This window comes from Podarcis cretensis (assembly GCF_951804945.1).
Source record: "Podarcis cretensis genome assembly, chromosome: 1".
NCBI lineage: Eukaryota > Metazoa > Chordata > Lepidosauria > Squamata > Lacertidae > Podarcis > Podarcis cretensis.
In genome coordinates this window covers 128,954,665-129,017,119 of record NC_137170.1, presented here as the reverse complement: position 1 = coordinate 129,017,119, position 62,455 = coordinate 128,954,665, and the positions used below count along the sequence as shown (strand labels likewise).

Genomic DNA, 62,455 nt, shown 5'->3' with positions numbered 1-62,455 from the left:
AATAAAAGGAATCAGATTTCACACACATTATTAAAGAAGAACCTTGATCTAGTCTGTTTACAAGAGACTCATGTAACGAATAAGCACAGGAGAATTTTAAGCAATAAGAAATTAGGTTTGGATTTTGTGTCTTCAGACAAGGTCAAGAAAAGAGGTGTGGTATTATATATAAAGGAAAAATTTGAGCCACAATTGCTGCACAAAGATGATCAAGGGAGGCTGATAGTGGTGCAGATGATGTTTCAAGGAGAAAAGATAATTGTGGTAGGAATATATGCTCCCAATGATAAAAAATCAGTCTTTTTCTCTGAACTAGGCAACAAGTTACTTGAGTGGATAGATCAAAAAATGATATTGTTGGGAGACTTCAATGGTGTTGTCTCACCAAACCTGGATAAGTCAACCAAAAAGCAGGAATCGAAAGAAGGTAAATTACCCAGATCCTTTTTTGAGCTGATAAATAACATGGGCCTAATTGACGCCTGGAGATTTAAAAACCCCACTATTAAACAGTATACTCATTTTTCAAATCCAAAGCAGAGCTGGGGGAGGATAGATAGTGTTTGGATATCAAAAGAATTGGTACAGAATCTAATTAAGTCAGAAATTCTTGCACAAATCATATCCGACCACAATCCGGTAACTATTGAGTTAAAAGTTAAAGACGTTAGAACAGGCAGATGGAGAATGAATGAAGCTTTATTTAACGATCAGAGGATAATAGCCAAGGCCAAGGAAACAATCGGAGAATATTTCAATTGGAACTTAAATCAGGGAACAGCGATAGAGACGGTATGGGATGCAGGAAAGGCAGTCATGAGGGGCTTTCTGATTCAGAAAAATAGTCATCTAAGAAAAGAAAAAGGGAAAAAGAAAGAGCAGATTTTAACACAGATTATGGAGAATGAAAGAAAACTGATAATCAACCCCGGCGATGAAGCCGCAAAAAATAACATAAAGATATTACAAGCTAAATTCTCTATGGTAACTAATGAGGAGATTGAATGGAAAATAAAAATGATGAAACAGAAAAATTTCGAATCAGCTAATAGGATCGGGAAATATTTAGCGTGGCAAATAAGAGAAAGGAGGAAACAAAACACAATATCCAAGATAAAAGACGGAGACAAGATAATAGAGGATCCAAAAGAAATAAAAAAGGTATTTCAGAAATATTACAAAGATTTATATAAAAGAGGGAAAGAAACAGATAGCGAAATAGAGGGTTTTTTACAAGAACATCACCTGCAACAAATAGCAGAGGAAGAAAAAGAGTTATTAGATCAGCCGATAACACAAGAAGAAATTCAAAGGGCAATAAAAAAGACGAAGATTGGAAAGGCGCCAGGACCAGATGGCCTACCGGCTAAATACTATAAAGTACTAAGTGAACAGGTATCGCCAATTCTATGCGAAGTAATGAATAACATTTTAAAAGAAGGAAGGATACCGAACACCTGGAAGGAAGCCTATATTACATTAATTCCCAAAAAGGACGTAGATGCCTCAGACGTGAAGAACTACAGACCAATCTCGTTATTGAACAACGATTACAAGTTATTTGCAGACGTATTGGCAGAAAGATTTAAAAAAGTATTAAATAATAGAATTCATAGAGATCAAACAGGCTTCCTTCCGGGGAGACAACTGAGGGAGAATGTTAGGAACGTGATTGACATTATTGAATATTTAGATACTAGAATAGATATACAGGCGGCGCTGATATTCATAGATGCCGAAAAGGCATTTGACAATGTCTCTTGGGACTTTCTGAAGAAAAGTTTGAAAATGTTGGGGATAGGAGAAAAATTCAGAAAAGGCATTGAGGCTATCTATTGGGAACAGAACGCAAAACTGGTAATAAACAATTCAACATCAGATGCCTTCAATATATTTAAAGGAACTAGGCAAGGATGCCCCCTGTCGCCTTTACTATTTATAACAATATTAGAAATATTTAACAAGAGACTAAGGGGATCAAAAGAGGTTAAAGGAGTTAAGATTGGATCAAAGGAATACAAAATTAAAGCTTTTGCTGACGATATTGTATTAACATTAGAAGACCCAAAACAAAGTGTACAAGAAGCCCTGCAAAACCTTGAAGAATTTGGTGCTGTGTCAGGGTTCAAGGTAAATAGGAATAAAACTAAAATGCTAGTCAAAAACTTAACAAAGGATGAGACGACAGAATTAGAACAAAGGGCGGGAATTATGACCGCTAAAAAGGTGAAATATCTTGGGGTCTGGATTACGACAAAAAATATCAACTTATATAAAGACAACTATGAGGTCACCTGGAGGAAGATTAAGAAAGACTTAGAAATTTGGGAGAGAATGAAACTATCCTTTCTAGGAAGGATAGCGGTAGTTAAAATGAATGTTCTCCCCAGAATGTTGTTTTTATTTCAAACAATTCCTGTACTTAGAGGTTTGAGTCGATGCAAAGAATGGCAGAGAGCTCTTGCAAGATATATCTGGCAAGGGAAAAGACCCCGAATAAAAATGAAAATATTGGTGGATAAAAAAGAAAGAGGGGGCTTCTCCATGCCGGACTTGAGTCTTTATTACGAGGCGGCATGTTTGGTATGGTTAAAGGATTGGATAAAGCTGGAAAACACAGATTTATTGGATTTGGAGGGCTTTGACAACAGGTTCGGGTGGCACTCGTACCTGTGGTATGGAAAAGCCAAGATACACAGGGGGTTCTCAAATCACATCTTCAGGGGACCTATATTTCAGGTATGGGAGAGGAACAAAAATCTTCTAGAAAGAAAGACCCCATGGTGGATTTCACCAATAGAGGTACTGGCTATTAAGAAAATCAATATGGAAGAAAAGAATGCCACATATAAAGAACTCACAATTAAAACAGAACAAGGTGTCAAACTTAGACCGTATGAGGAGGTTAAAAACCAATTTACTAGCTGGTTGCAATATCACCAGGTGAATGGTTTACTGAATGAAGATAAAAAGAAAATAGGATTTGAAGATAAAAAATCTAGATTCAATGAAGAAGTGGTAGAGAGTGAGAGTAAAGTTCTATTTAAAATCTATAACATATTATTGGACTGGTACACAAAAGACGAGGAGGTGAAGGAGGTAATGATAAAGTGGGCGATGGATATCGGTCACAATATCGAGTTTGAAAGATGGTTGGAACTATGGAATAACAACATAAAGTTTACGGCTTGTACGGCATTGAGGGAAAATATCTGGAAAATGATGTATAGGTGGTATCACACGCCGGCAAAACTGGCAAAAATGTATAGATTAAAGAATAAAAGTTGCTGGAAGTGTGGAGAAGCAGAAGGTGACCTCTACCATATGTGGTGGTCTTGTAATAAAGTGAAAGTGTTTTGGGAATTAGTTTATAATGAACTTAAAAAAATCTTTAAATATACCTTTCCCAAAAAACCGGAAGCCTTCTTGCTGGCAATGCCAGGCAAAGAAATCCAAAAAGAGGACAAAATGCTATTCCTCTATGCCACCACAGCCGCAAGAATCATGTTAGCGCAAAACTGGAAAACGGAAATAATACCTAGCATAAGCGATTGGAAAGTAAAAATGGTAAATTATGCTGAACTTGCTAGACTAACAGATAGAATTCGAGATCATGATGAACAGAAATTTCAAAAAAACTGGAGTAAATATTGGAAATATATTGGAAACGAACTTTAGAAAGCACTGGCGGTTTTAGGATTAATACTTACAGAGAAAAATTAACATTTAAGATTAAAAAGAAAATACGTGATCGTGGAATTTATTTGAAACTTACCAAAAGGGTGGAAGGGAGTCCAGGGCTCTTAAATAGAGCCCAATTATAGAGAATTTTTTTTGTTGGTGTATTTGTTTTTGTTTGTGCTTTGTATAAATGAGGAGAGAGAATGTAAATTATTTAGAATTAACATGTTTATTAATAAGTGTATTTTGTTTCTTTTGTTCTTTTTTCGATGTGTGTGATTGTACATTTTGAATAAAAATGTATTTAAAAAAAAAAAAAAAAAAAAAAAATTTTTGGGGCCCACAACAAGCTATAGCTTGTTTAGCTTATACGTAAATCCGTCACTGCATTTATGCCATGGTGAGCTCCTTGTAGCAAAGTCAAGATGTAAATTTCATAAAATATGGAGTGTTGTAAGAGAGAACCTGCTGCTGCTGTTGCTTGCTCGAAAGTGCAGTAATCTGGACCTCACCTTAGCAAGCAAATGTTGCCATTGATTTGCGATTTACGACGTTCCCTTGCATGGGCATTTTTTTTTTTGTTTAGTCGTTTAGTCGTGTCCGACTCTTTGTGACCCCATGGACCAGAGCACGCCAGGCACTCCTTTCTTCCACTGCCTCCCGTAGTTTGGTCAAACTCATGCTGGTAGCTTTGAGAACATGATCCAACCATCTCGTCCTCTGTCCTCCCCTTCTCCTTGTGCCCTCCATCTTTCCCAACATCAGGGTCTTTTCCAGGGAGTCTTCTCTTCTCACGAGGTAGCCAAAGTATTGGAGCCTCAGCTTCAGGATCTGTCCTTCCAGTGAGCACTCAGGGCTGATTTCCTTCAGAATGGATAGGTTTGATCTTCTTACAGTCCATGGGACTCTCAAGAGTCTCCTCCAGCACCATAATTCAAAAGCATCAATTCTTCGGCGATCAGCCTTCTTTATGGTCCAGCTCTCACTTCCATACATCACTACTGGGAAAACCATAGCTTTAACTATACGGACCTTTGTCGGCAAGGTGATGTCTCTGCTTTTTATGCATGGGCATAGCCAGGATTTATGTTGGGGGTGTGTGAGCGCAAGACACCCACATGCCACCACCCTCTGTCTGGCTCTGTCTAGCAGATTCGGGATGAAATGTTTTAAATTATTTCCTTTTGACCCCAAGTGCACGGAACCAATCTGTCAAAACCTTTCTGCAATTTCTACTTCTATTTTTTATTTGTTTACTGTATTTTGGGGGGCGGCAGCTGCTTCCCCCCCCCCCGCCGCTACACCCTTGGTAAGGTAGGCGATGCTACCTCGCCAGTGCCAATCCAATATAAAAAACAAACCAACACAAGATTGCGCGAAAGCAGACTTTGCAGAGGAAGAGGAACAAAGCTGGCCTCTCCGAGCTCTTTCCTGTAACCAGCCTTTCCTTGCAGAGGAATCTGCAGAGCGATTCAAATCTCAGCGCGAAATGAATCCACGGAGCGATGCATTTCCCGGGAGGAGCGAGGGGAGGACAAATCCCGCACTCCTTCCGCACCAACAGCAGTGTGAAAATAGTCACACGCCAGTTTCCCGGAAGAGGCTCCCAGCAAAGCACTAAAACTCACGTGGCGTTTGCAGTCTGGGAGGGACAGTCACAGAAAGAAAGAAAAAGTTCCTGTTGTTGGAAGTCTTAGCTTTGTTTTGCCTCCGCGCTTTACAGATTTTGGCGCAGTTGCTGTCTGGTCGGATGCTGCAAACCAGAGATAACTAGTATTGGTTAATAGCAAAATACCCTGAACCTGCGCTGCTAGCCGACCAGGCTTGTTTCCATCATTGTAAGTAGACCACCAGTTAGTCTAGATATAGTTCTGTCTTAATTTTGGGGATTCGTGCGGCAGCCCCCCCCCCCCCCCAGCTTGGGTTTGCTGTATAATTTTACCCGATCATACATGCCGCGATCAAATAAGATAGAAGTACTTTAACAAAAGTCTCATTGTTTTCTTCCTTATACTGAAATCATTTCGAGCAAAATATGCTTTAAAAGCGAAAACAATCAGTGCAATCCTCTACAAGTCTACTCAAAAAGTAAGGCACACATTGTTCAGTGGAGCCTATTCCCTTATATAGGGATTTAGTACAGGGCACTGAGATAAAAGGGTAATTGGTATCAAAAAAGAGAAAACAATTATTTGATTTCCATGAGAAAGAGTGAATCTGTGTTAAATGTGTGTGTGTGTGGGGGGGAATACAAGCTGTCATTTTAATGTCAGTGGTGTCATGTGGGTGCAGCAAAAAACATCCACCGACCCAATTTTTAAACAATCGTCTGGAAGCATCTAGATTGCAACCTAAATTTGGCATTTAATCTATAACAATGTGAAGAATTTCATAACTTGGTCAAGATGGGCTTGCTAGGCAGAATTGCATGGTGCAGATCGTAATTTATGACATTGTTACTTACACATGTCCATGTCTGTATATGTACTCCCCAGAAAGGGTGTCCAATTTTAGCTTCCCAATGCACAGAGAGACAGGGATTTAAAGCCATATAACAGTGTTTTCCCAACCTTTGATCTCTGGCTGCTTCTGGACTACATTTCCCATCATCCCTGACCACTGGGCTTGCTAGGTAGGGATGATGGGAGTTGTAGTCCAAAAACAGCCAGAGACCTACATGGCGGTGTCATATGCTATGATTTGCATCCACAAGATTCGTGTGAATGTCAGCATGGAAACAAATGCTTTCATGTAGGGATTTTGTCCTGGGCTAAGGGATATCATGAAGTGACTGGAAGCGGTTCCTCCTGTTGAGAGAGAAGGAACACTTTGACATCACCATTGGAGAATGCTACCGGTACCTTGCCTGTTATGTTGGAATTAGGGAGTATCCTTTTATTACAGGGGCGAAAATGACTTCTGGCAGAACTGGCTTGCGTCTGGCTGCTTGTTTACTAAACATTTCAGAAGGAAGAAGAACGGACATTGTTGAGAAAGTAGCAAGAGCTGCGGTTTGTGAGGATAATGGTAAGAATAATGTGGATCTACTCCAAATATGGGACGCGGGTGGCGCTGTGGGTTAAACCACAGAGTCTAGGACTTGCCGATCAGAAGGTCGGTGGTTCGAATCCCCGCGACGGGGTGAGCTCCCGTTGCTCGGTCACATGACCTGGAAGCTGTCTGTGGACAAACGCCAGCTCCCTTGGCCAATAAAGTGAGGACCTAATATGCACTTTCTTTATAATTTCTCGTTTTAGAATATCTCAAGCATATATTTTTTTTCTGTTTAGGATATCTCAAACGTGAAAATGCTTTTAAACCCTCAGGTTGCATATTAATGTCACCATCCTGCACTTAAAGGGTAAAGGTAAAGGGACTCCTGACCACTAGGTCCAGTCGTGGTCGACTCTGGGGTTGCGGTGCTCATCTCGCTTTATTGGTCGAGGGAGGTGGCGTACAGCTTCCGGGTCATGTGGCCAGCATGACTAAGCCGCTTCTGGCGAACCAGAGCAGCACACGGAAACACCGTTTACCTTCCCGCCAGAGTGGTACCTATTTATCTACTTGCACTCTGATGTGCTTTCAAACTGCTAGGTGGGCAGGAGCAGGGACCGAGCAACGGGAGCTCACCCCGTCGTGGGGATTTGAACCGCTGACCTTCTGATTGGCAAGTCCTAGGCTCTGTGGTTTAACCCACAGTGCCACCCGTGTCCCTTTCCTTTACCTTTACCTTACTCCAAATATACCTGGTCTAGCCAAAATTAAAACATCTGCAACCCAGTTCTAGGCACGTTTGCTTAGAATTCCACTGAACTCCTCTTTGGAACTTAAGCATGTGTGGAATAAGTTTGTCTAGTTGGTTGAAACAAGAGATAAGGCCTTTCCTATAGTGGTGTGGAGGAGCCCTGTGGAATGCACTTGGCTAGCCCCGCCCTCGGTATTGCCTGTGGAAGGAGCCCTATACATCTTCATGTGCGTAGGCCTCTGTCCGATGTGCGGCCAATGTTTGTTTGAAGGGGACCAATGCCAGGGCAGAGAGTGCATATAGGTGTCAGGCGGCAGTAGTCAGCTCCCATGTCTGGTTTCCAGGAACGTACAAGACAAGGAAAAGTTCTTACCATCTGCTTTTTATTCAGTATTTAGAGTTTGGATTTGGATTTGATATCCTGCTTTATCACTACCCTAGGGAGTCTCAAAGCGGCTAACAATCTCCTTTTCCCCTCCTCCCCCACAACAAACACTCTGTGAGGTGAGTGAGGCTGAGAGACTTCAAAGAAATGTGACTTGCCCAAGGTCACCCAGCAGCTGCATGTGGAGAAGCAGGGAATCGAACCTGGTTCACCAGATTACGAGTTTACTGCTCTTAACCACTACACCACACTGGCCTTATTTACAGAGAGAGGCTTGGAACACAGCCTCTTGGGATAATGGCATTGTCCCGAGTGACTCTCCACACTTCTTTTCTCCCACTTCCTCATTCGTCATTGTCACCTCCCCTACAGGTGGTGCTGAGGGCGCTCTGAGCCCTTTGCTCTCCTACTTTCAAGGATCACCGGATTCTGGGATAGGGGTGGTGTCTGGAATGCTTTCTAAAGACACTGTGTCCATCAGTTGTTGGCCCTCTGGTGCTTTCTCTTCCTTCTTTTCCCTCCTCTCCCATTATTTTCCAGCTTTCCCCCTCACCTGCCTCTGAGCTGTGACCTCCCTCAAACCCCTGTTATAATTCTGAACTGTCTCCTTCTTCTCTGGAAGGGTCAGGTTGGGGAGGGGGTCTCCACCATTCCTCCTCTGCCCAGTCCCTGACAACAGGACAGCCTGCCCTGGGATGCAAACCCTGATGGTGGAGGGAGTCTTATGTGAGCAGGATCCCCTTCAGACTGATGCTGACTGGGTGTGACCTGTTCTTTCATGGGAGCCCCTCCATGCAGTCATACCTGAATGCCAAAAGTACTTAGGATAGATCCATAACTGTGTATTGACAGAAAAGGGCAGACGTCAGTTAGCTGGAGTGAATAACTGCCGTATTTTTTGCTCTATAAGACGCACCAGACCATAAGATGCACCTAGTTTTTGGAGGAGGAAAACAAGAAAAAAAGTATTCTGAATCCCAGAAGCCAGAACAGCAAGAGGGATCTGGCTTCTGGGATAGCCTCTTGCTGTTCTGGCTTATGGGATAGCCGCGTGCACCCTCTCCTGGGCAGCGGGAAGAAGGCTCCCCTAAGAGTCGCACTCCCTTTAAAGAGCGTGTGTGCGGCTCTTTAAAGGGAGCACTGAGCATAGCCTCCTGCCTGCATTCACTCCATAAGACGCACAAACATTTCCCCTTACTTTTTAGGAGGGGAAAAGTGCGTCTTATAGAGCAAAAAATACAGTAGGTCATGCCAAAGCCTCTTTCTCCATTGTACCAGAAGCACAGCTCAGCTGCTTAGAGCATGGTACTGATAATGCCAAGGTTGCAGGTTCGATCCCTGTATGGGACAACTACACATTTCTGCATTGCAGGGGGGGTGGACTAGATGAGCCTCAGGGTCCCTTTCAACTCTACAATTCTATGATTATGATCAATGCAAGTGTGTTTATTATTTATTTATTTATTTATTTATTTATTTATTTATTATGATTTTCCATTGAATGGTTGTTTAACTGGGGGAGATCAAAATAATTTTTAAAACCTTCCTTATACCACGTCCGACTTATCTGTCCTTGTAGTCCAGCATTATCTGCTCTGGCTATCAGTGGCTCCCTAGGGTCTCAGTCTTTCCCATTACCTGCTACTTCAGGGTTGTTGATTCGGTAAGAAAATTGCACTCTGCACCTTCTCAGAGGCACTTGAATGTACATATTCCAATATTAGCCGTCGTCCTGGAAACCGATGGTGTATCTAAGCCCCCTGGCACAAATGAAGCTTTGATGAGAAAACATTAGTTGAGCTTTCAAGCTTTCTGTTCTCACCAACCCAACCAAACATTGACGTTGATGTTCGTGAAGCTCTGAAGCCGTATGTTGGGGGTGTGTGTGTGAAGTATGTATAGAAAGTCCTGCCTCAGGGCAGGAGCTGAGACTAAACAACACTCTTGAGTCCTTTTTATGATAGCTATGGTTTGGTCAGCCATGCATTTCTGAAGTCCTTCCAAATGGCAGCCTTTGTGAAGTTTTTGGATATAGTTTGCATGAGCTGTGTTTGCACAAAAGAAGCCCATTGATCTGTGAATCACTGACTAACACATTCTAAAACTTCGGGGTGGCGTTTTTGTTTGTGTACTTGTAAGAGTTTTTTATCTTGGCATCTCTTTCAGGCTAAGTTCATTGTGTGAACAAACTTAGGGCAAACAGATGCAGAAGAGGACCAGCCCTCGCCCATTAATGAAGTTGCCAAGAATTGGGAATTTCAGCCAGTATGGTTTTCATAATGACAAGCCCTGGATTGTGTTGCCTATCTGTACTCTCTCAGACAGGGGTGGGGAACCTGTTGCCCCCCACATGTTGCTAGATGAAATATACTCAGAGTCAGGAGTGGATTTCATGCTCTTTATTCAGCTCATAGTGGTGAGGAGGAATATGTTTCCCCAAAGTATCCGCTTTATATGCATTGTTTACACAATGGGCTGCACGTGATTGGCTAATTCCAGAATTCTCCTGTAGGCCAATCAGGTTGTGGTTTCACTTCCATCTGGAGCTGGATTGGGTGGCTCCTGCAGACCAATCATACTGCTGCATTGTTCTAGGACCAATCAGACTGCTGCATTCTGAATCCTGTTGTTCTAGGACCAATCAGACTGCTGCATTTTGGATCCTATTGTTCTAGGACCAATCAGACTGCTGCATTTTGGATTCTGTTCAACTCAGTACATAACACTAGACTACAATTCCCATCTTCTCTGGCCACTGGCCATACTGACTGTAGCTGATGGGATCAATATCTTTAAGGCCACAGATTGCATTGAGCAAAACTGTTCAATATTTTTCTAATCTATCATTCTTGCACCGATGTATGCTCCATTTAGCTTGATAGAACTTATTTTGCACTCAATGGATTTAGGATCAGAATGTACCTCTTCAAAACATAGCATGTGCTTAAGCTAAATTGGAAGCCTTTATTTGTTGTCTGAACCACAAGAATTGTTCCATTTTTTCCCTCCCCGTAGGCCAGGAGCATCTCCCTGCAACTGTGCTTAATATATTTTCTGACTATGACTATAACAGGTCCGTCATAACTATTGCAGCTCCAGTTGACAGACTGGGTAAGTTTTAAACACATTTATTAAAATATCCCAGCTCACATTATTATTATTATTATTATTATTATTATTATTATTATTATTATTAGCCTTTGAATGTTGTGTTTTTGAATGCAAAGTTTGCAGTTGTATACATGTTTGCCTGAGAGTAAAACAGTACATTTTAAAACGCATTGTTTCTCTCAGAAAACATGCTCTGGTGTTTAGCTTCCTTGATAAATGAGGACTTTAAAAAAAATCCTCAGCTGAAAAATTATATAAATACCAAGTACCAACACAAAGGCACATATTTCCAAAAAAGGGTGACATTTTAATCCCCTTGGTGGATGGTTGCACGAAAATCACAAACACAGAAAATTATGGTGTGACTGATTGTTTGTGACAAGAAGCTCTTGTCTGGAAGCTCTCTTAACCATTTTGGAAAATAAATAACATTCAGCTAGATTTGAGAGGGATGTGTTGTGTAGATTTTCCCTTCAACACTGGTTTACAAGAGCCAGTTCCCCAATTAACATCACACTCCTAACCATGTCTACTCAGAATTAAATTCTATTGAATTCAATGGGAACTTATTCCCAGGTAATTTGTGTTTGGACTGCAGCAAAGCTTACTTTTGAATTCAGGCTGTGTGGTGGAGGAGGAGCAGAATAAAATATTCTTTCTTATCTTTTCTGCTAAGGACGTTCTGTAGGGATGTTTACAAAGTGAATCAAAAGCAGTCTTGTCAGACAAAGTTAGCAGGAGGATGTCAGGTGGCCATAATTAACACGGTTGTGTTCAGCACTTCACTAAAAAAATACACCCTTATAGATTGTGATTCAATAGCAAACCCTCCAAGATACCAAGTGGGTTATTTTGTTAGTATATTTTAAAAGTGTGTTTGTTGCATATAATAAGTGTTATGTATTGAAGTTCTCACTCAGGCCACCAGGAGTATTGTTAAGAACCCTGCTTCAAGGTGGGTAGATTTATAAGAGTCGTAAGAGCTTCACATTTCTCCCAAAATTAGTGCTTTGTGTAAATGAGAAAGAGGGGTTATCTTATCACTGTCGCTAGAAACAGTCGCAAGGGGCGGGAGGGAGTTTGTCTATGCTCTTTCTTTGTGTGTGAATGTTTTAAATTAAAACACATTTGGGGCAAGAGTGGCTAAGATTTAGTTTTCCTTTTCAGATTTAGTTAATAATGGGTTTGATAAAGTTTCTTTCACCCTCTTTGTGTTTTGTTAGGCAGGTCTGTTGTTGCTGCCTGTGTGGAGGCTTTTGCTTCAATAGATATGGCGGAACATTCTGGAATCCACCCTTGCCTTGGCGCAGTAGACCTGGTGCCCATTTACCCGTTGTCGGGTGTCGATGTGGAAGAGTGCGGAACAGTGGCTCGAAGTAAGCAGAACCTGAACATCCAGCACAGGGAGGGGTAGTCAGTGTCGAGACCTCAATATGTGGTTGGTTGGACTCCAGTTCCCATCCTCCCCAGCCAGCATGGCCTTTGGTCAGGGATGATGAGAGTTGTAGTCTAGCAACAACTGGAGGGCCCCATCTTGGCTGCACAAGATCTGACCCAAGGATCCTTAATGTAGTCACTGATGGATGTTGGATTGTTCCTCTGTCAAAGCAGAGGCATCTCTCTAAATTAACTGGGGTAACTGTGCCCCTGAAGGACCAGGTGCGCAACCTGAGAGTCATTTTGGACTCACAGCTGTCCATGGAGGCGCAGGTTAATTCTGTGTCCAGGGAAGCTGTCTATCAGCTCCACCTGGTACGCAGGCTGAGACCCTACCTGCCAGCAGACTGTCTTGCCAGAGTGGTGCATGCTCTAGTTATCTCCTGCTTGGACTACTGCAATGCGCTCTATGTGGGGCTACTTTTGAAGGTGACCCGGAAACTGCAATTAATCCAGAAAGCGGCAGCTAGACTGGTGACTGGGAGTGGCCGCCAAGACCACATAACACCAGTCCTGAGAGATCTGCATTGGCTCCCAGTACGTTTCCGAGCACACTTCAAAGTGTTGGTGCTGACCTTTAAAGCCCTAAACAGTCTCCGTCCTGTATACCTGAAGGAGTGTCTCCACCCCCATCGTTCAGCCCCCAATGAGGTCCAGTTCTGAGGGCCTTCTGGCGGTTCCCTCATTGCGAGAAGTGAGGTTACAGGGAACCAGACAGAGGGCCTTCTTGGTAGTGGTGCCCGCCCTGTGGAATGCCCTCCCTTCAGATGTGAAGGAAATAAGCAGCTACAGTGGTGCCCCGCAAGACGAACGCCTCGCAAGATGGAAAACCCGCTAGACGAAAGGGTTTTCCGTTTTGGAGGCGCTTCGCAAAACAAATTTCCCTATGGGCTTGCTTCGCAAGACGAAAATGTCTTGCGAGTTCCTGCAGGGTTTCCCCCCCCCCCCCCTTTTCCTAAGCCCTAAGCCGCTTATCAGCTGATCCGCTAAAAGCCGCTAAACTGCTAATAGCGCTAATCCGCTAAGCTGTCAATGGGCTTGCTTCACAAGACGAAAAAGCCGCTATATGAAGAGCCTCACGGAACAGATTAATTTCGTCTTGCGAGGCACCACTGTATCTTTTCTTTAAAAGACATCTGAAGGCAGCCCTGTTTAGGGAAGTTTTTAATATTTAATGCTGTATTGTTTTTAACACTTGATTGGAAGCCGCCCAGAGTGGCTGGGGAAACTCAGCCAGATGGGCGGGGTATAAATAATAAATTATGATTATTTATTAATATTATTATTAGGGGTAGGGCGAGGTGGCACTCTGCAAATGTTCTTAGGATTCAAACTCCCGCCAACTCCAGCCAGCATGACCCATCGTCAGTGGTGATGGGAAGTCTAACAACAAGTGGAGAGGACGGCGTTGGCTAACCCCATTCTGAACCGTTTAGTGCAGCTGTTTAATGTATACTCCAAAGCATGGTTGTACAGTTTACAACTCGAATGACAGCACAGCATTTTAGATAACCAATTGCCACCTTGCTCACATTTTCACACTTTCTCAGATCTGTTGCCTGCTTGTGTGTTTGTTTACCACATTAAAATCCCACCCTTCGCAAGAAACACCAGGGAGGTTCACAGCAGTACAAATATATGTATATATATGTTAAAAACAATGTGTTAAAATACAGCCATCACAGTAAAAGCAGCCAATTCTACTAAAAGCTCTGCATTAATAACTAGCATATGCCTGGGTGCATTAGAAATGTTCTTATCATGCATCAAATCATATAACAAAAAGGCAGAACTTGCCTTATTTTTGAAGGGAGATGAGGGTGCCCACATACTGGCTAAAAAGGTAAAGGGACCCCTGACCATTAGGTCCAGTCGCGACTGACTCTGGGGTTGCGGCGCTCATCTCGCTTTATTGGCCGAGGGAGCCGGCGTTTGTCCGCAGACAGCTTCCGGGTCATGTGGCCAGCATGACTAAGCCGCTTCTGGCGAACCAGAGCAGTGCACGGAAATGCCGTTTACCTTCCTGCTGGAGTGGTACCTATTTATCTACTTGCACTGGTGTGCTTTCGAACTGCTAGGTTGGCAGGAGCAGGGACCGAGCAACGGGAGCTCACCCCGTCACGGGGATTCGAACCGCCGACCTTCTGATTGGCAAGTCCTAGGCTCTGTAGCTTAACCCACAGCACCACCCACGTCCCTCACATACTGGGTGCCATAATGGAAAAGGCTTTTCCTCTGGTTGTTTGTTTGTTTTCTATACCGCCCTTCATCCAAGGATCACAGGGACAACACAAAATTACATACCATGATAACAAACAGAAACAGTAACCCCATATTTAAAGGTCCGTTTAAAAGGCCGTTGATCATTTCATTAGCTAAAGTCCTGGAAGAAGAGGAATGTTTTTGCCTGGCGCCTAAGGATACGAGCCTCTTCTTTTGCAAGATAGATCTCAGCAGGCCACCAGCTAGGCCACCATCTTCCTTCAGGTACCCAGTTCTCATGTTGTTTAGGGTTTCTTAGGTTGACACAAGAACCTTTGAACTTGGCTTGATGGCAAATTTGTAGCCACTGCAGTTTTTTCAAAAGTGGCATTATATGTATAAAGTAGGCAGCCCCAGTCTACAGCCTAGCTGCTCTCTTAGTCTTTCTTGTTGTGTTTCTTCTCACTCGGGGTTACCAGCATGGTGCCCATATGCCTGACACTGCCTCCTCTGGCACTTGCGAAAAATGCCAGTAATGATTCCCTCCAAAACCCACAATGCGCAACAGACTCTTTGCTTTTCCTGCTCATTTTTTGTTGGCGCTGGCAAGGGCCTCAACTACATTGAACATGCCTCCTCAAACCTGCCCATGTTTCGTTGGAGGCCAGGATTGGACAATCATCGCTGCCTCTTCCATTCTGAACAGAGGAGAGGTGCTTCCCTGCCCCTGTCCGCTAGAGTGGGGCATGCCCAGACCTGCTCATCCTGTCTCTTTTTTTCTGTTTTTTTTTATAGATGTAGCATCAGTTTTGTGCTACACCGCATCCCCTTGACCGCCATTTTGTGTTCCATCATGTTCCCACGGCAGCCATTTTGTGATTGCACCCACATCACTCCTTCAAAATTCCAGAGTACCCTCTGGCCCCCACAGGCTGTTGATTTGTAGCATCCAAGTGCACAGCGGAATGATGAGGAATACGTGCCACATACTTTACTTTGCTTTATTTACATTTCAAAGCTGGTAGATTACAGAAAACCATCTTGTCTCTGCCGGAGCAGAAAACTGCATCCTCTCTCCTCTGAAGCTCAGAGAGAATCACACTGTGTGTGAGAACAGTGAAAAACAGGAAACCAGTGTACGTCACATCCAGTTTCCCTTTCCCGTGGGAAAACTCCAGCAGTAACTCTGTGGAATGTAAACATTGTCTTGTGACAAGCCTTTCGCTGCACAGTGAAGAGAGCAGAAACCAACATCCTCCCCCTTTCTGTGAACACCACTGGGCAGCGTGTTCGTACAATATCAGTACAAACCCAACTTCTGCACATAGGTACAGTGTTGATCCCTTGATACAATCTTGGACAATACATCAGCAGGAATTTCATTACCTGGCATATAGGACACCGTTACGAGTCCCTTCTGAATACGTTCCCTAGCATGTTGCAACTTCAATTGCAAGTGCTTCGTGCTTTGCTTACAACCCTCAGAATTCAGCAAAGCCAAACATGCTTTGTTGTCCTGGTAAACCTGGATTGGACATTTGACAGGAATTTTCATGTCTTTGCACAATTGTAACAACCATTCACAATCCTTAAGTGAATAAGACAGTGCATTCAGTTCAGCTTCACAAGTACTTAAGCTAACTGTTGTTTGCTTCTTGCATGACCAATCAAATAGACCCTGATTGTACATGTAGCAAACTCCAGACGTGCTTTTCCTGTCTGTAGTGTCACTTCCAAAACTTGCATCTGCAAATATCTCAAGACCACCAGACTTCTGATTGTTAAATCTCAGCCTGTAATGCATAGTGCCTTTCAAATACCGCGCTATACGTTTCAGAGCTTTCCAATCCTTAACAGTAGGATTGTTGACTTGTCTGCTTAGCAAATTACAGCTAACAGCAATGTCTGGTCTTGAACATCTGGCAATGAAGTTTAGCTTGCCTAGCACACTTCTGTACAGTGTAGTGTCAGAAAATGCTTCTTCAGTGTCATCTACCTGATAACCTGTTGTCATCGGTGTGTCTACAGGGTTAGCATCCATCAGGTTTAGTTTGCCTAACACATCAGCAATTTTCCGTGACTGGTGTACTAGAATGTTACCATCTTGATCTCTCTCTATTTCCAGAGATAGGTAGTTGTTTACCTCACCAAGATCTTTCATGTCAAAGTGTTCCTTCAGTTGAGCTAGGGCGTTATTGTACATTGTGACATCTTTCCAAAAGAATAAAAGATCATCAACATAAAACAAACAATACAGTTTCTTTTGCCCCTCCTCTTTGACAAATACACATGGATCAGCTTTCCCTTGCTTAAAACCTAGAGAAAACAATACCTCAGTGAGTTTTGTGTGCCAACATCGTGCACTTTGTTTGAGACCATAAAGGGATTTTTTCAGAGCACAAACAAATCCCTGTTTTACCTGTACGCCATCAGGTGGAAGCATATAAAGTGATTCATCTAGAGATCCGTACAGAAAAGCTGTATTCACATCATGGTGACTAATGTGTAGATTCTCCTCTGCAGCTAGCTTGAGCATAAGCCTAATGCTCTCATACCTCACTGTGGGTGAGTAGGTCTCGTGATAGTCTTCACCTGGTACCTGTGCAAAACCTCTGGCTACCAATCTGGCTTTGTGTCTGACTATCTTGCCATTTTGATCAGTCTTCGCTTTGAAGACCCATTTGCTTCCAAGCAGTTTCATTCCTGGAACTACTGGAACAAGTTCCCATGTTTTGTTCCTTTCCAAGGAATCAAGCTCAGCCTTCATGGCATTTAACCATGGCTCAGCTTCCTTTGAATCCAAATCCTGGATTTCTTGGAAACTTGAAGGTTCAAATACCTTCTTGGAGCTTTTAACAGCTGTTACTGCTATCTTAGCAAACTCATCAGCAAATCTCTTTGGAGGTCTGCCTTTTGTGGCTCTTTGTGACCTGCGAATTAGCCTTAGGTCTTCAACACTCTCCTCTTCCTTCTTAGGAGAAAAGCGACCTATTGTGAACAATGGTTCCTCCAATTCTTGATCAGAGCTTTCAGAGGGTCGCATAGAGGCTTTCGCACTCTTGAAATCCTCTGAATCACCTGATTCAGTTTCAGACTCAGAATCAGTACTTTCATCAGTGGGTGTGGGTTGTTGTGGTTGCTTTTGACTATCCTCAGTCTCATCACTGTCATCAGGATAACATTGGAAAATTCCCACATTCTCCCCCCACTTGGCATTGTACTCAACACTTCTTGTGAGCTTAATGGTCTTAGAGTCAGTCATCCTTATTCTGTAAGAACCTTTCTCATAACCTAGAAAGATACCATGCAAACCACGCTTGTCTAACTTGGAGTTTTGTGGTGAGTGAACCCACATGTCAGAACCAAAAATTTTCATGTGTTTGATGTATGGCTTTTTGCCAAACATCTTCTCATAGGGGGTACAACCAATCGCTGAAGATAACCTGCGATTATAACTGTAAGTGAAACATGAGAGAGCTTCGGCCCAATAACTCTCTGGAAGATTTGCATCATGCAGCAAGGTTTTTAACCCTTGAAGCAATGTCTGATTTGCTCGTTCCGCAAGTCCATTCTGCCATGGCGAGCGAGGACTAGACAAATCGTGTTGAATTCCTTTCTCAGACAGAAAAGCCTCAAACTGCTGAGAAGTGAATTCCCCCCGCGATCTGTGAAAAGAATTTTTGCCTTCTTACCATGCACATTTTCCAACCAAGCACAGAATTCCTTGAACCTAGGAAAAGCCTCTGATTTCTGCTTGAGATTGTACACATGAATATACCTGGAAAATGCATCAATGAGAACCATGAAGTACCTATTTCCTCCCAAAGAGGGCGCTAGTGGTCCAACCAAATCAGCATGAACAATTTGGTATGGTTCTGTAGCTTGCCTACTAGACACCTTACCTTTCGCAGCCATTTTCACCTTGTTTGCTGCGCATGCCTTGCACTTCATGTGGTACCTGCAGGGTTTAATAGTCATACCTTCAACCAAGGCAGGCATTTTAGATACTGCCTCAAAACCCAAATGACCAAATTTTCGATGAAAATCATGAATGCATTCTGCATGCAAACATTTGTTAGAACCTGCAATGCAACAAGTGTCATCCTGCACAACATCATCATAATACAAAACATACAAACGATCAACATATTCAGCATACAATACATAATCATTTTTCTTTGTGATGATGCACCTTTTGTTCTTAAAGGAAACGTCAATGTTCCGCTCATTCAGCTGTCCAACGCTGAGCAAATTATGTTTGGCATCCGGAACATAAAGTACATTCTTTATCGATAAGTCCAAACTGTGAAGAACAACAGTTCCGTAGCCTTTACTGGGAATTGTGTGGTCATCCGCCTGGTGAATCGCACCTTCCTGCGGTGTAAAAGACACGAACAGTCGCTTATCGTTGCACATGTGATGCGTTGCCGCTGAATCAACAACGAAGAAAGATCTAGACGTCTTCTGGACCTCTGCAACTTTTGGAGTGAAACGTGAGACCATTGCTTTGGGCTGCGTTGTCCTGGACACCGGACCTTTGCCTTTGCTCTGGCCTTTTCCACGCGATGAGCTTCCGCTGCGCTGCTCTGTCTTGGCCCTGGGATATTTGCATTCCCTCTTCATATGGCCTAGACGTCCACAGGAGTAGCATTTCACTGCCTTCAAAGCTTTGGCGCCATCTGGTGGTTCCACTGCACTATGGGATGACGACTGTGAAGTCTCCCCCTTTCCCATGCAGCTATCACCCTGGCAATCTGCTTCATTCTGAATCATGGCAGTATCACAGGCTACTCTGAGCTGAGCATGTGGCTGATTGGCACCAGATTCTCCACTTGCATCAGCCAGCCTTTTGCAGCTAGCCATCATATTATGCAGCTTGTTAAAATAATGCATAGTAGATTCAGCTTCTGTCCTCATGTATGCCTCCCTCAAAGCGTCCCAAATTTCTCTGGCTGAGGTCTTATCACGCAATAGACAGAGCTCTTCTGGGGATACTATCAATGTAAGAGTTCCCCTTGCTTTGGAATCTTTAGCTTTCCATGCATCTGTAACTGGAGCTGGGGGGGTGTCTGTAATAACTTCAAACAGACCCTCTTTCCGCAGAATAGCCTCTGCATAGATAACCCAGTCCGTATAATTTTTCTTATTGAGCTTGGGAATCCCACAAGCATCCTGAAGGGCCATCATGACTCTGGCATTAGCCTTCTGCATCATCTCTGCTGCTTTAAACAAGCTGCTTTATACAAGCTGCATCTCTGCTGCTTCAAGCCTCATTCCAAAGGCAAGTTCAAAACAGCTTTCTCTCTGCCCTAAATCATACTGCGTCACTGTTATCAGCAGCTGCTTCAGCCCAAAAGTTACTTTCGATTTCCCCAGCATAGGCATAGCCGCTGCCTGTAGCCGGCAAACGGACATAAAAGTTCAAAGTCCAGCCATAAAGCCATTAAATAGAAGCTGGCAGGCTGCCCGGAGCAGTAGCACATACCTCATCAATCATCTTGACGCGCAGATACCGTCCGATCCGTCCCTCTGCATTCCGATCCTTTTTCCGGAATTCCAATGACTGCGTCTTCTGGGCCATAACCAAAATGTTGATTTGTAGCATCCAAGTGCACAGCGGAATGATGAGGAATACGTGCCACATACTTTACTTTGCTTTATTTACATTTCAAAGCTGGTAGATTACAGAAAACCATCTTGTCTCTGCCGGAGCAGAAAACTGCATCCTCTCTCCTCTGAAGCTCAGAGAGAATCACACTGTGTGTGAGAACAGTGAAAAACAGGAAACCAGTGTACGTCACATCCAGTTTCCCTTTCCCGTGGGAAAACTCCAGCAGTAACTCTGTGGAATGTAAACATTGTCTTGTGACAAGCCTTTCGCTGCACAGTGAAGAGAGCAGAAACCAACACAGGCTGCCACCGCTGTTCTAGCTGTTGTACTTCCCTTCTGTTCCTCTCTTCCCTCAGATATAGCAGAGACCCTGGTCTGCCGTGTTCCTGAATGCAGCATATTTCTTTTTGGGCAAGCTCATCTCCCAGAGAAGCAAAGTCTGGTTCAAAGAAGAAAACAACTGGGATGGTTTAACCGCAGAGCTTTCAACACAGCCACTGTTATCCCTGATATAGGACTGTCGCCTACCTTAAAACATGGTTTAACAGGTATGAAATGATGGCAGTGTTCATTGTTGCTGTTTTTTGTCATGGGTACAAGGCAATCAATGTTTCTAGGACTTCACAGAGGAATATAGCCCACTCCCTAGTGGTCTGTGCCCCAAGGAGCTTACATATAAATATTGAGAATGGGAGAGAATGCAGATAAGAGACAGGTGAGTGTCATAGCTGTCAACTGTCCCTTATTTGGCAGGAAAGTCCCTTATCCCAGTGCCGTGTTTTGAAAGGAAGACGGATGAGGCATTGCTACAATCCATTGAAGAGAATCCATTAATATAGAATGGGGAGGGGGGTAGATATCAAGAGAATAACAGTAATTATTCTCCTATTGACCCACTTAGAATTAACCTACTTAAAAAACGCTCTGCATAAAACAAAGCTCCTTATGTACTTTGATTGAATAATCCATTTTTTTAAAAAAAATCCTGTTACTTCAGACGTCATTCTGCCGCAAGAATCCTTTTTTTTTTAAAATATTTATTAAGAATTTTTCATTTACAGTAAAAAAAAATGAACATAACATTGCATATCACATATTTTCTTATCACTTCTGGACTTCCTCACATCTCCTGCTCCTACGTTCTAGTTTAATACACTTAAAACAACAATTTATTCCCTTATCTCCATCCTTACTGTCAAATTTCGAATATATTTCAAATTTTAGATACGTTTATTCCAATCCTTACAAAAGAAAATTTAATTTAGCCTAATAATTATCTAAAAAAAATAGGTTTTTCATCTTATATTTAAATTATCTTCATGATTTACTTCATCTATTTTGATGGTGCCAATTTGTCTAAAATCAAGCATCCTGCTTAACATTCATACAGTTTACAATATTTTTGCAGATAAAGCTTAAATTTTTTCCAGTCCTCTTCAACGATTTCTTCTCCCAGGTCTCGGATTCTGCCAGTCATCTCAGCCAGTTCCATGTAGTTCATCAGTTGCATCTGCCATTCTTCCAGTGTGGGTAGATCTTGGGTTTTCCAGTGTTTAGCAATAAGTATCCTTGCTGCTGTAGTTGCATACATGAGAAAAGTTTGGTCTTTCTTTAACACCCCTTGGCCGACAATACCCAAAAGGAAGGCCTCTGGTTTCTTAAGGAAGGTATACTTAAATACCTTTTTCAGCTCATTATATATCATTTCCCAGAAGACCTTCACCTTAGGACAGGTCCACCAAAGGTGAAAGAACGTTCCTTCATTTTCCTTACATTTCCAACACTTGTTATCAGACAAGTGGTATATTTTTGCAAGTTTGACTGGGGTCATGTACCATCTATATATCATTTTCATTACATTTTCTTTCAAAGCATTACATGCAGTGAAATTCAACCCAATAGTCCACAACTTTTCCCAGTCCTCAAACATAATATTATACCCTATGTCCTGTGCCCACTTTATCATAGCCGATTTAACCGTTTCATCTTGTGTGTTCCATTTTAACAGCAAGTTGTACATTCTTGAAAGTACCTTGGTCTTAGGCTCTAGCAATTCCGTTTCTAATTTCGATTTTTCCACCTGGAATCCTAATTTTTTATCAAGTTTAAAAACTTCTTTAATCTGGGCGTAGTGTAACCAATCTCGCACTTTATCTTTCATTTTCTCCTGACTCTGCAATTTCCAATTGTCTCCTTCTTTTTCTAATATTTCCCAATACTTTGGCCATTTGGCCTCCATATTGAGTCTTTTTCGGGCCTTAGCTTCCAATGGTGAAAGCCACCTTGGAGTTTTATTTTCCAATAAGTCTTTATTAATAAGTCTTTATATTTTGTCCAGACATTAAACACTGCCTTTCTGACAATATGGTTCTTAAAAGCCTTATGAATCTTAGCATTATCATACCATAGATATGCATGCCAACCAAACGCATTGTTGAAACCTTCCAAATCCAATACATCAGTGTCCTCCAGAAGTAGCCAGTCTTTTAGCCAGCAGAAAGCTGCTGCTTCATAATACAGCCTTAAGTCTGGCAGGGCAAAGCCCCCTCTTTCTTTCACATCAGTTAGTATCTTAAACTTGATTCTGGGCTTTTTGCCCTGCCAGACAAATTTGGAAATATCTCTCTGCCACTCTGCCGCAAGAATCCTTAAACCAGTTATTATTGCCAGCGCTGTCACACACATACTGCATTTGCGTTTGAGAAAGGGACACACACCAGATGTTAATTAGTGCATTTGTTTTTATTTTCCCTCTACCTCAACAATTTGGCCTTGAGGGTTTGTGTTCTTTTTTTGTTTGTTTGTTTGCTGTAAAGATCTTTGTTTCTATCCAGGCTCTGGCTCATAAACTACAAAGACAATGAGTCAGAACTCCAAGGAGGAAAGGAAAAGAAAAGACCTCGGAGAAATATTAAACTTTCACACTCTTTTCTTCATCATGAACAATTTGCAATGATGATTTATCCCAGGTGGAGTTTCTCCCCTTCCTTCTTTCACGCTGCTTACGAAGAGGCAGATATAAAACTGCTTTTCACTGGGGAATAGGTCTTGAGTGCAGTACCTTTGATTTATTTACTAGATTCGCCACTGGCTGATTTCTATTTGCACCGAGGTAGCTCAGCGTGAGAAACAGACTTTGATCTGCAACTTCCCTTCTCCTGGAATGCTCTTCCAGAGCATTTATGTAAAAGCTTGGGAACTGCGGGCCTGGGGGGGCGGCATATGCCCTCCTTCAGACCTTTATTTGCAGTCCTGGGAAGTCTCTCTAGGCCATAAAACTCACCAGGCCTGCTTTGGACCAATCGGAAGCCATGTCTTGGTTTTTGAGCGGTTCTGGGGGTTGAATGGACTCCTGGAACGCATTCTGTTCGAGAACCAAGGTACGACTGTACTACTCTCTGCCTCCTGATAAAGAATACTGAATATTGCCTGGTGTATAAATGAAGGATTAGCCAAAGTCCTTTTCCGAGGCTTAGAAACTACTCGACCGTATCTGGAGAATAGATGCAGAAGCCAAACCAACCTAACAACCTGTGCTGGTCCCGAGGGTTAAATGTGCGGCAAGGTCTGAGTCCATCCAAGGTCAAGGGTGAGGTATGAAGCCTGTCTGTCAAAGCTGAAGAGGGGTCCAAGGCCGGGAGTCGGGTGAGGTCAGGAACTCTGGCAGAAGAGCAGGACAGGGTGCAGGCAGGAACAGGCTACCAACAATGTTGCTCCCGCAACCTGGGACTGGGGCTGACTGGCTTTTATCTGCCCCAAGGCATAGGGCGGCCCCGATCCTCTGGTGACTTGCCTCTCCTGGCCTGGAGGCGAGCACTCCTCCTGCAGGAACTTAGTTCCCTCCGCCTCTCTGCCCTGAGCCTCTGCAGCTCAGGAGAGGCTGGAGGGTTACCGGACCCAGAGGCAACCTCAGCTTCCTCTGATGGGGCTGAGAGTGGAGCACCTGCAGGCATTGGGTCCTCCATCACCTCAGGAGCCAGAGCAGACTCAGCTGGTGCCTGCACCTGAGGATCCAGCACAGGTGAGGACCCTTCAGGCTCAGGCCCCAGCCCCGGCTCAGCTGGTTCTGGAGGCGGGGACTCCTGTGCAGGCTAGGATTCCTCAGGTTCAGCCTCCGAGTCCGAATCCCAGGCCATCACATAACCATTAATTCTGACTCGCACCGGTGGCTCATTTTCTGATCATTTCAGGGGTTGGGGCCAGCCCTTACGTGATGAATTGCAACGTGACTGTCGACACACAAGACTTGACTACGGCCAAGGCGATCGCAGGCTCTGTCCGGGGCAGTAGTGCTGGAGGCCTGAAGGGCGTGCAGTCGATGGCTTTCCCACACAACGGGCAAATCGAAATAGCGTGCAACGTGGAAAGCTTTGACGAGCATGACACCAGCTGGGCCGCGGGGGACAGGTCAGGATATGTTTCCTACAGCCTTCTCGGGAGAACGTATCACTACGTGTCGCCTTGGCTGATAGAGGCGTCCATTAAGAAGTCAGCCAGAGACCGCGGAGTAAACACTGTTGGGACCGCGCTGGTTGGGTTTACCCCAGAGGAATGCGCACGATGCGCTGCCTACGCATTGACAAGCGGTGTCCATGAATTCTGGAGGATGCGGGGCGGCGTTTTCATGTGATAGCCTTGCTGTTTGCTGGCTTTAAATTGGGGTGGAGAACCTTAGATCTGGGAGTCACACCCTGTCCCCAGACAGACTCTTGCCCCACTCAGTGACCCTCAAATGTTTTTGCCTGGCTGGAGCGCATCATTGAACTCTGACCCTGCTTCTGGCTTGCCTGTAGGAAGGATGGAAAGGGTTGTGTCAGATTGTGTGTGAATTAGCCTACTGTACAAAGGTAAAAAATTACACTAATTGCTGTGCCCGGTTTTACCTCTGGCGCTGCCCACCCCTGTTATGAAACTCCCAGAAACCTGCCGTCAGGCTGAAAAACCGTTCCTGATCACTGTTTAAAATTCTTCTCCTTGCTAATTCCAAGGCAGCCTTTGGGGGCCAGGAGACTGAAGCAAGGTAGAAATAAATTTACATACTTTATTGTCACTTGTACAACTTGAATACAGTGAGATTACACAAGCACTCCCCACTCAGCTCTCTTAGTCTTAATTCCCCTCGTTTACTGACGCACACCCACCAAACCCGAAAGTCAGTCGCCCTGTTGTTATCTTTTCATTCACCACCTAACAGCCCATGGATAGAAGCTGTTCTTTACCTTGTTGGTGCGACTAATCATGCTTCTATATCTTCTGCCCGAGGGCGAGAGATCAAGATAGCGCCGGCCAGAGAGTGAATCATCCCTGAGAATTTTCCTCACTCTCCTGAGGCAACGTTCTTCCGCGATGTCATCCAGCGGATTCACGGGACAGCCCATAATATCTTGTGCTGTATTCACCGCCCTCTGTAGGCACTTCCTATCAGTTGATGTCTAACCAGCGTACCATACCGTGAAAGGACACTTTATATGTGCATTTATGTAGAGTGTATCCAACTAACACTTTGCCCAGAATTAGGACATCCTGGATTAGGCCAGAAGTTCATCCTTTTTTCACAGTGGCCAACCAGATGCTTATGGGAAGTCTGTAAGCAGGACTTGAATGCAACAGTCCTCATTTGTGATTTCAAGCGAATGGTGTTCTAAGGCGTACGACCTCCGAGAGTGTTAGGTACTAAGCTTGGATCCTAGAACAAAAGGCAGGTAGGATCCTGGAAGGCAGCAACCTGATTGGCCTGTAGGAACAGTCCAATCAGGCTTCAGGAGGGGAGTTGAATCAGCCAATCACGTGGGACCCATTGTGTAAATAATGTATATATAAAGGTAAAGGGACCCCTGACCATTAGTTCCAGTCATGACCGACTCTGGGGTTGTGGCGCTCATCTTGCTTTATTGGCCGAGGGAGCCGGCGTTTGTCTGCAGACAGCTTCTGGGTCATGTGGCCAGCATGACTAAGCAGCTTCTGGCAAACCAGAGCAGCGCACAGAAACGCCGTTTAAGTTGCCACCAGAGCGGTACCTATTTATCTACTTGCACTTTGAGGTGCTTTCGAACTGCTAGGTTGGCAGGAGCAGGGACCGAGCAACGGGAGCTCACCCTGTCGCGGGGATTCGAACCGCCAACCTTCTGATCGGCAAGTCCTAGGCTCTGCGGTTTAACCCACAGCGCCACCCGTGTCCCAATGTAGATATAGCCAGAGGTTTTTGGGGAAAGCACTCATTCACTGTTTGCCATGAGCTGAAATAAAGAACATGAAATCAACACTCAACTCTGAGTATATTTCAGAGACACTAGGAAAAGCAGAAAAACATATGTGATTTGGAAAGTTGCCCCAAAACCTAGCTAGTGGTTCCAGCACAATCACAAGTTCTTGATTCTCCAGGAGCAATGGGTGGCAAAGGGATGGACTCCAGAGAGTCTTGGCTGGAACCTCAGTGGGCCAGATGGGGAGGCTTCGCAGATTGGAACTGGCCATAGGGTGGCAGTTCCCTCACCCCTGTCCTAGAGCCTGGCTCCTCCCTTTCTTCTTGTGCCCCATCCATGCCAAAGAGGCTGTATGGGAGCCAGCTTGATGCCCTCCGCATTTCATTGTACCACAGCTCCCATCATCCCTGACCATATTGGCTAGAGCTGATGCAACCTGGTCTCCCGACGACAACTGGAGCACCAAAGTATCTCCCTGGAGGTTAATCTTGGTTTATCACGTCCCCCTTGGGAGGCTGTTGCGTTGATAGCGATAAAAACCAAGAGCGAGCAAGAATCCCTGGTATAATTATTGGGGGAAATGGCTCGCGCTTCCATGATGCCCTCTCTAGGGTGCTTCCCTTTAGAGCCACCTATCATCCAATAATAGAAGATTTGCCTTTGCATTTCAGAAGCTGTTTAAGGCAGTGGCCGTAATGTGAACCGGCAAATCCCACAAATTACCTATTTGATGTGTGCAAAATTGACTATTGATGCAAGATGCGGTGGTGACTCGGAGGCGTTTGACATATTCCGGGAGGATAACAAGGCTAAACATGGAAGCAATTGCCTGTTCTTGGCACCTTAGATTTTGCATCATCTCCACCAGAGGGCAGCAATTGCAAATCCTCCCTTTAAAATGACAGTTTTTGCTATTTTGCTTTCCTCTTGTTTTGCCATCCAGCGGCTAAGGGGAGGACTGCTCAGCAAAGAAAGTTTTATAGTGCACGTGCTCAAGTATGAGCTATTGACATGCAAATGTTATTGCGCAGTTTCCAGTCTTGGTGTCGGGTAGTGGCTGCCGTTCATTAAAAAGGAAGAAGTGAGTGTCTGTGTATGTGTTGTGGACTACATTTGGGCTGCTCGAATGTTAGCATGCCTCGTTGTGTGGTGGCATGAATGAACACCCAGGAAAAATCCTGGTTCACATCTCACTTATCATAGAATTGTTGAGTTTGAAGGGACCCTGAGGCATAGCTGTCAACAGTCCCTTATTTGGCGGGAAACTCCCTTATCCCAGCGCCATGTCCCACTGCTGTCCCTTATTGATGATGTCCCTTAAATTTCCCGGGTTTCAAAGGAAGCAGCTCCTCTCCCTGCCGGCCAGGGAGGAGGGAGGCTCTAACTGTGTTGCTTGGCTGCGTTGCTCACCCAATAAGGAGGCTAAGAACGACTAGGGGGTGGAGCTTGCATGCCTTGTGCCAATCAAATCGGCTGCATTGCCTGGGGACTTGCCTTTGCTCAGTGCTTCCCAGCAGAGAGGTGACAGTGGTTTTCCTTGCTGCATCCCCTTTGCCGGGTTTCTGCACTGTGGGAACCACCGCTTGAGGCTTCGTTTGGCTTCTGGCTGGGCTTTCTGCCTGTGGCTCAGAAGTTGAACATACCTGTGCTTGGAAAATCCCTTGTTTTGGCTACTGATCCCTTATTTTTGAAGCTGCTAATCCTTTATTTTCAAATCTGTAAGTTGACAGCTATGCCCCGAGGGTCATCTAGTCCAATCCCCTACAATGCAGGAAATTTGTTTTGCCTAAATGGGGCTCGGACCCATGACCCTGACATTAAGAGTCTCATCTACCAGCTGAGCTATCCCAGGCACTTCTGGCCTTTGAACTCACTTGCTGGCTTTTCCTAACATAACCTCCTCACATTCAGCCCCCAGTCCTTATGCAACAATTAATTTATTTAATGAATTTATTTAAATTTATTTAAATATTGCTGTTTCTGCATTTTAATGTTTCCATCCTGAAAATGTTTCAGTGAAGCAAAGTCTCTACTCTATTAATGTTGCATATAGGTAAAAGGTAAAGGTACTCCATCTACTCAGAGTCTTGCGGAAGAACAATGTCAATCAACATCTGATCATCTCCTTCTACCGGTCCACAATAGAAAGTGTCCTTTCATACTGCATCACGGTGTGGTACGCTGGTTTGACATCATCTGATAGGAAGTGCCTACAGAGGGTGGTGAATACAGCACAAGATATCCTGGGCTGTCCCGTGAATCCACTGGATGAAATAGCAGAAGAACGTTGCCTCAGGAGAGTGAGGAAAATTCCCAGGGATGATTCACACCCTGGCTGGCACTTTCTTGATCTCCTGCCCTCAGGCAGAAGATATAGAAGCATGATTAGTCACACCAACAGGGTAAAGAACAGCTTCTATCCGTGGGCTGCTGAATGAAAAAATAACAACAGGGCAACTGACTTTCGGGTGTGGTGGGTGTGCGACAGTAAACGAGGGGAATTAAGACTAAGAGAGCTGAGTGGGGGGTGCTCATGTAATCTAACTGTGTACAAGTTGTACAAGTGACAATAAAAGTATTTCAGTTATTTCAATTAAAAGACCCCTGGACGGTAAAGTCCAGCCAAAGGCGACAGAAACTTTGCTGTTGGCTCATAAAAGCTCTAGGGTTAAGGACTTTGCTGAAGTTAGTCTTAAGTCCCATTAAGTTCAATGGATCTACTCTATCTGGGTCTGGATCCACCCTTTTATATTTATTTCACTTCAATCAAAACAAAGTGTAACACGTATGCCCATCATGAGATAGTTTGGACAATCAAATAAATTAAACAAATTATTTATGATCATGATTATATTTTTTACTTTTACTTTTTTGAAGTTTTTAAAGTTAAAAGAAAAGGTAAAGGACCCCTGGACGGTTAAGTCCAGTCAAAGACAACTATGGGTGCGGCACTCATCTGGCTTTCAGGCCAAGGGAGCCGGCGTTTGTCCACAGACAGCTTTCCGGTTCATGTGGCCAGCATGACTCAACCACTTCTGGTGCAATGGAACACCGTGGTGGAAACCAGAGCTCACGGAAATGCCATTTACCTTCCTGCCGCAGCGGTACCTACTTATCTACTTGCACTGGTGTGCTTTTGAACTGCTAGGCTGGCAGGAGTTGGGACAGAGCAATGGGAGCTCACTCTGTCACGGGGATTCAAACCGCCAGCCTTTTGATCAGCAAGCCCAAGAGGCTCAGTGGTTTAGACTGCAGCGCCACCCGTGTCCCTTAGTAATGTTGCTTCTCTCCCACTAGAGTATCTCAGGAGAGGCTTTTCTGCCGGGAGCAAAGGAATGTGGAAGTTGCTGGGAATCTCACATTTGCATGGACATCTCTACGCTTGGGATGTATTTTGTACAACCGGTTATTTCTCAGAAAAGCAAAACCACGTCCACTCACAGATAGGATGGGCGCTTACATGTTGTCCCCCCAAAGAGGAATGCATCACCCCCCTAAAATGGGGATGAATATTACATAATATTGTAGGTGCCAATTTATATGAATAAAGGTGCATCTTTAGCAATAACAGAGCCTAGGCTTGCTGATCAGAAGGTCAGTGGTTTGAATCCCCACAACGGAGTGAGCTCCTGTTGCTCGGTCCCTGCTCCTGCCAACCTAGCAGTTCGAAAGCACATCAAAGTGCAAGTAGATAAATAGGTACCACTCCGGCGGGAAGGTAAATGGCGTTTCTGTGTGCTGCTCTGGTTCGCCAGAAGCGGCTTAGTCACGCTGGCCACATGACCCGGAAGCTGTACGCCGGCTCCCTCGGCCAATAAAGCGAGATGAGCGCTGCAACCCCAGAGTCGTCCGCGACTGGACCTAATGGTCAGGGGTCCCTTTACCTTTACCTTTACTAGCATGGAAGTACAAATACAACCCATCTCACCGTGGTGGAAATGACAGTGTCTCCTGTGTGCCTGGCTCAGGCTGCTGTCTAGGTGCTGCTAACTTTTGATGGGCAACTCCCTGCTCTCCCTTTCTTAATGGCCTTTTAGTTTTAGACTGAACTTGCACTGAGCAAGGGAGGACTTCAGGGGAAGGAGGCTGTTTTCTGCCACCTTGTTCACTCTGCAGCTGATGAACTGGTTCAGCTACACAAATTGTTCAACTGGAAATGGGCGAGAGCTTATTTCACCCAAATATTGTTTGGCTGCTTTTTTTTTGTAAAACTGGAGACAGTAAAAGAGAGGCTGTTGTTGAACTCGATCTGCAATATTGTTTTATTTATTGATCAAAACCTATATATATTGCTTCATTGCAGAAAAACCTCTGAGTTAAATTATCAATCGAGAACAATGGAAAACATTTAAAATTGATTAAAATTAACAGCAAAAGCGATTATAAACGGGTCAACATCTTCATATATATGTCCGGAAAGGCAGGCAGCTGCCACACTAAAATAACTTTCGACAAGTTCTAAACTTGTTTTGTTCTGTGGTGTTGATACCAGCTTTACTGAAGAGGTATGGGTAGGCGGGCGTTTTGCTAAGTCCAGCAATTAAATAAAGGGGACTTTCAGATGCAACTTCGAAAAGCACATTTATGAACATCATTACCACTGTTTTATCTCGACATATAGACTGTTGCTTCTTTGGCTGTTGCTGTAGTTCTGGTGTTTAACTTTTTTGTGGATGTTTCAAAGCAGGGTGTTATGTACTGAGTTGAATAGGATCCAAAATGCAGCAGTCTGATTGGTCATAGAACAATAGGATTCAGAATGCAGTCTGATTGGTCCTAGAACAATAGGGTCCAGACTGCAGCAGTCTGATTGGTCCACAGGAGCCACCCAATCCAACTCCAGATGGAAGTGAATCCGTGACCTGATTGGCCTACAGGAGAATCCCGGAATTAGCCAATCACGTGGGGCCCATTGTGTAAATAATGTATATAAAGCAGACATTCTAGGGGAACTTCCACTCCTCCTCACCACTATGAGCTGAATAAAGAACATGAAATCCACTCTTGACTCCGAGTATATTTCACGGGATCTTTTATTTTGTCTTGGAAATGGTTCAGGGGCAACAGAGGATTTGTCCTGGTTGGGACATCATTAAGACATGAGCTCTCCTAACAGATTAAGGGCTCCTTTATAAAGGATAAACACACCAAAAGCTCCAAAGTGCAATAACTACCTCTAGATGGATTTTTTCCGGCGGGAAGGTGGCTAGCATTGGATATAAAAGGATTGCACGTAAGCAGGGAATGCAAATAAGGCTGGATTCACCATTGATGTCATCTTGGCACAAACGCATGGCCCAGGGCCAATTAATTAGGCTAAAAGTGTGACCGAAAATTGCCCATTGAGCATTATTACTGGGTCACTGCTGGCAAAGGAAGGCATGTGTGTCAGTAGATGATTCAAAGCCAGAATCAGAGGTCATTCTTTTTCAAAGACTTATCCTGCGAAACGTCAACTGAATATAAAAGGGGAAAGCTGGAGATAAGGTCGGCCCATGCAAGGAGAGTATGTTTCTGTCTTTTGCATACATCCGCAAAGATTAAGTAAATGGACAAATAGAAGTAAATTGACCGGGAGAATCAGAGATCAGGACGACAAGAAGTTTAGGAGAGAATGGGTAAAATTTATAGGTTCCTTAAGAGAACATTGTAAACAGTTGAAAACTTTGGCAGGATTAGAATAATATTTGCGAAAGACAAAATCTAATGGAAAAGTTAATAATAGATATAACAAATTTGGGGGGAAAGGATAAGTTGAATAAAAAGGGATGCACAATGGAAACCAGAGAAGGGTGGAGGGAAATCAAAGGATTCTGAGAATCCTAAATGTAAAGGCGATTGATATGTGTAATGGGAATTATGGTTGCTTGTGCGTAAGTGGCAACTGCTCCAGACAGCGTTGTCCGGCTAAACTTTCCCTGGCTGCACAGCCCTTACTCCGTGGCTGTGTCAGTCGCTGGCAGAATCCGTCAGTGGGTGTTTCCTGAACTTCTTCCAACATAAAAGCTCCTTGACACCAAGTCTCCCCCTGGCTTCCCTGCGCGGAAGCTTTCTACGCAGAGTGGGCGTGCCTAGCGGAGGTCCTGCGCTCTCCCTGCTGGTCTCGGTGGAAGAGTCTCGGAGCCCTCCCTCCGAAGCCCTCTCATGCTCCCCTTCCTTCCTGGTGTCACGCTAATTTCCTTCCCCAGAGGAAGTGCTCTCTCTCTCTCTCCCTCTGCTGGGCCCTTCTCCAGCATCGTTGGGGAGCCTTACCTCCGCTCTTGGCTCCGATGGCAGTTCCCTGACAATATGTTTAAATGGAAATTTGGTATGTAAAATTTAAATTTTTTTTTATTAAAAAATAATAATAGAAGTAAATTGTTACATTTAAGGTGGTGTTAATATTGTTGTGCCGTCAGTGTGCATACCAGTTTAAATTTTGTAAGGGGAGAGTTCCCTGCCCCAAGGAGCTTACAAGCCAAGCTTTCTCAAAGGGAAGGGAAGTGGAGAAGGGAGATGGAAGAAAGATTGATAAATCCTTTCAATTACGCATTACAGTAGTTGATAGGAATTACTGCATTTGTTCTGTCTGTCCCAGATTTTTGCTTGGTTTGGGCATCACGAAAAATCCTGGGTGGGCAGCCAGCCAGCAGTTCACCAACTCCCGAGCTATCTGAAGGCAATCCTGTACAGCGGTACCTCAGGTTAAGTACTTAATTGGTTCCGGAAGTCTGTTCTTAACCTGAAGCGAACTTTCCCATTGAAAGTAACGGAAAGTGGATTGATCCGTTCCAGACGATAAAAAACACCCCCTAAAACAGCAATTTAACATGAATTTTACTGTTTCACAAGACCATTGATCCATAAAATGAAGGCAATAATCAATGTAAAGGTAAAGGGACCCCTGACCATTAAGTCCAGTTGTGGCCGACTCTGGGGTTGCGGTGCTCATCTCGCTTTAGTAGCCGAGGGAGCCGGCGTACAGCTTCCGGGTCATGTGGCCAGCATGACTAAGCCGCTTCTGGCGAACCAGAGCAGCGCACGGAAACGTTGTTTACCTTCCCACTGGAGCGGTACCTATTTATCTACTTGCACTTTGATGTGCTTTCGAACTGCTAGGTTGGCAGGAGCAGGGACCGAGCAACGGGAGCTCACCCCGTCATGGGGATTCAAACTGCCGACCTTTTGTTCGGCAAGTCCTAGGCTCTGTGGTTTAACCCACAGCGCCCCCCGCGCCCAATGTACTGTACTATAAAATAAATAAGACAGTATTTTAGATGGAAAAAATTGACATTTATTTCTTTTCTTACGTGCACTCACTCTTTGGAGGGGGCTCAGGGTCCTCTTCCACAATCACAATCGGCTTGGCTCCTGGCATTCGTGGAGGCTTCAGAGAGCTCCTGTAGCTGGAGCCCAGTCGCAGAGCCTCTGCAGGCCCCATGGATGTAGGGGCTTGGCTCCCGGCATTCGCGGAGCCCTGTAGGCACCACAAATGTCTGGGCTTGGTTCCCGGCATTTGCGGAGGCCTCCGAGAGCTCCGTAGGCCCACCGATGTCCAGGTTTGCCTCCAGGCAGCGGCGAAGCCTCCGAGAGCTAACTTACTTCTGGGTTACAATCGTTCGTAACCCAAAAAAACGTAAGTTGAAGCGTTCGTAACCCGAAGTACCACTGTATAGGGAAGTTTTTTTTAATGTTAAAATGCTTTACTGGCTGAGCTATCCCAGGTGTTGTAAGAAAGAAAAGGGTGCATGGAGGGACGCGGGTGGCACTGTGGGTTAAACCACAGAGCCTAGGACTTGCCGATCAGAAGGTCGGCGGTTCGAATCCCCATGACAGGGTGAGCTCCCGTTGCTTGGTCCCTGCTCCTGCCAACCTAGCAGTTCGAAAGCACGTCAAAGTGCAAGTAGATAAATAGGTACCACTCCAGCGGGAAGGTAAAAGGGTCCCTTTACCTTTACCTTTATTCAGGTCTTGCATGTGGAGTTCTCACTGGCATCATTGGACGCTATGAGAACAAGATGCTGTCCGTTAGTGTAAACAAAACTGAGCTAAGTGGACCGACTGAAGCAATTCTCTATGTTCCTAATGTTCCTAATTTTCAGCCCATAGAAGAGTGAACCTCAGCTATCCAGCAATGCTGATTTATCGCCCTGGGCCTTGATCCAAAGAGCAGTACAACTGGTACCGCACAAGCCCAAGGGAGCTTTAGACTTGCTTTCCTTGAACAGCACATGGCAAACGGATGACCGCATGGCAGATTTGCTTATAAAACTCCCCTCCGTTTCAAAAGGCATTTTGTGATTTGGCCTTGGCGGAGGGATGGGGGGTTTGTTAGCCATTCAAAACGGGGATGGGGGGGAGAGGCGAGGAGTCCAACAGTTCAATTGAACTCCAAGCCCTTATTCTTAAAAGAATACGCATCCCGGGACAACGCGCTGCTTGGGTAACAAATAAATAAAAGTAACTCCATGATGACGTATGTGTATGAAATACGATCTGAAAGCCAATTAGCAGTACCATGGCAATGACTTTTAAAAAAGGACTTTAAAACGGCATTTAAAGCTGTTTCAGTGACTTACGTGATGAACTTACTTATATGCAACATGTGTATGTTTCTAAGGCCAATCTGTTTTCCCAGGCTTTTTTTCCTGGGAGGGGGTCAACAAATGGTGGGATTCTGGAGCTGATAGCGGGGAGGAATCCTTTCCTGGAACAGAATCAGTTGCGAGTGTTTTCATTTGATCGTTTTGCAAAATCTGAAACATGTGCAGGGAGATTAGTGATTAATGCTGCTTAAAATATATTTAATTGTACGTAGCGATGGTAGAAATCTGGGGCCAATTATCTGACTAATGAGAAGGCAACACAACTCTGACTAATTGGCCAGTGTCTTTGGTTAAAAGCAGTGCAGCAGAAATGGGAGTGCATGGGGTTCGAAATCATGATTTGGAGATGTTCTGGCCAAACATCTCTCAGGCTTAGAGGAATTATTATTCCCAATAGGCTAATAACTGGGTGTCTTTGCAAAGCAATTTGGAGGGGCGTTCAAATTGCTTTGCAAAGACACCTGTAACTGAGCCTCAAAGCCAACTCTCCCTTAGGAATTCTTCACCTGCCAATGCAGACTCTCCTTCCTCCCTCAAAGTGAATAACTTTTCGGTAGGTTACACAGAGGATAACAGACCCTCCAGGTATCCCTATTTTCCAGAGACGTCCCTGATTTAAAGAAGCTGTCCCAGTTTCTGATTTCATCCCAGAATGTCCCGCTTTTCCTTAGGACGTCCCCCTTTTCATTGGAGAGATGTTAGAGAGTATAGTAAAGGTAAAGGTAAAGGGACCCCTGACCATTAGCTCCAGTTGCGGACGACTCTGGGGTTGCGGCACTCATCTCGCTTTATTGGCTGAGGTAGCCGGCGTACAGCTTCCGGGTCATGTGGCCAGTATAACTAAGCCGCTTCTGGTGAACCAGAGCAGTGCACGGAAACACTGTTTACCTTCCCACCGGAGCGGTACCTATATATTTACTTGCACTTTGATGTGCTTTCGAACTGCTAGGTTGGCAGGAGCTGGGACCGAGCAATGGGAGCTCACCCTGTCGCGGGGATTCGAACCGCCGACCTTCTGATCAGCAAGCCCTAGGCTCTGTGGTTTAACCCACAGCGCCACCTGCGTCCCTCCATGAGAGTATGGTAGGATGTCCCTATTTTCATGGGAGAAATGCTGGAGGGCATGGAATTATCCAACCCCTGAGCCTTCTGAAGGCAATTCTGTATAGGGAAGGTTTTTTAAAAAATGTTTAATGTTTTATTATGTTTTTATATATGTTGGAAGCTGCCCAGAGTGCCTGGGGCAACCCAGTAAGATGTGTGGGGTATAAATAGCAAAATTATTATTATGGAATGGGATGCCCCTATTTTCATCGGATAGATGTTGGAGGGCATGGGATAGTTCCATCCTGCCTAATGGCAACCCAGGAGGAGACTTGTGCCCTTTACACATTTTAAAGCAGAGATGAGAAACCTCAGGTCCGTAAACTGAATGTGGCCCCCAGCTCTCTCTATCTGGCCTTTGAGACGTCCCAGTCCATTGCAACCCCAAATACTAACAGCTGCTCTGCATCCTTGTCTAGTGATTTTAAGGCCATGTGTACACCTGCACTGAAGGCCCATGACGTCCCCAAAATAATCCTGGGAACTGTAGATTACCCCTCACGAAGCCACAATAAAAAAGCAGGGATGAAAAAATTGTGGCTCTGCAGCTGTTCCTTGTGAGTAATCAGCATTAAGTAAAGGCAGATACCTGGGTTTTCTCCGCCTCCTACCCCTGCCCAAGTGTGCTGTGCAGCGCCACAAATCCAACTCAATGGTGTAATGTTGGAAAGTGTAGATCACTTCTCCTACCTGGGCAGTTATCTTTCCACAAGGGCCAACATGGATGCTGGAATCCAGCATCGCCTGAGCTCTGCGATAGTGGCTTTCTCCCAGTTGAAGTTCAGATTGTTTGAGGATGGGAACTTTTCATGCTCTAGCACATGCGCATGAAGGATCCATGGTTTGCAGGCACTCCCACCCAACATGTGCTAAGTAATCACAGGACCTCTAAGAGCCTGCTGCTACCTTTCCCTTATGGTCTCCAGTCCAACTCAATGGTGTAACGTTGGAAAATGACAACCACTTCTCCTACCTAGGCAGTTATCTTTCCACAAGGGTCAACATTGATGCTGAAATCCAGCATCACCTGAGCTCTGCGAGTGCAGCCTTCTCCCCATTGAAGTGCAGAGTGTTTGAGGATGGGGACATTTGCAGGGAAACCAAAATGCTTGTTTATAAAGCTATTGTACTACCAACCTTACTGTATGCTTGAGAAACGTGGACCACTTATAAACGCCATCTCCAACTCCTCGAAAGATTCCATCAACGGTGTCTCTGAAAAATGTTACACATCACTTGGGAAGACAGGTGAACTAATGCCAGTTCACTGGAACAAGCAAAGATTACCAATGTCGAAGCAATGATTCTTCAACATCAACTTCGTTGGACTGGTCATGCTGTGCGGATGCCTGATTATCATCTTCCAAAGCAACTACCATATTTTTCGCCCTATAGGACGCACTTTTTCCCCTCCAAAAATGAAGGGGAAATGTGTGTGCGTCCTATGGGACGAATGCAGGCTTTCGCTGAAGCCTGGAGAGCGAGAGGGCTCGGTGCGCACCGACCCCTCTCGCTCTCCAGGCTTCGCGGACCTCTCCTCAAGCAGCAGGAGCACTCCCACTGCTTGCGGAGAGTTGCCTGCATGCCGAAGCCTGCGCGCGCTGAGCTCAGCGCTCCAGGCTTCGCGGACCTCTCCACAAGCAGCGGGAGCCAGTGCTGGGCTCCCACGGCTTGCAGAGAGCTGCCTGTTTGGGGGCTGGGGTCGGGGGAAGCTCGGGCGGGCCTCCCCCGCCCCAGCCCTGCGCCTGGGGGGAAATAATTTTTTTTCCTTTACTAGGTGCGCCTTATGGGACGGTGCGTCCTATAGGGCAAAAAATACGGTACGCTATTCCGAACTTAAAAATGGAAAGCATAATTCTGGTGGTCAACAAAAGAGGTTTAAAGACTCGCTCGAGGCAAATCTAAAAAAAATGTAGTACAAGCACTGACAACTGGGAAACACTGGCCTGCGAGTGCTCCAATTAGAGAACAGCCTTTACCAACAGACACTTGAACTCAGAATGCAAGGGAGAAACATGCTAAGAGGAAGGCACACTTGGCAAACCCTCACCGTGATCAACTCCCGCCTGGAAACCCATGTCCCCACTGTGGAAGGACGTGTGGATTCAGAATTGGCCTCCACAGTCACTTGCAGACTCACTGTTAAAACCGTGTTTATCGAGGGCAATTTTACTCCGCTATGAGTGATCCCCCAAAAAGAAGAAACAGGTTTGTGCATGCAGGCAGTTTGATGGACCAGATTTTTGCAAAGACTAAAGATGAGATATGCAGAAAGTCATGCAATGGCTGAGGGTGGAAGTTGTTAAATCGTCTTTGCCTTCCCATATCTGAGGCTGAACTTTTTGATATTCATCTCCTATTTATAGCATAATCCTCCCATCTGGAAAAAGCACCAGCCCACAATATTGCTTTCTTCTTCCTCCACACACAATAACCACCGATATTAAACACTTAATGCTCCTTCGTAAGTTGCTCGCCACACATTTCAGTAAATTATTGTCAGCCTGGCCTCCGAAGGAAAGACGGAAATTATTGCTGGGAGCAGAAGGTTCTTCAGGGATTTTTTATTTAATATCAGAGCAATTAAGTGGGAACGCATTATTGAGCAGCGGAAAGTACATTTTGTGCAAGCAACACAAGTGCAGTGTTGTAATATAAATGTGTATTGGAATAAATATTGAGCTTCTCTTTTATGAACGCTCAGGATTATTCCAAGTTGTGAAAAACACAATCTGGAGGAAGAGAGTGCATGCATTGAAGTTTAGTGACTATACACAGCAATCCTACTCAGGAGTAAGAACCATTGAGTTCCTTGGCACTTGCTTCCAGGTAAGAGTGTACATTAGCAGGGGGGGGGGGGGACCTGTGACCTTCTGAAACTTAGTAGATTCAACTCCCTCCAGCCCCTGTTAACATGTTGAAAATGTCCTTGACTAACTTTGTGGCCTGTTCTCACAAGACCTTAACCTAGGTCAGTCACTTTTCCTTTCTATGGTGGCTAAGCAACTCCTAATTACCGCTCCCCACATCAAATGGGGGGGCGCCTTTTGCATGGTCGTGTGCAGCCCCCCCCCCCCGGATCCCAGTGCGACTCGTGGTAGTCCAGGCTGGCTTCATCTCCCCCAGGCTGGATACCTGGAGGTCTCCGCCTACCTCAGCCAATCGGCCAATCCTGCCTGGGGAGGCGTTGCCAGGGGATTGGCCAGGTAAGGGGAGGGACCGTCCTGCCCACATAACAGAAGGTGACTCTTATCTGCAAAGTGGCAGTCGGCTCCAGTGAAGAAGAAGAAGAAGAGTTTGGATTTGATATCCCGCTTTATCACTACCCTAAGGAGTCTCAAAGCGGCTAACATTCTCCTTTCCCTTCCTCCCTCACAACAAACACTCTGTGAGGTGGGTAGGGCTGAGAGACTTCAGAGAAGTGTGACTAGCCCAAGGTCACCCAGCAGCTGCATGTGGAGGAGCAAGGAAGTGAACCCGGTTCACCAGATTACGAGTCCACCGCTCTTAACCACTACACCACACTGGCTCTCCCAACCTCCCCTTCCTCAGTTAAGTCTTCTTTTGCAGGTTAACCTCTTCTCCACAGGTATGTGGGCACTGCTACGTAATGGTCGCCGGAAAGGAATTTTTCTACATTGGCAGGTTTTGCCTTTCCCCGTAGCAAAACTTCATAACTTTGGCAGTTTCAGGCCTTGGGCAGAATCCTTTAGTCTATCTTCCTAAATGGGGGGGGGGGGCCTTGGCTTGAAGCGGTGACCCACGCCCCCCTTGCGGCAGTGATCCCAGGGTTCCCCGTTAAAGGGGTCTTGAGGGGAGGCATTGGCTATACGCCGAGAGATTGTAATTGCTCTCCCCTCCAATGGCGGCGAAACAAGAGACGGGCTCTCTGCTTGAACATATGTTCTCCAGAGCCAGCCCAATCTCCAAACATTCTGGATAACCCTGATGTCTCCCAGATCCCCGGTTGGGGACTGGGAAGGATAAACACCCAATGCCTGAGCCAAGGTCTCCCTACATCTGAAACTTAATAAAGCTGTGGCCAATTTTAATCCCATAGCATGTTGTCTTGCGTCATTATTCCACTCGGGGGTCGTCTGGGGTTGGGGGGACTCCGCCTGTCCAAGCAATATGTTTTTAAATAACTATGAATTATGAAAAGGGTAGAGTTTGAGATCTGGTTCCAGTTTCATCTGTTGGGATAGGAGGGTTAGATATGTCCCCTGCCTGAAACCCTGTAGAACCACTGGTGGTCGTTGCAGACAATGCTGAGCTTAGATGGACCTCAGGGTCTGTGTTGGTAGAAAGCTGTTTATTATGTTCCCAGTAGTGATGTCTGGAAGTGAGAGCTGGACCATAAAGAAGGCTGATCGCTGAAGAATTGATGCTTTTGAATAATGGTGCTGGAGGAGACTCTTGAGAGTCCCATGGACTGCAAGAAGATCAAACCTCTCCATTCTGAAGGAAATCAGCCCTGAGTGCTCACTGGAAGGACAGGTCGTGAAACTGAGGCTCTTTGGCCGCATCATGAGAAGAGAAGACTCCCTGGAAAAGACCCTGATGTTGGGAAAGATGGAGGGCACAAGGAGAAGGGGACGACAGAGGACGAGATGGCTGGACAGTGTTCTCGAAGCTACCAGCATGAGTTTGACCAAACTGCGGGAGGCAGTGAAAGACAGGAGTGCCTGGCGTGCTCTGGTCCATGGGGTCACGAAGAGTCGGACACGACTAAACGACTAAACAACATGTTCCCAAGAAAGTTATTTTCCAGAGTGGGAGGCATGGATTAAAGTTGCAGAGCCAGACGACTGCTCACGAGTGCCTCTCATTCGTAGCGGTAAAGCTTCATAGAATCTAGTCTAACCCCCTGCAATGCAGGAAAATTTTGCCCAGTTCAGGACTCGAACCCACAACCCTGAGATTAAGAATCTTGTGCTCTCTGGACTGAGCTATCCCACAGCTGACTAAACTCAGGTGTAAGGAAAGGTGTGCATCCCTAAAACAGGAAAGTGCTAATATGGGTGTCGTCCCCCCCCCATGCAGAAAAATGCTTGTGAGTGCAGTCCTCCACATGGATAAATAGCTCCGTCGGTACAGCATGAGTCTCTTAATCTCAGGGTTGTGGATGTTGAGCCCCATGTTGGGCAAAAGATTCCTGCATGCCATGGGGTTGGACTAAATGACCCTGGCGCTCCCTTAAAACTCTTATGTAGAAGTTGCATAACATTTGAAGGCTCTTTTCTGAAGTACAGTGGTACCTCGGGTTACAGATGCTTCAGGTTACAGACGCTTCAGGTTACAGACTCCACTAACCCAGAAATAGTACCTTGGGTTAAGAACTTTGGTTAAGGATGAGAACAGAAATCGCGCAGTGGCGGCAGAAGGGAGGCACCATTAGCTAAAGTGGTACTTCAGGTTAAGAACGGACTTCCGGAACGAATTAAGTTCTTAACCCGAGGTACCACTGTAGCGCTGGCCAAACCAGGCGTGCTACACCTCAGTACAGAAGCATGTGTTTATTCCAGTCCAATGTGCTCTTGCAAGGTGATATGCAATGCCTTGTGCTTTGGCATAATAAGAATAAGAGTAAGGTAAAGGTAAAGGGACCCCTGACCATTAGGGCCAGTCGTGACTGACTCTGGGGTTGCGGCGCTCATCTCGCTTTATTGGCCGAGGGAGCCGGCGCACAGCTTCTGGGTCATGTGGCCAGCATGACTAAGCCGCTTCTGGCGAACCAGAGCAGCGCACGGAAACGCCGTTTACCTTCCCGCCGGAGTGGTACCTATTTATCTACTTGCACTTTGATGTGCTTTCGAACTGCTAGGTTGGCAGAAGCAGGGATTGAGCAAAGGGAGCTCACCCTGTCGCGGGGATCCGAACCGCCAACCTTCTGATCGGCAAGCTCTAGGCTCTGTGGTTTAACCCACGGTGCCACCCGCATCCCTAAGAATACGAGTAATAAATTTATTATTTATACCCCGCCCATCTGGCTGGGTTGCCCCAGCCACTCTGGGCAGCTACCAACATCTATAAAAACTTCCCCTCTAGCCTTCTGAGCCAGGGAGCAGGTAGCGTCCTCTGCTGCAGAGGCAGACAGCAGCACAGCATAGCCAGGCCCATGTCTTCTTGCGCAGCCATGCCACAACCCCCTGTGGCGCAGGCCCCAGAGGTTGGCCGCCCGTGCCTCAAGTTAGGAGCCTCTTCGTCCATTATGTGGTAGCAAATTGAGGGCAATGTGCTCCCTTTCAGCCGTGGTAATTCAAAACACATGCAGGATCCCTTCCCTGCCGCCGTCCACATCAAGCGCATAGGATGCGCTGCTTCTGGTTCTGGCTAGCAGGGTGATGTGGCAGTAACTTGAGCTCACAGCTCAGCGCGGTCGGCCTTTTGCTCTAGGGTCCCTTGTCCAGATCCGTAAAACGGCAGGCTTCCTAGTTCTCCTGTGGCTGTTAAAAACCTTTGAATGTCATTTATATGTGGTGCGCCCAGATGCTCGGCGGGTGTGGGCAAATGTTGCTTTGCTGAGTGGGTTTGCAGTGGAGCTCTGCTAATTGACACCAGCAGCACCATGTAATGCGACGTGAAGGTGAGGAATGGTACAGTTTAGCTAACAGCCCTCACTGATGTTTATAGCGGGAAGTTTCCAAGATGGCTGCCCACAACCAAAGCAGATGTATAGCTGAGCTGTCCCCTGAATTCAGTCTCTCTCTCTCTCTCTCTCTCTCTCTCTCTCTCTCTCTCTCTCTCTCTCTCTCTCTGTATTCTTTTTCAAAACAGGAGGGCTTTCCCCCCCCCCATATTTAACACAGACAACATGACAGCAGGGAACAGAAAGGATATGGTGGGGGAGAAGGCTCGACTCTGCCCTCAGACAGTGGCCAAATTGCATTGTTTCTTTGCTTTGTTATTATCATCCCCACCATCATCATATTTGTTGAATTTATATCCCACTCTTCTTCCCAAAGACAGCAAACATACCCACTTTTTAAAAACCCTTCTAAAACAGTTTAAATAGTCTAATAAAAGTTATGCTTTAAAACTTTATGACTTTCTTAGAATACAGGTACACACATCCCAGCCTCCAATCAGAGATTTCACATACCTTTGGTTAGAATGAAGGTCACCAAAGACTAATGGTGTTTTTTTGTGATGTACACATATCCTGTCATCTACACATATCTACAAGGCTGAGTATAAGATGGGGAGGGTTCACAGGGTTAACTGATCTTCCTTCCACATTAGGTTAGGGGTGGGGGAAGCCGTACCCTTGAATGCTGCACAGGGAGTGAGTCAAGCCCCCACCTCATCCCAGATCCAGGCCCACTAAGACTGCCAGCCTCTTTTCTCTTTTATATGCAAATGCAGATGGCACAACCTTGATGGCAGCAAGTGAGGAGGAAGTAAAGAACCTTGTAATGAGGGTGAAAGAGGAGAGTGCAAAATACGGTCTGAAGCTCAACATTAAAAAAAACAAAGATCATGGCCACTGGTCCCATCACCTCCTGGCAAATAGAAGGGGAAGAAATGGAGGCAGCAAGAGATTATACTTTCTATGGCTCCATGATCACTGCAGATGGTGACAGCAGCCACAAAATTAAAAGACGCCTGCTTCTTGGGAGAAAAGCAATGACAAACCTAGACAGCATCTTAAAAAGGAGAGACATCACCTTGCCAGCAAAGGTCTGTATAGTTAAGGCTATGGTTTTCCCAGTAGCGATGTATGGAAGTGGGAGCTGGACCATAAAGAAGGCTGATCGCCGAAGAATTGATGCTTTTGGTGCTGGAGGAGACTCTTGAGAGTCCCATGGACTGCAAGAAGATCAAAGCTCTCCATTGTGAAGGAAATCAGCCCTGAGTGCTCACTGGAAGGACAGATCGTGAAGCTGAGGCTCCAATACTTTGGCCACCGCATGAGAAGAGAAGACTCCCTGGAAAAGACCCTGATGTTGGGAAAGATGGAGGGCACAAGGAGAAGGGGACGACAGAGGATGAGATGGTTGGACAGTGTTCTCGAAGCTAAAAGCATGAGTTTGACCAAACTGTGGAAGACAGGAGTGCCTGGCGTGCTCTGGTCCATGGGTTCACGAAGAGTCGGACACGACTCAACAACTAAGCAACAACAAAAGTCTCCAAGCACCACCTTGCAAGCATCACCTAGAGCGTGGTGCTGATAATGCCAAGGTTGCAGGTTCAATCCCCATGTGGGACAGCTGCGTATTCCTGTATTGCAGGGGGTTGGGCTAGATCAGGCACAGGCAAACTCGGCCCTCCAGATGTTTTGGGACTACAACTCCCATCATCCCTGACCACCGGTCCTGTTAGCTAGGGATGATGGGAGTTGTAGTCCCAAAACATCTGGAGGGCCGAGTTTGCCTATGCCTGGACTAGATGATCCTGGAGGTCTCTTCCAACTCTACAATTCTTCGATTCTATGGCCTCTAGGTGATGACCTGCCACTGGTGACTCCACTTGAGTGGCTGCTGCCCGCTGCCCTGTGACCCAAGTCACGAGCAACTGCTTTGGTCACCGAAATTCAGGGCAGGCGACTGAAACAGGGGCTTGGCTACTCATTTGCGCTGAGTCTCTCACTGCTTCCGAGCTGTCAGGGGCAAGTATCTGTAAACAGATAGATAAATGTGCTCCTAAGCCATTTTGACATAGGATTATTCACTTTTGACATGTTATGAACATTAAAGGAAATTTAGTGTCCATCTGGACGGTTGGCTTTTGCCAAATGCCACAACTACCAGCTGCAAAGTACACAAGCTTGAAGCCATCCAGCTGCCGCGCGCTCAGCCGCTGCCAAGAAGGTGCAATCTGCCAACACGCTCTCTCTTTCGGTTAGTACGCAGTCAGCATTAGGAGAGCTGTTGTGTGAAAAGAAATTGGCAAGGCCTCCCGTTCTCAAGTGGGGCTCTTAGCGCAACCTCTCTCTCTCTCCTCCCAGCCACTTGCATTTGGAGCCTTTTCAATAAACACAGCGGTGGGGAGAACTGGGATGGATGGAAGGAAGGAATCAGTAAATATGAGATGGCTTCGTTGTTTGCAACAGTAATGAATGGGTATTTGTGGGGCAGAGCCTTTGAGCCTCTCTGGAAAGATCCCGTTTATATATACTGTCCTTGGTGAGACAGGAGCTGACATTGGGTCAGAATGGGGCGGCAGGAAATTGGTTTGGGGTGTTTGTACATCTGATGGAGTTATTTTGGATTGTGCCTCTTTTTGAAATATCCGTTGCACAGTGCAGGTGAATGCAGCTTTCCTTCTGTTAAACCAGGAATGGGGGGAGGGCAGTTAAACGACTCCCCCAAAATCCCAAATCCACACCACAGCCTCTAACTAAGGCCAGGACAGTGACCGTTGACACAGGCACAATACATACACAAAGGGGCTCAGAAAAGCAGTCTATAAAATTGTAGCAATAAGCAGATGCCATGTACAGTGGTAAAGGTAAAGGTAAAGGTACCCCTGCCCATAGGGGCCAGTCTTGACAGACTCTGGGGTTGTGCGCCCATCTCACTTAAGAGGCCAGGGGCCAGCGCTGTCCGGAGACACTTCCGGGTCACGTGGCCAGCGTGACATCGCTGCTCTGGCGAGCCAGAGCCGCACACGGAAACGCCGTTTACCTTCCCGCTGGTTGTTGTTGTTGTTTAGTCGTTTAGTCGTGTCCGACTCTTCGTGACCCCATGGACCAGAGAACGCCAGGCACTCCTGTCCTCCACTGCCCCCCGCAGCTTGGTCAGACTCATGCTGGTAACCTCGAAAACACTATCCAACCATCTCGTCCTCTGTCGCCCCCTTCTCCTTGTGCCCTCCATCTTTCCCAACATCAGGGTCTTCTCCAGGGAGTCTTCTCTTCTCATGAGGTGGCCAAAGTACTGGAGCCTCAGCTTCACAATCTGTCCTTCCAGTGAGCACTCAGGGCTGATTTCCTTCAGAATGGAGAGGTTTGATCTTCTTGCAGTCCATGGGACTCTCAAGAGTCTCCTCCAGCACCATAATTCAAAAGCATCAATTCTTCGGCGATCAGCCTTCTTTATGGTCCAGCTCTCACTTCCATACATCACTACTGGGAAAACCATAGCTTTAACTATACGGACCTTTGTTGGCAAGGTGATGTCTCTACTTCTCAAGATGCTGTCTAGGCCTGTCATTGCCCTTCTCCCAAGAAGCAGGCGTCTTTTAATTTCGTGGCTGCTGTCACCATCTGCAGTGATCATGGAGCCCAAGAAAGTAAAATCTCTCACTGCCTCCATTTCTTCCCCTTCTATTTGCCAGGAGGTGATGGGACCAGTAGCCATGATCTTCGTTTTTTTGATGTTGAGCTTCAGACCATATTTTGCACTCTCCTCTTTCACCCTCAATAAAAGGTTCTTTAATTCCTCCTCACTTTCTGCCATCAAGGTTGTGTCATCTGCATATCTGAGGTTGTTGATATTTCTTCCGGCAATCTTAATTCCGGCTAGGGATTCATCCAGCCCAGCCTTTCGCATGATGAATTCTGCATATAAGTTAAATAAGCAGGGAGACAAAATGCAGCCTTGTCGTACTCCTTTCCCAATTTTGAACCAGTCAGTTGTTCCATATCCAGTTCTAACTGTAGCTTCTTGTCCCACATAGAGATTTCTCAGGAGACAGATGAGGTGATCAGGCACTCCCATTTCTTTAAGAACTTGCCATAGTTTGCCATGGTCGACACAGTCAAAGGCTTTTGCATAGTCAATGAAGCAGAAGTAAATGTCTTTCTGGAACTCTCTAGCTTTCTCCATAATCCAGCGCATGTTTGCAATTTGGTCTCTGGTTCCTCTGCCTCTTCTAAATCCAGCTTGCACTTCTGGGAGTTCTCGGTCCACATACTGCTTGAGCCTTCCTTGTAGAATTTTAAGCATGACCTTGCTAGCGTGAGAAATTAGTGCAATTGTGCGATAGTTGGAGCATTCTTTGGCACTGCCCTTCTTTGGGATTGGGATGTAGACTGATCTTCTCCAATCTCCTGGCCACTGCTGAGTTTTCCAAACTTGCTGGCATATTGAGTGTAGCACCTTAACAGCATCATCTTTTAAAATTTTAAATAGTTCAGCTGGAATACCATCACTTCCACTGGCCTTATTATTTGCAGTGCTTTCTAAGGCCCATTTGACTTCACTCTCCAGGATGTCTGGCTCAAGGTCAGCAACCACACTACCTGGGGTATATGAGACATCCGTTTCTTTCTGGTATAATTCCTCTGTGTATTCTTGCCACCTCTTCTTGATGTCTTCTGCTTCTGTTAGGTCCTTTCCACTTTTTTCCTTTATTATGGAAATCTTTGTACAAAATGTTCCTTTCATATCTCCAATTTTCTTGAACAGATCTCTGGTTCTTCCCATTCTATTGCTTTCCTCTATTTCTTTGCATTGCTTGTTTAAGAAGGTCTTCTTGTCTCTCCTTGCTATTCTTTGGAAATCTGCATTCAATTTCCTGTATGTTTCACGATCTCCCTTGCATTTTGCTTGCCTTCTCTCCCCCGCTATTTGTAAGGCCTCATTGGACAGCCACTTTGCTTTCTTGCATTTCCTTTTCATTGGGATGGTTTTCGTTGCTGCCTCCTGTATAATGTTACGAGCCTCCATCCATAGTTCTTCAGGCACTCTGTCCACCAAATCTAAATCCTTAAACCTGTTCCTCACTTCCACTGTGTATTCATAAGGGATTTGACTTAGATTGTATCTTACCGGCCCAGTGGTTTTTCCTACATTCTTCAGTTTAAGCTTGAATTTTGCTATAAGAAGCTGATGATCTGAGCCACAGTCAGCTCCAGGTCTTGTTTTCGCTGACTGTATAGAGCTTCTCCATCTTTGGCTGCAGAGAATATAATCAATCTGATTTCGATGCTGCCCATCTGGTGATGTCCATGTGTAGAGTCGTCTCTTGTGTTGTTGGAAAAGCGTGTTTGTGATGACCAGCTTGTTCTCTTGACAGAACTCTATTAGCCTTTGCCCTGCTTCGTTTTGATCTCCAAGGCCAAACTTGCCAGTTGTTCCTTTTATCTCTTGACTCCCTACTTTAGCATTCCAATCCCCTATAATGAGAAGAACATCCTTCTTTGGTGTCACTTCTATAAGGTGTTGTAAGTCTTCATAGAATTGGTCAATTTCAGTTTCTTCAGCACCAGTAGTTGGTGCATAAACTTGGATTACTGTGATGTTAAAAGGTCTGCCTTGGATTCGTATCGAGATCATTCTATCATTTTTGAGATTGCATCCCAGTACAGCTTTTGCCACTCTTTTGTTGACTATGAGGGCCACTCCATTTCTTTTACGGGTTTCTTGCCCACAGTAGTAGATATGATGGTCATCCGAACTGAATTCACCCATTCCCGTCCATTTTAGTTCACTGATGCCCAGGATGTCAATATTTATTCTTGCCATCTCATTTTTGACCACCTCCAACTTACCCATGTTCATGGTTCTTACATTCCAGGTTCCTATGCAATATTTTTCTTTACAGCATTGGACTTTCCTTTTGGTAAGCGGTCCCTATTTATCTACTTGCACCCGGAGGTGCTTTCGAACTGCTAGGTTGGCAGGCGCTGGGACCGAGCAGCGGGAGCGCACCCCGCCACAGGGATTCGAACCGCCGACCTTTCAATCGGCAAGCCCTAGGCGCTGAGGCTTTAACCCACAGCGCCACCTGCGTCCCGGCATGTACAGTGGTACCTGGGGTTAAGTACTTAATTTGTTCTGGAGGTCCGTTCTTAACCTGAAACTGTTCTTTTTTTATATATATATATATATTTATTAAATTTTTTAAACATAAATGCAGAAATAAAAAACAATGAAACATATATCATAACATATTTTCTTAGCTTCATTGGACTCCCTCACGTCTCCCGCTCCCACTTGCATCATTGTCAATTCTTACCCGCAATTTATCATCTTGTTTACATTCTTATATCCCATTCATTTAAAATATAATCTAATAATCCTCCCAAAGGTTTATGTTTTTTCCTCAATCTCACTTGTCATCCTAATTCCATCTAGTTTAGTGGTGCTCAATTATTTATGATCTAGCATCCTTCTTAACATTCAACCAAATTACAATGCTTTTTAAAATAAATCTTAAATTTCTTCCAGTCTTCTTCAACCTTCTCTTCTCCCAGGTCTCGGATTCTGCCGGTCATCTCGGCTAGTTCCATATAGTCTATCAGCTGCATCTGCCACTCTTCCAGTGTGGGTAGATCTTGGGTTTTCCAGTGCTTAGTGATAAGTATCCTTGCTGCTGTTGTTGCATACATAAAAAATGTTCGGTCCTTCCTTAACACCTTCTGGCCGACAATACCCAAAAGGAAGGCCTCTGGTTTCTTAGTGAAGGTATACTTAAATACCTTTTTCAGCTCATTATATATCATTTCCCAGAAAGCCTTCACTCTAGGGCAAGTCCACCAGAGGTGAAAGAATGTTCCTTCATTTTCTTTACATTTCCAACATTTATTATCAGACAAATGGTATATTTTGGCAAGTTTAACTGGGGTCATGTACCATCTATATATCATTTTCATTACATTTTCCTTCAAAGCATTACATGCAGTGAAGTTCAACCCAATGGTCCACAACCTTTCCCAGTCCTCAAACATAATGTTGTGCCCGATGTCCTGTGCCCACTTTATCATAGCCGATTTAACCATTTCATCTTGTGTATTCCATTTTAACAGCAAGTTATACATTCTTGAAAGTACCTTAGTCTTAGGCTCTAACAGTTCTGTTTCCAACTTCGATTTCTCCACCTGGAACCCTAACTTTTTGTCATTTTTAAAGACTTCTTTAATCTGAGCGTAGTGTAGCCAGTCTCGCACTTTATCCTTCATTTTCTCCAAACTCTGCAATTTCCAATTGTCTCCATCTTTTTCTAGTATTTCCCAATATTTTGGCCATTTGGCCTCCATATTGGGTCTTTTTCGGGCCTTAGCTTCCAGCGGTGAAAGCCACAACCTGAAACTGTTCTTAACCTGAAGCACCACTTTAGCTAATGGGGCCTCCCGCTGCCACCGCACCGCCGGAGCATGATTTCTGTTCTCATCCTGAAGCAAAGTTCTTAACCTGAAGAACTATTTCTGGGTAAGTGGAGTCTGTAACCTGAAGCGTATGTAACCTGAAGCGTATGTAACCCGAGGTACCACTGTATCATACTGTTTCCTCTGACAATCCAATAGTCATACCTCGGGTTACGAACGCTGCAGGTTGCATGTTTTTGGGTTGTGGACCGCGCCGAACCCGGAAGTACTGGAACGGGCTACTTCTGGGTTTCGGCGCTCATGCATGCGCAGAAGCAGAAAATGATGTCAAGTGCATGCGCAAAAGCACCAAATCACATCACGCGTGTGCACAGATGCAATGCTTCAGGCTGTGAACACTGCAGGTTGTGAACGTGCCTCCCGCACGGATCATGGAAAACTGTAGAAACCTCAAATAATTGCCAAAATTCAATGTTTTGACCACTTTCCTTGGTTCCAACAGCTAATGACTCCTCTGGAGGAGGGGAATCCAGGGCTCTCCCTGCCCCCATGATCCCTTAAGCACCAGGTCACATACTCCTTGCCCCACCAATAGGAGGCAGGAGGCAATCAAGGGCAGCACATACCCCAGGTATAAATAATAAATTATTATATTATTATTATTACTGGGTGACCTTGGGCCCTGTCACTCTCTTTCCCTCTTAACCTGACCTCACAGGGTTGTTGTCAGGATAAAATAAGGGAGAGCTCTACAGGGAGAAAGTGGTTACCTACACGGAAGACTTTGAGCAGGAGTGGGGAACTACGTCTCCCATGAGCCTCAGCAAGCAGGGCCAAAGGCTAGGGATGATGGGAGTTATAGTTCAGCAGCATCTGGAGGGTCAAAGTTTCCCCTCAGCTGGCTTGGATAATTTGGAGCTGTGGCTCAGGACCAAAACTAGAGGCTGTTGTATTTTAAACACAGCCAGGACAGTGACCCTGCGCTCTGATCTCTGCCGCCGTGAGAGTGTTTCTTCTTCATAATCCCCGTCGTGAAGAGGATTCTATCCCCTCCCTACCACATAAATGAACATTATTGTGAAACCCTTCCCTACAGATGGGGAGTGTAAAATGTCTGCATTTATAAGCTCTGAAATTGCCTCAGTGTCCTCAAGGGTAATCAACGTGGCGGTGGGGGGAATAGCCTTGTTTGCTGTAGTTGGTGGCAAGAGCGATTCAAAATGTTTCCATTAGGGGCCAACTAGCATTTCACACGACAATATCCATCCATCTATCCATCTATCTTTTTAACCTCCTGCACGACGAGGGAGTCTCTGTGGCCCACACAGGAGCGTTTCCAAGGATGACGGCAAGTGTGGCTCCAACCAGGCCCCAGATGCGCAATGCAGGAAGTGAGCCGTGATTCCAGCAGGAAGCTTAGTTTTGATTGCCTCAGAATAAAAGGGTAGGTTCCCCCCCCCATAGGTAAAGGGACCCCTGACCATTAGGCCCAGTAGTGACCAACTCTGGGCTTGCGGCACTCATCTCGCTTTATTGGCCGAGGGAGCCGGTGTACAGCTTCCGGGTCATTTGGCCAGCATAACTAAGCCGCTTCTGGTGAACCAGAGCAGCGCATGGAAACATCATTTACCTTCCCGCTGGAGTGGTGCCTATTTATCTACTTGAACTGGTGTGCTTTCGAACTGCTAGGTTGGCAGGAGCAGGGACCGAGCAACGGGAGCTCACCCTGTCGCGGGGATTCGAACCGCCGACCTTCTGATCAGCAAGTCCTAGGCTCTGTGGTTTAACCCACAGCGCCACCCGCGTTCCCCCACATAGTCCGGATCAAAAGTGACCTGAGTTCCAACAAACCCGCTAAGAAACCCTATGTATTTTTGTGTTTCTATGTTGTGAAAAGCACTGTACCTCAGTGAGTAGAGCAGGAGACTCTTAATCTCCGGACCGTGGGTTCGAATTCCACCCTGGGCATTGCAAGGGGTTGGACTGGGTGACCCTTATGGTCCCTCTACAATTCTATGAAATGTTCAGAACAGGGTTTTTCCGCGTCACGGTGGAGCGGGACCTTCTCGTGGCAGAGGTGCCCCCTGAGTGAGGTGCTTAGTTTCAGGATTGCAGGGTGGGGAACCCTTTGCGGTCCAGGGGCCAGGATGCCTCACGGGCAACTTTCCAGAGGCCGCATAGTGGGAGGGGGCCAGAGACAAGCAAGGGATTGGGCTCTTATCACTGGACTGTAAGCTGCAGCCCAGCCACGCAGAAGTTAGAGGTACGCACACATGCAAAAGCACTCCACCCTCTATTGATGTAAGCAAGAGATATTATCAGAGGGCCTTCTTGGTAGTGGCGCCCACCCTGTGGCATAGCTGTCAGCTTACAGATTTGAAAATAAGGGACCAGCAGCCTCGAAAATAAGGGATCAGCAGCCAAAATAAGGAATTTTGCTGTTGTAAAGAGTTACATACATTGTTAGGATTGACAGATGCTGTCAATCCGGCATGAGGCGGTTGTGGTGCCGCCGCGGCCGCTGAAGCGCCGCCCTTCTGCGTCCCTCCCCATCCCCTCCTCTTCCTCCTCACTCAGGCCACCTCTTCAGCTGCCACCACCTCTGCCACCTCCGGGCTTGCAGGCAGCGTGGGCGAGAGTCTCTCTCCCTCCCCCCCCCTCGGGCGGGGCAGGGCCGATGGAACTCCTTGACGGTGCCAGCGCACGCTCTCGCGCGCGGCGGAGAACCCTGAGCCGCTGCTTCCCTCCCGAGCCAGGCGAGGATGAAACCTGGGAAATTTAAGGGACATCATCAATAAGGGACAGCAGCGGGACACGGCGCTGGGATAAGGGAGTTTCCCGCCAAATAAGGGACGGTTGACAGCTGTGCCCTGTGGAATGCCCTCTCAAGGAGATGAAGGTACTTTTTATCATACGTGATGGATGTGTAAGGTAATAAAAGCTTTCTGGGAGATGATATATAATGAAATGAAAAAAATGTTTAAAATAACCTTTGTTAAAAAAACCAGAAGCTTTCTTATTACAAGTTATAAGTCTCTGAAGGGACACAGGCTCCCCACCCCTAGAGTAATGGATGATTCATTTGTTTTCAAAACATGGGAGCAACCAGTTATTCCGTGAACATGCATGCTGCAGCCGTGTGAGGAAGGTTTGCTGCTTCAGAAAGGGAAAGTTAGGTATTTAGGTATTTCCATCTGGAAATGTAAAGAAAAAGAAGGTACCTTTTAACACATGTGGTGGACCTGTAAGGTGGTAAAAGCTTTCTGGGAGATGATATACAATGAACTAAACAAAATAAAATAAAAATAACTTTTGTTAAAAAACCAGAAGCATTTTTATAAGGAATTACAGGTCCCAATATTCCAAAGGACCAGAAAAGACTTTTTATGTACGGGACAACAGCCGCCCGGATGCTACTAGCCCAGGGATGGAAAGAAGATAAAGTCCCTACCAGAAAAGAATGGCAAGTTGAGCTGATGGACTATGCCGAAATAGCAGAGCTGACTGGTAAACTCAGGAACCAAGAGGACAAAAACTTTCCAAAAGAATGGGAATTATTTAAATAACTTATATAGGAGACCACTGCAAGCTGATGGAAACATTAGTAGGATTGTAATGTAACAAATACTATGGACAATATGGATTGATAGAAAATATAGAATATGGGATAATATGCAGCTGTAAATGTTGGCAATAGGACCCATGGAGGGGATGGGGGAAAGTCTCGAGATTCAGAGTAATCTCTGTATATGGATATACATTTGGAATGTTATAAATTCATATTTGTAAAATTGAATAAAAATGATTTCAGGAAGGGGACAGTCTGAACAAAAATTTATAAAAGAATGGGGCTGCGTTAAAGAGTACATGGAAAAACATTGTTCTGGAGTAAAAATAATGGTATGTAATGAGTGAAGTTCTGCAGGGTGAAAGAAATGAAGAAATGGTTGTAATAGGTGTAAAGCTAGAAGCAATATGAATATAACACAACAATTAAGAAGATTGAAAATTTGAAGTCCCAAAACAGTGGAAGGAAGTCAGAGTCGATGTATGTTTTGTTATGTATTGTGAATGTTATGGTTTTTCTTTGTTCTTTTTGGTTTTGTATGTATAATTTATGTTGTAATTTTGCATTGAAAAATAAAAAAGATTTCAGAAAGGAGACATCTGAAGGCAGCCACAGGTTCTTCAATTCCAGCTCTGCAAGAAGCTGGAAGGAAGGGCACTATGAGGGCAACAGAATGCCATCGTCCATGACTGTAGTTGATTAATTAACATGAGTGGAGCGAAAGGACCATAGAATTGTAAATCTGGAAAGGGACCACAGGGATCATCTAGTCCAGCCCCCTGCAATGCAGGAAAATTTTGCCCAGTGCAGGACTCAAACCCACAACCCTGAGATCAAGAGTCTCATGCTCTACTGCCATCTGCCTAGTCATAGAAGCAGATCTCTCCACACTGCGACATTTTGTTGCAGTTCCCCCTTGCAAGCCCTGTGTTTAGGAATGTGGTACATCTGTGTGTGTTGCTCTTACAATCTATTACAATTAACTTGTTGGGAGTGGAATGACGGTGGTTGGAAGTAAACTTCAAACCAGAAAGGACTGACGCGAGAACCAGAAAAAGGTACCGAGAGCATCCTCCAAATATTCACATTTTTCCAGGAATGAAAGCTGGGGTCACTGATGAAATCCATCTCCCCTCCCCATTTTAGAAATCTATTTTTTTAAAAAATACATTTTTATTAAGATTTTAAAAATTACAGAAAAAACAAGAGAAAATAATAACAATCAAAGAAAAAATGAAAAAACAGTACATATAAAATACATATAAAATAAAAAAACCATCATAAAAAACCAGAATAAACAGAAGAAAAAAGATAAAAAACAAGTCAAACCTGTACATCACTTGCTTACATTCACTTATTTCCTTGACCTCCTCACGCCTCCCCTTTTTGTATTCTAATTCAATTTGTTATTTCAGCAAATCCTTCCTGTTAAGTTGTGGGTTGACATAGCAGACGACACAGCGATTTCTCCAAGTAGCTCTTTATTTTGTAAGCTGGAATAGAACTGACTGCAAACAGCTCAGCCGGCCTGCTTTTATAGGCAGCCGGCTGTCAACATTGTAGCAACAAGAGCCCAGAGTTCCCGCCTAAAATAACTGACGTGGACCTGAGTGAAAACTATCTACAGACCTGAGTGAAAACTATATACAGTATCCCCCTGCTGGCCCAGGGTGAAACTTCACTACATAACACTTCCAAACTTATTTTAATCTTAATCATTTGTCTTAATATACTATAATTTTACATTCTCTCTTTCACCAACTCATTTTAACTTAAACCTTTATGTCATTTCTACTAAAACCACATAATTTTCTTTTCCCCCATTTTAGAAATCTAAGCTCGGTGTGTGCGTGCGCGATGCATCAGATCCCATGAAATACGACAGAAGTGGAATGCCCCCCCTAGCAGTGCAGCTAACGTAATCCCCATTGCGAAGATCATCAGTAGCAAGATGGTGGTGGCGTCCGCCCTGTGGAATGCCCTCCCATCGGATGTCAAGGAAATAAACAACTATCTGACTTTTAGAAGACATCTGAAGGCAGCCCTGCTTAGGGAAGTTTTTAATGTTTGATGTTTTATCGTGTTTTTAATATTCTGATGGCGCAGGCCAGAGTGGCTGGGGAAACCCAGCCAGATGGGCGGGGTATAAATAAGTACTGTATTTTTCGCTCTATAAGATGCACCAGACCACAAGATGCACCTAGTTTTGGGAGGAGGAAAACAAGAAAAAAAAATATTCTGAATCTCAGAAGCCAGAACAGCAAGAGAGATCGCTGCACAGTGAAAGCAGCAATCCCTCTTGCTGTTCTGGCTTCTGTGATAGCCGCGCAGCCTGCATTCGCTCCATAAGATGCACACACATTTCCCCTTACTTTTTAGGAGGGAAAAAGTGAGTCTTATAGAGCAAAAAATACAGTAAGTAAATAAGTAAATATTTATTATTATTATTATTATTATTATTATTATTATTATTATTATTATTATCTGGAAGGGAGGCTCTTGCAGCCAGGGACAGAGTGGGGGAATTGCAAAAGGAAATATATCCGTTGGGTCCCATGCAGTAGCCGTTCCCCAAGGATCTTCGTCATGGGAATAAATTTTCCTTTTGTACACTTGTTTTATTTTGAGGGCTTTCATCTTTAAAAGTGGAACCAGAGAGGCAGTGGCGGGCTATGAACGGCTGGCCCAAACCCCTGACCTCCTTGAGACGGAAAACAAGAGCATCTTTGCCTGAGGCCACGCCGGGACGTTTGCCAGGAGAGTTCTGCTCTCAGCCAAGGCCCCGATTAGCACTTCAGGAGATGCCTCCCATGCTCTGTGACCGGCTGTTTTCAAGGAGGATGTAGAAACGCTGCCACTACATCAGCGAGGCCAAGAACCAGGGAGTACCGAACTTCAGTTACTTCCAGAGGCTCTGTTTGCGTGTCGAGGTCCCCAAGCCACCCCCCAATAACTCACACATCACACATCAATTTTGGTTTGGGTTTTTGGCCCGATTTTGGCCACAACTTTATTTAAATACACACCAGTGAGTGGTTGCTTAGGCATTGGTTCCGACTATCTGTCCTTGCCCAGGGGACAGAACTGACTTCCGGATTCCAGCGGAAGCCAGTGAGGGAAATAATTTTGGGGAGAAAATGAAGCTGGGCCTCAGTCCCTCACTTCTCACCCTCATGCTCCTGGTGGCCCAAGTCCGATGCCAGGGACAAGGACAAAAAAGAATGGCAAGCCTCTGGGTTCCTTTAACGGAATTCCCTTTCCGCACCACCATTGGAGGGGTGGGCACTTACTCCTCCACCAACCATTTGAACCAATGCCTAACCGCCAACCTTGCAAGTTGTGACGATTTGCTACGCAGTAGGCAAAAACCGAATGGCACCAGCCAATCAGCCAAATGGAGAAAATTCCTACCAGGCCCCTGCCTCAAGGCAGACGACACCATGACAGGCATAGCAAGGTCAAAGCGAACAACCCCCCCAATACAGGGAGGGTAGGCTGCTGATCCGGTGCAAGCGGCCAAGAGGACGCCTAAAGTTGGGCGTCCAGTATTTAAAACCTCTGACCCCTCCTTCAAAATTGGCAACAAGCAATTCTCCCCAGCGACCCGATTAACCCATTCACTGCCTGGGCCACTCCGCAAATCCGCCCAGCAACAATGAGGTGGCTTGTATCCCCCACTGCAACACGCGCTCTCTGCTAGGGAGAAGACGTTTTATTGATCATCATTCCTCCTGATTTCTTTTTGTGCCAGATCAACCTCCACTCCCCTTAAATATTTTTATTGGTTTTCTTGTAAATACAAGAACAGCAACCTAGAACTGCAGCAACTTGTCTTTTAAGCTTCCTACGCCGCACACAAGCAAAGTCTTTATTTATGCATTATCAATTCAAGTATCCTCTCCACAGTGATTCTTGTGCTTTGGGTACAATGAAAGTATGTTCTGCTTCGTTTATAAAGGAAAAGAAAGGAAGACAAGTGTCACCAAAAATGTCTAGCCTTGAAATGCCTCTGTTTACCATTCTTTGGCAAGTCAGGCATTCCGATAGAGCCACATTCCAAATATTATTGAACCAGATTTCAATGGGGATTTCTATAGGTTGTTTCTAGTGCAGTGGCACAGTGGTACCTTGGGTTACAGACGTTTCAGGTTACAGACTCCGCTAACCCAGAAATAGTACCTCAGGTTAAGAACTTTGCTTCAGGATGAGAACAGAAATCGCGCGGCGGCAGCGGGATGCCCCATTAGCTAAAGTGGTACCTCAGGTTAAGAACAGTTTCAGGTTAAGAATGGACCTCCAGAATGAATTAAGTTCTTAACCCGAGGTACCACTGTACTTTGGTTCTCGAATGGCTTAGTTGTCGAACAAGTTGGCTCCCAAATGCCGCAAACCCGGAAGTAAGTGTTCTGGTTTGCGAGTGTTTTTCGGAAACCGAATGACGTGGCTTTCGCAGCTTCTGATTGAGTGCAGGAAGCTGCTGCAGCCAATCAGAAGCTGCACCTTGGTTTCTAAATGGTTTCAGGAGTTGAACATACTCCTGGAACGGATTAAGTTCGAGAACCAAGGTACCACTGTATTGGGCTATTGTTAATCAGGCTGCTGATAATAGGGGGAGAAACTCAATCTCTGCATTTAAGGTTATTGTTTAAATTTGAGTCTAAGGATAACAAGGCAAGAGTCGAATTGGGTGGAAGGGATTGCTGCATTATTTTGGAAATAATGTGAAACAACTTTGTGCCAAATCTTTTTTTTTTTTAAAAAAAATAAAATAAAAACAAACAACACATTCACAACACAAATAAAAACACAAATAAAAACAAACAACACATTCACATACACAAACAAAAACATATAAAACATGTATAATTTCATAATCCTGTTTTCATACCCCTTGTTTCTCCGACTTCCCCATACCTCCCTTTTACTGCATCCTTATTTTTAACATTTTTCTTAGCAATTCTCCAATAATTAATTATTTAATTCACTTTCATTACATTCCTTTTTCTTTAACTTATTAGTTACAGCTGGAATTCTCTATTTCTTATTCCCTGACATCTAACACTCCTCAATTTTACAATAATTTTTAAGATATATCTTGAATTTCTTCCAATCTTCTTCCGCTGTCTCTTTCCCCTGGTCACGAATTCTGCCAGTCATCTCTGCCAGTCCCATATATTCAATCACCTTCGTCTGCCATTCTTCCAGAGTAGGTAGTTCTTGTGTCTTCCAATACTTTGCGAGAAGAATTCTTGCTGCTGTAGTAGCGAACTTTGTGCCAAATCAACTTTAATTGCACAGCTGGAATTTGCTGGGTTGTGCTTGGATCCCAGCCAAACATTCTGGCAGTCTGGAAGCACCTCGAGAGAGGGCTTGTAGTTTGGTCTTACAGGTCCTGAGTTGTGTGTGGCCACACTTAACCCCATGCTCTTAAAGCACATGGTTTAACTTCTGCAAAGATCACACCCACGACATACCTTTCAAGCACGTGGTTTCTCCCAAATAATCACAGGAACTGTAGTTTTACTCCTCACAGGGCTATAATTTGCAGCGCTCTTAACAAACAATTTCCCAGGATTCTTAGCTGGAAGTGTTGTGCTTTAAATGTAGTTTAAATGGATGGTCTGGATGTGAAAACGAATGAATTAGGCGAAGCAACAATGTAAGTTCTAGGGGGGGAGAAAACACTGCAAATTGGGCATCCAAGTACAATGTGTAATTTAAATGTAGGGTACGAACATGATCTACGCAGGAGCCTGTAGGCTGAATAATCATTGGCACCTACAGTTACAAAAGCAGGTCATTCTGGGAGAGAAGCTCTACCTAGGTCCCTCGATTCCTCATGAGGAGGTCAGGCAGAGGAAGGCCCTACAAGACAGGTGCTTAGCACCTGCTATCATCTTCCGCAGCCCTAGCCTAGGGCAAGAGAAGTCGATCTCCCGAGAATTCATTTCACCCATGGCCCAGGCACTGGGACTACAGATCCCAAGATGGACCACAGGAAAACTGTTAAGTTGTGGGTGAACATATCAGACGACACAGTGATTCTTCAAATAGCTCTTGATTATTCACAGGCCAGAACAGAACTGAACTGAAGGGTTCAGTCAGCCTGCTTATATAGAGCTCCAGTACAACGTAACTGTAACAATTTTCTAAAACTATCCAATCACTGAATGTCACTTTCGATCCCTTATTTGCATAACTATCTACAGTATCCCCCTGCTGGCCCAGGGTGAGAACTTCAGTACATAACAAAAACGATGCCATTCACATCAGTTTCTGCCCTGGAGGGCGTCTTTCCAACAGCAATGAATGACTTTGCTTGTGACCTGGTTGTCACTCAGTCTCAGAGGTGAGCGATTTCAGGGGTACCAGCACATTTCTCAGGTTTCATTTCCTTAGACTGAGGGTGCGACTCCGGACGGTCAGCAAGTTGTGGTCCGATTGCAGACCAGAGCTCTGGGTTTGCATATTTAAAGTGGATCAAAGTGTTCTGTTGCCATAGTGCAATAAATTGACCCAACCTCCACCCGCCTCCAAAAGACCCCCACTGACTTTTGCGGTTTGGAACGTAATGGGGGACGTGAAAAGATGAACAAATGATGAACAGCAATGTGTGTCAAGCCAATCAGGATGAACGGAGGGCGAATGCTCCTTGTATTATGGCCACTCTGTAAATAAGCAAGAACAAATGCTCAATTAAGACCGGATACAATTGGAAACCCGCCCCCCATGTAAGCTTGGCACAAGCAAATTAGGATGCATGCTCAATGAACAGGCTGTCTGGAGGGGCTCAAGGTCGGTTAAAATGCTGGTGCCTTTGCGATGTATGGAAGTGAGAGCTGGACCATAAAGAAGACTGATCGCTGAAGAATTTATCCTTTTTGAATTATGGTGCTGGAGGAGACTCTTGAGCATCCCATGGACTGCAAGAAGATCAAACCTATCCATTCTGAAGGAAATCAGCCCTGACGGACTTCCGGGACGGATTAAGTTTGAGAACCAAGGTCCCACTGTAACCTCAACAACTGGTGCTTGGTTTCACTTGCTTCTCTCCCTGTTCCTTTTCCCCCTTTCGTGTCATGTCTGCTAGATTGCGAGCCAGCCGGCAGGGGCTGCCTTATCTCTCAAACCCTGGACAGCACCGAGAAAAATTTGTAAGAGAAAGCGATGGTGGGCCCAGCACCCAGAAGCTGACCTTGTTGTTGTTGTTGTTTTCATAAGGCAGAAAGAGAATTTTGATGTCACCAACTATTCCCCTGCTTGTCGTAAATCCCTGAGCTCATTTTATTGGCTTCCTTGCTTGAAGGTCAGGATTAACCAGCTTTCGGGATTGGCACTCCTCTCTGCTATCCATGCTGAAATAGACCTCCAAGTCCCACCGCTGCAAAAGAGCCAAAACCTTAATATAGCCACCGGCCTGATATTCCAGCACCGCCCCTGCCTTTGCTGAGCAGCCTTAATACGTTAATAACAGGGGTGCGAATAATATCAAGTGGCTTTTATTATTTCTCCTTGTGTGGTCCTGCACATTGGGCCCGGGGAGTATGTCGGCAGCGAAACCACCATCTCGCCCTTAACGAAACTCTAATAACCAGGGAGCCGGGCAAGTTCCTTATCTTTAAAAGGATATATTCTGTTTTCTTTGGTAAGCAAACCCCCTTCCTCTTATTTCATAATATTTCAGAAAGTGGAATCTCAACCAGCGCTTTGGGACTGAAAGGTTAACTGTTTGCACATATGGGGCACCTATCAAAGCATAGTTTCCTCTCTCTCTCTCTCTCTCTCTCTCTCTCTCTCTCTCTCTCTCTCGTTCTCGTTAAATAAAAAAATTTAAAAAATGCTTCACCACCGGCATCATAATCCCTCCCACGCAACTGTGCACTCTCTGATTAAGTGCCCATTAGCACCATGGTGGGCTTGCGGAATTGCATCAATTAGTACTATAGACACCATGATTAATTCACATCCTGGAGGAAGCAGATAATGCCTTGTGTTAAAGTGACTTTTAATTAGAGAAAAATAAATAACGGAATGAACAGCCATGGCTTATTTTTAGAATACAGAGCGGGAAAACGGCTGGATCTTTTGACTTCTCCCTTGGAAGGCAAGCGGAATGATTCAATGCGTGGCGAACAGAAGGCGATCTACTGTGATCCTGAAAGGCGTGTGTGTGTGTGTGTGTGTGTGTGTGTGTGTGTGTGCATTGTGTCTGTGTGTGTCTCAGAGGCCCCAGGCAAGTCCATCAATATGAAATCAATCTTAATTCACTGGCTACTAGGAATGCCTAAGATCTCATTGGGCGGATTAGTTATCCTTGCAGCAATCCGACCATGCCATCATTTGCTGTTGGGTCAAGCTGGAAACTGGGGAAGAACAATTTACACACACACCTCAGTTTGTTCAATCAGTGCCCAAATGTCATTTTTCTGGAGCTTGTACAAACAAATTCATTGAAAACATTTCAGAAAATAAGAAATCAAAAACGTACAAAATTTAGTAATGAATGGGATAAATTTAGAATATATATGGAAATAGAGACAAGGGGAAAATCAAAATGTTAATCAGAAATATAGATGTATAAAAAAAAATAAAATATCACAGTAGGCATGAGATAACGCTTACTACGTTATAAAATTTTATTTTGGAATAGATACAGCAGAAAGATAATTAAGATAACATTATCCGAAATCGAGATAAAGGGAAGTCGATCAATGTTGTTGTAAAATTAATGTAAGTTGTGTTGTTTATGTTGTACGTATTTTATGTTCTTTTTCTTTTCTTTTTTTTTCTTTTCTTTTTATGTTTATTTCATTTACTTTTGTCTGTTGTA

General features: G+C 45.0%; 1 protein-coding gene across 1 annotated transcript; it reads left to right on the top strand.

The window, feature by feature from the left end:
* Positions 1-5,265: 5,265 nt before the first annotated feature.
* FTCDNL1 (formiminotransferase cyclodeaminase N-terminal like) lies at positions 5,266-30,623 on the top strand. Its single transcript, XM_079982448.1, has 6 exons — positions 5,266-5,519; positions 6,586-6,708; positions 10,827-10,922; positions 12,146-12,298; positions 20,529-20,720; positions 24,363-30,623. The coding sequence occupies exons 2-6, from the start codon at positions 6,594-6,596 to the stop codon at positions 24,800-24,802; spliced, it is 996 nt and encodes a 331-aa protein (XP_079838574.1). The 5' UTR covers positions 5,266-5,519; positions 6,586-6,593; the 3' UTR covers positions 24,803-30,623.
* Positions 30,624-62,455: the final 31,832 nt, after the last annotated feature.

Excerpts from the sequence above, each read along its gene's own strand:
- FTCDNL1 (XM_079982448.1), top strand. The coding sequence starts at position 6,594 with ATGACTTCTGGCAGAACTGGCTTGCGTCTGGCTGCTTGTTTACTAAAC. Across the intron at positions 10,923-12,145 it reads AGCTCCAGTTGACAGACTGG|GCAGGTCTGTTGTTGCTGCC; the intron begins GTAAGTTTTAAA and ends GTGTTTTGTTAG. Across the intron at positions 12,299-20,528 it reads GTGCGGAACAGTGGCTCGAA|ATATAGCAGAGACCCTGGTC; the intron begins GTAAGCAGAACC and ends CTCTTCCCTCAG.